Source organism: Mustelus asterias, unplaced genomic scaffold (assembly GCF_964213995.1).
Source record: "Mustelus asterias unplaced genomic scaffold, sMusAst1.hap1.1 HAP1_SCAFFOLD_129, whole genome shotgun sequence".
Taxonomy (NCBI): Eukaryota; Metazoa; Chordata; class Chondrichthyes; order Carcharhiniformes; family Triakidae; genus Mustelus; species Mustelus asterias.
The window spans coordinates 260,211-325,432 of NW_027590163.1; the positions used below are offsets into that span (position 1 = coordinate 260,211).

The 65,222-nt window shown below is 45.0% G+C and overlaps 2 protein-coding genes and 2 non-coding genes across 4 annotated transcripts; 2 read left to right on the forward strand and 2 right to left on the reverse strand.

Annotated features, from left to right (window-relative positions):
- Window positions 1–29,241: 29,241 nt before the first annotated feature.
- On the reverse strand, window positions 29,242–41,846 carry LOC144484822 (putative G-protein coupled receptor 139). Its single transcript, XM_078203184.1, has 4 exons — window positions 41,843–41,846; window positions 39,571–39,648; window positions 34,683–34,697; window positions 29,242–30,152 (listed from the first exon to the last, which is right to left on the reverse strand). The coding sequence occupies exons 1-4, from the start codon at window positions 41,844–41,846 to the stop codon at window positions 29,242–29,244; spliced, it is 1,008 nt and encodes a 335-aa protein (XP_078059310.1).
- A 2,162-nt stretch (window positions 41,847–44,008) lies between these two features.
- Window positions 44,009–44,090, forward strand: trnal-aag (transfer RNA leucine (anticodon AAG)). The gene has a single exon. It is a non-coding gene; the product is annotated as a tRNA-Leu (tRNA).
- A 1,531-nt stretch (window positions 44,091–45,621) lies between these two features.
- On the forward strand, window positions 45,622–45,693 carry trnae-uuc (transfer RNA glutamic acid (anticodon UUC)). The gene has a single exon. It is a non-coding gene; the product is annotated as a tRNA-Glu (tRNA).
- Window positions 45,694–62,410: 16,717 nt separating this feature from the next.
- On the reverse strand, window positions 62,411–65,036 carry LOC144484823 (putative G-protein coupled receptor 139). The gene is made up of 3 exons (XM_078203185.1): window positions 64,967–65,036; window positions 64,001–64,066; window positions 62,411–63,312 (listed from the first exon to the last, which is right to left on the reverse strand). Exons 1-3 carry the CDS (start codon window positions 65,034–65,036, stop codon window positions 62,411–62,413), a joined length of 1,038 nt encoding a protein of 345 aa, XP_078059311.1.
- Window positions 65,037–65,222: the final 186 nt, after the last annotated feature.

Below are 65,222 nucleotides of genomic sequence, written 5' to 3' on the forward strand. Positions count from 1 at the left end.
ACAGTGACAATGAGATCAGCATGGAGCATTTTCGGTCAGAGTTTAAAAGCAGAGAGCGGCTCACACAACAGATTTACACAACCTCAATGGTGAGAGTCACTTACCAGGAACACCAATAATGGCAATGATTGGGTAGAACGTTTTTTCAGCCAGGTCAGTATGCATCTTCAGTGTGAAGTGATGTGTCCCTTCGAGCTGCTGGCAGTCCCCCTGTCTTTAATATCTGACATTATATATCCCCAAAGCCTTCAATTTATACACTGTGAAGTCGCCATAGGGACGTTGTGACAGCAACCTGGTTTGAAGTTATTTTTAAAATACATGAACAAACAGATTACGACATTGAGTTCAATGATGGATAATATTTAATTTTAGGATTGACTGATTTCTTTCCAAACACTGGATTCTGTTGATCACATTTATAACTAAAAATAACAGGGAAGATGTTGTCCATTCAAACACCATCAGTCCCACCCCTAGATCACAGATAGTTTCAGTGATATCTGTCGCGAACTGTGACATTTCAGTAATTGAGTTCCAATTGTTACCGTGTCTCTCTGTGTGATCTTTAACTGTGGAGATTATGTGATGTGATTTAAATGGGTTAGAGTTTAGCATAAATTACAAATTTCTGTTGAAAAATAATTTGGAACTAATTAATCTGCAAATAAATTTGTTTTTTATCCCGAAATCTAATGCAGGTCCTCAAACTGAGAAAATATTCAGAAACAATGGGACATCTCAGAAAATTCAGGCCCTGCAGCAGATACAAACACATCACTTCTTGGAGCAGTAAAATAACATATTTAACTGTGATGAGCAATGCACAGGCTCCAAATGACACTGGATCCACATCTGATAGAGTGTTCAGAAACATGTTCAGATGTGGAAGGAGAGAGATGAGCACGAGAGAGAAGGACGTCTTGTGGGATGCGTTGAATCTGGAAAGTGTGCGAGGCTGGGAAAATGAATGGATAAGAGAGAGAGGAAAATTACTGAGCGACTGAAAGTGAAAAAGAGGAAGAGGGAAGCATAGATGGGCCGGGAGTGAGGGCGTTATGATAGGGGAAGCAGTTATTGTGAGAGGAATGGTGTTTATAACAGCACTTAACTTAGAGAGAAGTCTGCTCTGTTGGCTATGAGGAGAGGTTGAATAAACCAGGATTGTTTTCACTGGAAAGACGGAGGCTGAGGGGAGACCTGACGGAGGTCTACAAAATTGTGAGAGGCACAGATAGGGTGGATAGTCAGAGGCTTTTCTCCAAGGGTGGAAGGCTCAATTACAAGGAGGCACAGGTTCAAGCTGGCAGGAGGAAATATTAAGGGAGATGTGCGGGGAATGTTTTTCACAGAGAGTGGTGCGTGCCTGGAATGCGCTGCCAGGGGAGGTGGTGGAAGCAGGCACATTAGCAACATTTAAGAGGCATCTAGATTGATATATTAATAGGAGGTAAGAGGCATACGGACCGAGTAAGCGCAGAAAGTTTTATTTTAAAATAGGGCATCATGATCAGCACTTGATTTGCCTGACCTGAAATAGATACTCTGTTCTGCAATTTGTTAAACCAAGTGTATTCGTGAGGAAGAGACTTAGTCCTGAATTCAATCTTTATATTTTTCATATTAGCCTCGGATCAGAAACATTGAAGGAAATCTTAAAGTGTTTGAGACAGTTTGTGTAGCACTTTTGCTGTGTTGTCCTTTTTCGATGTTGTAATGTGGAGGTTACAAGGACTAAGCAGCGAGAGTGAGGTGAGTGGTGCATTTGTTTGTCTGTGGATATTGAGAATGAATTCGGTGATGTACCTGGAGGGTAATGGCAGTAGGACTGAGGTCAAGTATCTACGTGGATATATATTGATAATGAAAGGAATTTAGTGCTGTATTTGTGTAGGTAGTGACAAGAAGATTGGTGTTGAGGTTGGGGGGCTGGGAGAGAGGGGTTGTGTTGAATGAGCGATTGCATACAGCATGCACCTCACTCTATGCTGTGGTTATACATCTCTCTCAGGTCAGATACAGCACCAATTCTGCCCCTGCACTCATCCGTCAAGCATTCGCTTGGAAGTACAGTCGTGGGGGGGGGGGGGGGGGCGGGGGGAGTTAGGGGGGGAGGGAGAGAGGCGGGAGAGAGGTGGGGATGGGGGGGGAAGGGAGAGAGGGGGGAGGGAGTTGGGGATGGGGGGAGGGGGGAAGGTTGTTTGTTGAGGTGAGAGGGGAAGGGAGTGCTGAGGTGAGAGGGAAAGGGCGTGTTGAGGTGAAAGGGAAAGGGGGTGTTGAGGTGTGAGGGTAGGTTGGGTGTTGAGGTGAGAGGGAAAGGGGGTGTTGTGTTGAGAGGGAAAGGGGAGTGTTGAGTTGCGAGGGAAAGGGGAGTGTTTAGGTGAGAGGGAAAGTTGGGTGTTGAAGTGAGAGGAAAAGGGGGATGTCGAGGTGAAAGGGAAAGGGGGGTGTTGAGGTGAGAGGGAAAGCGGATGTTGAGGTGAGGGAAAGGGGGATGTTGAGATGAGAGGGAAAGGGAGATGTTGAGGTGACAGGGAAAGGGGGTGTTGAGGTGAGAGGGAAAGGGGGTGTTGAGGTGAGAGGGAAAGGGGGATGTCGAGGTGAGAGGGAAAGGGGGATGTCGATGTGAGAGGGAAAGGGGGATGTCGAGGTGAGAGGGAAAGGGGAATGTTGAGGTGAGAGGGAAAGGGGAATAGTGAGCTGAGAGGGAAAGGGAGATGTTGAGGTAAGAGGGAAAGCGGGATGTTGAGGTGAGAGGGAAAGGGTATGTTGAGGTGTGCGGGAAAAGGAGATGCTGAAGTGAGAGGGAAAGGAGGGTGTGGAGGTGAGGGAAAGGGGATGTTGAGGTGAGAGGGAAAGGGGAGTGTTGAGTTGAGAGGGAAAGGGGAATGTTGAGGTGAGATGAAAAGGGAGTGTTGAGGTGAGCGGGAAAGGGGATGTTGAGGTGAGAGGGAAAGGGAAATGTTGAGGTGAGATGAAAAGGGAGTGTTGAGGTGAGAGGAAAGGGGATGTTGAGGTGAGGGAAAGGGGGATGTTCAGTTGAGAGGGAAAGTGAGATGCTGAGCTGAGAGGGAAAGGGGGGTGTTGAGGTGAGAGGGAAAGGGGGATGTTGAGGTGAGAGGGAAAGGGAGATGATGAGGTGAGAGGGAAAGGGGGATGTTGAGGTGAGAGGGAAAGGGGATGTTGAGGTGAGGGAAAGGGGGATGTTCAGGTGAGAGGGAAAGTGAGATGCTGAGGTGAGAGGGAAAGGGGGGTGTTGAGGTGAGAGGGAAAGGGGGATGTTGAGGTGAGAGGGAAAGGGAGATGATGAGGTGAGAGGGAAAGGAGGGTGTGGAGGTGAGAGGGAAAGGGGGATGTTGAGGTGAGAGGGAAAGGGGGATGTTGAGGTGAGAGGGAAAGGGGGATGTTCAGGTGAGAGGGAAAGGGGGTTTTTGAGGTTTGCGGGAAAGGAGAGGGGGTTGTTGAGGTGAGCGGGAAAGGGGGGTGTGTTGAGGTGAGAGGGAAAGGTGGTGTTGAGGTGAGAGGGAAAGGGGGATGTTGAGATGAGCGGGAATGGGAGATGCTGAGGTGAGAGAAAAAGGGGGATGCGGAGGTGAGAAGAGAGAGTGTTGAGGTAACTCCAATTTCAAGGAGCTATGAACCTGTACCCCTAGATCTCTTTCTTCCATAACTCTCCCCAACAACCTAACATTAATTAAGTCCTGTCCTGGTTCGATATATCATAGTGCATCACCTCGCATTTATCTAAATTAAACTCCATCGGCTAATCGTCAGCCCACTCGGCCAACTGATCAAGATTCCGTTGCATTCCGAGATAACCCTCTTCACTGTCCACTGTGTCACCAATCTTGGTGTCATCAGCAAATTTACTCACCATGCTGCCTAAATCTGCAGCCAAATCATCAAAATAAATGACACATAACAGTGGACCCAATAATGCTGTCTGAGGCCCACCGCTGGTCACAGGCCTCTAGTGTGAAAAACAACCCTTTACAACCATCCCCTGTCTTCTCTCATCAAGTCAGTTTTGTAGCAATTTGGCGACCTCACCCTGTGTCCCGTGCGAGTTACCCTTCTTGAAAAGCTACCATGTGGCACCTTGTCAAAGGCCTAGTTAACGTCAATGTAGACAACGTCATCTGAACTGCCCCCTTCTACCTTCTTGGTTACTCTTCAAAAACATCAATCAGATTTGTGACACATGATTGCTTTCCTTTTCCCGTTTTCTATCAATTTTACTTCCCTGCCCCACCTCTCCCGCCCCCCCCCCCCCCCCCACACATTTTCATCTGTCACAATTTACCCTCTGATTTCAGCTTCTCTGCCGTTTGGCCATTCACACCTTCCAATCCCTCTCTGGACTGCCATTAGGAGCCGTTTCACCTGTTTTTGTGGCTATCACTCACCTTTCATTCCCTCACTCCACATTATCAATATAACTCACAATCTTTGCCTTTTAGCTTTGACAAAGGGTTGTCTGGATTAGAAACGTCAGCTCTTTTAGAAACATAGAAACATAGAAAAACTACAGCACAAAACAGGCCCTTCGGCCCCACAAGTTGTGCCGCACATATCCCTAACTTTTAGGCCGACCTGTGACCCTCCATCCTATTAGGTCCCATATACTCATCCAGGAGTCTCTTAAAATGCCCTATTGAGTTTGACTCCACCACCACTGACGGCAGCCGATTCCACTCGCCCAACAACCTCTGAGTGAAAGACTTCACCCGAACATCTCCCCTGTACCTACCCCCCCCCCCCCCCACGCCCCGCGCCCCCCAGCACCTTAAACCTGTGTCCTCTCGTAGTAGCCATTTCCACCCTGGGAAAGAGCCTCTGAGAGTCCACCCGATCTATGCCTCTCAACATCTTATATACCTCTATTAGGTCTCCTCTCATCCTACGTCTTTCCAAGGAGAAAAGACCGAGCTCCCTCAGCCTATCCTCATAAGACATGCCACTCAATCCAGGCAACATCCTTGTAAATCTCCTCTGCACCCTTCAATCTTTTCCACATCCGTCCTGTAATGAGGCGACCAGAACTGAGCACAGTACTCCAAGTGGGGTCTGACGAGGGTCTTATATAGCTGCATCATTATCCCCGGACTCATAAACTCAATCCCTCGATTAATAAAGGCCAACACGCCATACGCCTTCTTAATCACCTCCTCCACCTGCGGGGCCGATTTCAGAGTCCTATGGACCCGGACCCCAAGATCCTTCTGATCCTCTACAGTACGAAGAGTCTTTCCCTTTATATTGTACTCCTTCATCCCAAAATGGACCACTTTGCATTTATCTGGGTTGAGGTCCATCTGCCACTTCTCCGCCCAGTCTTGCATCCTATCTATGTCCCTCTGTAACTTCTGAAATCCCTCCAGACGATCCACAACCCCACCAACCTTCGTGTCATCGGCAAACTTACTAAACCATCCCTCCACTTCCTCATCCAGGCCATTTATGAAAATGACAAACAGCAAGGGTCCCAGAACAGATCCCTGGGGCACACCACTGGCGACTGACCTCCATTTAGAAAAAGACCCATCTAAACACACTCTCTGCCTCCCTTGGGCAAGCCAGTTCTGGATCCACAGGGCAGCAGCCCCTTCGATCCCATGCCCTCTCACTTTTTCTGGAAGCCTTGGATGGGGGACCTTATCGAACTCCTTGCTAAAATCCATATCAACCACATCCACCGCTTTCCCTTCGTCAGTGTGCTTAGTCACATTTTCGATGAACTCCACCAGGCTCGTAAGGCACGATCTGCCTTTGACAAAGCCATGCTGAGTATTCTTGAGCATACTAAACCTCTCTAAATGCTGATAAATCTTGTTCCTCAGGATCTTCTCCATCGGCTTACCAACCACTGCGGTTGGACTCACCAGTCGGTAATTTCCTGGGCTATCCCTATTCCCCTTCTTGAAAGTAGGAACCACACCCGCAATCCTCCGACACCTCTCCCGTCTCCATCGACGACGCAAATATCATCGCCAGAGGCTCTGCAATCTCTTCCCTCGCCTCACACAATAACCTGGGGTGCATCCCATCCAGACCCGGCGGCTTATCTATCTTGATGCCATTCAAAGATTCCAGCACAACCTCTTTCTTAAAGTCCACATACTCAATCTTTTCAGTCCACCGCAAGCCCGCACTACATCCACCTAGGTCCTTCTCCTCTGTGAAAACTGAGGCAAAATACTCATTAAGCACCTCTGCCATTTCTACGGGTTCCGTACAGACTTTCCTGCCTTCACCTTTTATAGGCCCTATTCCTTCACGTCTCATCCTTTTACTCTTCACATATTTGTAGAACGCCTTAGGGGTTTCCTTAGTCCTCCCTGCCAAGGCCTTCTCGTGACCCCTTCTGGCTCTCCTAATTTCCTTCTTTAGTCCCTTCCAACAAGCCGTATACTCATCTAGATCCCTATCTTCACCAATCTCACTGAACCTTTTGTTCGCTTTCCTTTTCTTCTCGACTCGGTCCCGCACAGCTTTCGTGCACCACGGTTCCTTTAACCTACCAAGTCATCCCTGTCTGCTCGAATGTTGTCCTGTAGAACTCTAGACAGACATTCCTTGAAAAACTGCCACCTCTCTTCAGTACATTTCCCCGAGAATACCTCCTTCCAATTCACTCCTCTAATTTGCTGCCTTATGTCTTCATATTTCCCCTTACTCCACATAAACGCTTTCCTAGCTTGCGTTGTCCTCTCTTTTTCCAATGCAAGCATAAAGGAGATAGAGTTATGATCGCTATCCCCAAGATGCTCTCCCACTGAGAGATCTGACACCTGTCTAGGTTCATTGGTCAGTATCAGATCAAGTACAGCCTCTCCTCTTGTAGGCTTGTCCACATGCTGTGTCAGGAAACCCTCCTGAACACATCTAACGAACTCCTCCCCATCCAATCCCCTTACCCTAGGGATATTCCAATCTATGTTTGGGAAATAAAAGTCTCCCATCACAACAACTCTGCTATTGTTGCAACTCTCCAGGATCTGTTGCCCTATCTGCTCCTCCACCTCCCTGTTACTATTGGGCGGCCTATAGAAAACTCCCAGCAAAGTGATCGACCCCTTCCCACTCCGATCTTCCACCCACAGAAACTCTGTAGGCAATCCCTCCACAGCATACACCTTCTCTGCAGCTGTGACACTATCCCGGATCAGCAGTGCCACTCCACCTCCTCTCTTGCCTCCCTCCCGGTCCTTCCTGAAACATCTGAATCCCAGCACCTGGTGTATCCAGTCCTGTCCCTGAGACATCCAAGTCTCCGTAATGGCCACCACGTCACACTTCCAGGCATCGATCCATGCTCTGAGCTCGTCCCCTTTATTCACTATACTCCTGGCATTAAAGTAAACAGATCTCAATCCTTTGGTCTGAGCTCTCCCCTTCTCTTTCCCCTGTCTATCCTCCCTCTTGCACTGCCTGTAACCCTTCTCTGTTTGCGAGCTAACTTCCTCGCTCCCAGTCACCTCGTCTCGATCCCTTCCCCCCAACCTATCTAGTTTAAACTCTCCCCAGTAGCCTTAACCAACCTTGCCGCCAGGATATTGGTTCCCCTGGGATTCAGGTGCCACCCGTGTTTTGTGTACAGGTCACACCTGCCCCTGAAGAGGTCCCAATGGTCCAGGAACCTGAATCCCTGCCCCCTACACCAGTCCTTCAGCCGCACTTTCATCCTCCACCTCACTCCATTCCTGCCCTCACTTTCCCGTGGCACAGGCAGCAATCCTGAGATTACTACCGTTGCTTTCCTCCTCCTCAGCTGTCTCTCTAATTCCCTACACTCTCTTTTCATGACCCCTTCCCCCTTATTAGAACAGGTTTAGACAGGGGAGATTCAGAAATAATGCTCCCGATGCTCAGAAAGTTGAGGAGTAGGGTTTATGGTTTGAGGATAAGCATCAAACTTTTAGAACAGAGATTAGGAGAAATTTCTCCTCCCAGATAATCTTTGGACTTCACGACCACAGAAAGTAGTTGAGGCCAAAACCTTGAGTGATTTTAGGAAGAAATGAGATATAGCTCTTGGGACTAAAGTGATGACGGGATATGGGAGGAAGGGATGATCAGGATACTGAAGTTGATGATCAGCTATGATCAAACTGAAGGGTGCAGCAGATTCGAAGGGCTGAATGGCCTACTCCTGTTTTTACCATATATCAATGTTTCTATCATTGTGAAGCTGAGGTGAGTCTGTACAAGGTCTGAGTCCGAACCTTGTGTAACTCTGAGCCTCGTCTGATTCCGAACTTTGTGTGAATCTGAACCGCGTCTCTGTCTGAACCTGAGTTGGTTTGAACCTGGTGCTGGCCCGAGCCTGGTGCGGGACTGAACCTGGTGTGGGCCCTCACGGCTTGAATGCCAGTATTCCATTTGCCTTTCTAACTGCCGATTGAACCTTCAGGTTAACCTTTAGAGGATCTTGAACAAGGACTCCCAAATTCCTTTGTACATCTGATTTTCTAAGTCTTTCCCCAATTAGAAAATAGTCTATGCCTCCATTCCTCCTTCCAAAGTGCATAATCTCGCCCTTTACTTCATTGTATTCCATCTGCCCCTTCTTTGCCCACTCTCTAACCTGTCCAAGTCCTTCTGCAGCCCTCCCACCCTCCGACTTCCTGAGTACTTCCTGTCCATCTACATGTCTTTGTATCATCTGCAAACTTAGCAACAGTGCCTTCATTTCGTTCTGCCAAATCATTAATGTATTTTTTTTGTGAAAAGTTGTGTTCCCAGCTCCAACCCCTGAGGCACACCACTAGTCACTCTCTGTCTTCTGCCAGTCAGCCAATTCTCTATCCATGCCAGGATCTTGACCTCAACACCATTGGCACTGAACTGATATAACAGTCTCCTCTGCAGTGCCTTATCAATGGCCTCCTGGTAATCGAAATAAATCAGGTCCACTGATTCTCCCTTTCTAACTTCCTTATATTACCTCCCCAAAGAACTCTAAGAGATTTGTCAGACATGAGCTCCCCTTGATAAAGCCGTGCTGACTCAGTCCTATTTCATCATGCACTTCTGCGATCTCATCTTTAATAATGAACTGTAAAATCTTGCCAATGACCGAAGTCAGGTGAACTGGCCGATCATTTCCCGTCTGCTGCCTCCCTCCCTTCTTAAATAGCGGTGTTACAGCAGCTACTTTCCGGTCCTCTGGTAACGTCCCTGCCTCCAGTGTTTCCTGAAAGATCACCACCAATGCCTCTACAATTTCCTCAGCTATCTCTATTCGAACCCTGGGTTGTAGTCCATTTGGTCCAGGTGATTTATCCACCTTCAGACCTTTCAGTTTCCCCAGAACCTTCTCCTTAGTGATGGCCCCTGCACTCACCTGTTCCCTCTGACTCTCCTGGAGCTCTGGCATCCCACTGGTGAATTCAACCGTGAAGATTGATGCAAAGTAACATTCTGTTCCTCTGCCAATTCTTAGTTTCCTATTATTCCTTCTCCAGCCTCATTTTCCTGTGGTCCAATGGCTATTTTTGCCTCCCTCTTATCTTTTATAATTGAAAAACAATCTTCATATCTTCTTTCATATTACGAGCTAGCTTACACTCATATTTCATCTTCTTCCCCCTTATTGCTTTTTTAGTTGTCCTCTACTCGCTTTTAAAGGCTTCTCAATCCTCTGCCTTCTCACTCATCCTTGCACTTTGTATGTATTTTTCTTTTGCGTTTATGCTTTCCTTGACTTCCATCATCAGCCATGGAGACCTCATCCTCCCTGTGGCATGTTTCCTCCACCTTGGGATGAATTTCTGTTTTCCCTCCCGAATAACTCTCAGAAACTCCTGCCATGCTGTTCCACTGTCTTACCTGCGAGGCTCCCTTCCCAATCAACTCTTGCCTGCTCCTCCCTCATGTCCTTGTACTTACCTTTATTTAATTCGAACATCATTACATCTGATTCCAGCTTCTTCCTCTCAAACTGCAGGTTAAATTCTATAATTTGTGGTCACTGCTCCTTCACCTTAAACTCACTCATCAATTCTCCCTCATTTCACATCACCAAATGCAGAATTTCTTGTTCCCTCGTCGGCTCTGTCACAAGCTGCTTCAAAAAAACATCTCTTAGATATTGCACAAATTCCTTTTCTTGGGATCCACCACCTACCTGATTTTCCCAGTCCACCTGCATATTGAAGCCCCCCCATGATCATTGTAACATTGCCGTTTGTATAGGCTTTTTCTATGTCCTGATTTTGTTTCTGCCTCTCATTCTCTCACTATCCTCATCACTACACTCAGTCTGTGTTTTGCCCTTTCGTCCGCCAATTGTGAACGACGTTTACATTTGAAGGCCAGTTTCCGATGTTCAAAGTCTCTCTATTTTTATTGTTCCCTTTCCCTTGCCTCCTTTTTTCTCGTACCTGTATTTCAAAGAGTTTAAATTATTTTTCATATTTCAGTCAGTTTCATTTATAACTGAATTCTCGCCATTTCCAACGATTCTCATTGTGCTTCTGACAATTCCAAATGATGTGCTATCGCCACAATTATCTCCCCTTTCCGTACTCTGTCAGGCAATGTCAACGGCAATGTGTTTCCCAATTCCAAAAGCTTTGCTTTTGTCACTTTCTGAAAGGTAACTTGCGTGACTTCCTCCACCCACAGAAACTTCTGAGCCTCTGAAAGAGCCATTATTCCAAACCACACTCCCCATTTAAACTTGAATACAACACCTGAAAAGAAGACATAAATCTGCGCACCACTCACTGTCTTTGAGTTCACTAATCCCAAATCAATCAAGAAATACAGATTTCAATCCCAGAGCCCCCAATTGTTATAATTCAGTTTGGATGCTTCCAGCTGTTCCATGAAGCTTGACTGACCTGCAATCCTTTACCTTGAATTTGGCGAGAAGGAGCACGAGAGGTTTCACTTCAGGTGTGAGTGAACTGACCTACGAGGAAATTTTATTCAAAACAAAGTTTAATTAAGAATATTGTTGACATGTATAGTAAGACAATTAGCAAGAACTTTCAACAATTACATGCACGAAACACAATAATGTACAATTCTGAATGAATTACCTCTAGTGTGTTCCAACCAAAGCCAACATCCAATCCACAAAACCCTCCAAATCACCAAAATACAGCGGCGGTTAATGCCTACTCATTACACGTGTCCAGCCTCCTGCATTGAATGCTCAATCACTTGAGAAGAAATTCAGAAGAGGTTCGAATTGTATCTATTTCGCCAAACACAGCTTTTTAAAAAGAGAAGGACAGGGAGAGAGAGAGCGAATCTGCTTCTTAGCTTCCTGCTGAACTGCTTCCCAAACCTAAACTAAAAGACCAAAAGGGGAAAAAAATGAGCACCTGACTGGCGCAGCTTATCTACACCAACATGTAAGCTGCATGATTCAAAAAAACATTATTAAAGGTGCATTCACATGACATCATTTACACTCACGCTCTCAATCAACACTCCCCATTACCACAACACTCTCCCTCTCACATTCACACGTCATTTCAATACACACTCTGATCTCAAAACTCTCCCGCGAACCTCAATAATCCCCTTCTCCTCTCTACACAACTCCTATCACACAGACATGACACCCTTTCTCCTCAACACTCTGTGTCTCACCTCAACACTATCTGTCTCGCATCTAAATTGCCCCCCTCGCATCCCAATTCACCGCCTGCGATCCACACCTCCCTTATCTCAAAACCCACCCCTCCTGATTTCAGCGAACACTCCTATCTAAACACTCCCCCTCTCAGGTCCAAACATTACCTCTCATGACAAAACATCGCCATCTCATCTCAGCAATCCCCTCTCGGCACAACACACTTTCTCTTATCTCAATACACCCCTGTCACCTCCGCAGTCCCGACGCAACTCAACACTCCTCCTGTCACCCCATACAATCTTTCTCTTTCACCACAAAATTACCCTCCCACCATAAAGTCCAGATATCACCTCGACACTACCCATCTCACGTCAAAACGCTGCTGCTGCATCCACACTTCCCAGTCCTCTGCTCCCGCAGGCCCCCCCCCCCCCGCAGTCCCCCGCACACGCACCCGTTCACCCCCCCACACGCACACCGCCCCCCCCCCGCAGTCGTACTCCCCCCCCACCTCGCACCCGCACTCCCCCTCACACTCCCCCACTGTCACACATGCACATCCCCCCCGCACCCGCACTCCGTCCCCACCTCGCACGCGCACTCACCCCCGCACTCCCCCACTCTCGCACCCGTACACCCCCCCCAAATGCGCACTGCCCCCCCGCACTCAGAGTCCCCCCGCCCCTGCACTCACTCCCCCACCTCGCACCTGCACTCTCCCCGTGCACTCCTGCACACCTCGCACCCGCATTCACCCCCGCACTCCCCCACTCTTGCATGCGTACAGCCCCCCGCACGTTCACGCCCCCCGCACTCCCCCACTCACGCACCCATACACCTCCCCCAAACCGACACTCACCCCCCCTACCCGCAGTCCCCATCCGCACCTGCACTCCCCTCCACCTCGCATGCAAACTCCCCCATCCCGCATTGCCCCAGCTGGACCTACGCTCCCCCCTCCCGCAGCCACACTGCCCCCTCCCACACGCGCATTCCCCCCGCACCTGTACTCCCCCTAACCCGTACTTCCCCCTCACCTCGCATTCGCACTCCCGCTCACACCTCCTCACTCCCCGTCCGACTTCAAAATTCCCCATCTCAACTTTACATTTCCCCCCTCACTTCTCCTGACTCTCCTGAACTCAACATTTCAGTTTGTAATGCAGTCAGCAGCGTGTATCTGTAATGAAATGTCTGAATTTGAGATGCCCTCCGATTCCATCAGGGAGTTCAAGAGAAATTTGATTGTGAAAATGAAAGCAAATATTTCCAATATTTACAAATATTTGCGGGGTGTGGCCAAATGGGCCACCTAAAACGGCGATTTGTAAAGCACTCTGGGACAATTCGGGAAGAACTAAAACGATAGGCTGCAGTCTAAAATACAGAGACAAACAGGCTGCAACCAAGACGTGTGAATACACAGGATATGGTTCATCTCCAAGAGAAAAGAAATTTCCTGGTCGAACTGGGTTGTTTACCAGACATAAGGGCGCTGTAACCTCGTATTTGGGAGGGAGGTGTGAACCCTACGTGCCCCCAGCACCTGCAGACATGGACGTTGGGGACACACCCAGAGATTGGTGTGGGCAGCACCTGATTGGACTTTATTGATCAGGGTGATCTAGTCCAAATCGATTGATTGGTAATGGCCAAAAGGAACGGGAAACCTAACGGGGTACAAAGGGTGCTGCTCAACCAAGAATCTCTCTCTCTCTGACCCCACGAACGAGCTACAACACCGGTGACCATCGCCAGCGACGACCAGCACGAGGAGAGCCACCACACTGCTGGTCTGATGAGTAAGTTTGCGGATGACACAAAGACTGCTGTAGTTGTGGATAGTGATGAATATTGTCAGAGAATACAGCAGGATATAGATAGGCTGGTCAATTGGGCAGCGAAATGGCAGATGGAATTTAATTCAGATAAATGCGAAGTGATGCATTTTGGTAGATCTAATGCAGGGGGGTGTATACAAGAAATTGCAGAACCATCAGGAGTATAGACACACAGAGGGATCTGGGTGTGCAAGTCCACAGATCCTGAAAGGTGGCAGCACAGGTGTAAAAGGTGGGGAAGAAGGCATATGGCATGATTACCTTTATTGGACGGGGGAGGGGGGGCATAGAGTATAAAAGTTGGCATATGACGTTGCAGTTATATAGAACGTTGGTCAGACCACATTTGGAATACTGAGTCCAGTTCTGGTCGCCACACTACCAGGAGGACGTGGAGGCTTTGGAGAGAGTGCAGAAAAGGTTTACCAGGATGTTGCCTGGTATGGAGGGTATTAGCTCTGAGGTGAGATTGAGTAAACTAGGGTTGTTCTCCCTGGAAAGATGGAGGTTGAGGGGCGACCTAATAGAAGTTTATAAAATTATGAAGGGCATAGACAGTGAACATTTGGAAGCTTTTTCCCAGGTCAGAAATGACAAACACAAGGGGTCACAAGTTCAAGGGGTAAGGGGGCAAGGTTCAATGCAGATAGGCGGGGGACGTTTTTTACACAGAGGGTGGTGGGGACCTGGAACACATGATCGGTGCAGGCTTGGAGGGCCGAAGGGCTGTTCCTGTGCTGTATTGTTCTTTGTTCTTTGTTCACACCCGAAAAGGAAGGAAGACAAGAGCCAGAGTGCCAGACCAGACCAAAGGACCAGATTACGCAGAGGACGACCGAGACCAGCGCACAGATAAAGCCCAATATCTGTTTGTGCACTTGCCAGTCACACAACGTTAATTCAAGGTCTTGTATTGGACTTGAGCTCTCGTATTTTCTGTAAAGAAAACTTATTGTTGGTTGGGTGGGTGATTATTGATTGTGTGTCTTAAATAAATATTGGTTGTACTAACAAGACGTCTACTCGCAGTTATTTGTCCACCGTATAAGGATTAAAACAGACTGTGCAGCAGGCACAACAATTGAAGACTCTGCCGGAACATCGACAAGAAGTAACTTTGTTGCCTTGACATCGAATCTTGCAAGATCTATATTAAATGATATTTTAGAACTCAGAGCCAACAGGTGTAAACTCCTTATTGGACAAATAACTGCTTTCGGGAAATTGTTTATTCTGCATGCATTGTTACTAACAAGGAGAATAGGGTAAACTCTGTAGGTTTACATTAGAATACGGAGGGATTAGGACCGGAACATAGCCCAAAGCCGTACCCACAGTCCAATCAGCTCCCTACCCCTTGTCGTTGAATATAGAATGGCAGGAAACAGCACAGAGAGAGAGAAGTGTCCCATATGGGAAGCAAAAATCAGGGAATTTATTAAGACGAAAGGGTGGCCTCTATGGGCAGAATCTTGTGCCAATACTGAGATGGGACGGGGATCCCGAGGGCAGAAGGATTGGGATGATCTAAGGAATGTTCAGGGAAAACGGGCAGATAAAAGTGAGAAAGAAATTGCTATTGTGAGCTGCTTTGTTCAGCTGCTCGGAACAGAAAAGGAGTTAAACACAGTTCGTAAGGAACTGGAGGAGTCGAAGTGAGCACAGGAGGAAAAGGAGGAGGAGTTTAAGAAACTAAAGGAACAACAACAGGAGAAGATTGAGCAGATGAGATCCTAAAAGGACAGAGAGGTGGATGAATTAAGGAGAACCAACCAGGCAAATTTATTACAACTGGGCAATTTTCAAACCCAGCATGAGAGAGCCTACCAAGACGCACAGCGCGCTGTCTTGGCCAAAGGTGAAGCCGATCAGGCAGTAGCACGATTGGAAGCTAAGTGCACTGATCTGCAGGCGGCACTAAAAGCGCTACATCAAGCCAGTAAAGAACAGAGACAGGCAACCGCTGACCACTCCAAATGCCAGCGAGAAGTTTCAGGGCTGGAATCCCTATTATCAGTTCAGAACGGATTTATGTGAACCTTCGGGACAGTAGAGGAAGAGGAGATAGAGAATGCGGATTGGGGAGAGTTAAAGGAGAATGCTATCCTTTACGTTATGCAAACCGAGGATTGGGGTCCACCACCATCTTTCCCAGGGGAAGTTATACCCACTGTGCACCCAGATTCACCTCCAGTACCGATGCATCCAGTGACGGCTGAACTTCGGTTCGGAGAGTCTCAGGCCCCAGCCGTTACATACAACCCCGTTTACCGTGGCACAATTGGCCGAAGTCGCAAATAAAATCACAACCTTTGAGCCTTCGGCTGATCCACACAGTTTCTTTGAGGACGTGAGGCAGCAGAAGTTAATGCATGAGCGAGATGAAAGGGAAGAGGTGAATCTGATAGTCATGTGCTTAAGCAAGTCTGTACGGTCTGCCCTGCCAGCCCCTCAAAATGTCGGGGAAGATACCTCAGACGAAATTCAGGAAGCGATATTGACCGCGATAGGGTTTAATAAAGGGTTTCCTGTAGAACGGTTAAATAAATGTAGACACAGGAAAGTGGAGCATCCGACTGCCATTGCCGGTCGTTTATAGATCCACTTCACCAGGAGTGTATGGCGAATTAGATCGGGCAAGATTAAATGAAGCTGATTAATCCAAATGGGCTAGGACAGTAGTCTCGCCCACCAAAGAGGAAGGCAAGAAAGCCTGCGTTAATTTTGACCCCGCAGTGACCACACACAATAAAACATGGGTTTTCTGACGCTTAGCTCGAGTCTGGGAACAGGAAGTTCAGGGAAACCCAATGTCACGGTCAGAAAGCGAGGTGAGAATGCTTCCGATGAGGGCTAGCCAGGGTCCAGTATGGGGAAACGAGGGTAGAGGGGATCACCAAATCAGAGAGGTACAGCTCCACCTTACACAGCAGCCCCAGGGAGAGATACACAGACATACACAAACATACACAGAGGTACACAGACAGATACACAGATCTCTAAAGGTTGCCACTCAAGTGGATAGAGCTTTGAAGAAGGCCTATAGTGTGTTAGCTTCTATTAACAGGGGGTTGGAATTTAAGAGCCGTGGGGTTATGCTGCAACTGTACAGGACGTTGGTGAGACCACATTTGGAATATTGCGTGCAGTTCTGGTCACCTCACTATAAGAAGGATGTGGAAGCGCTGGAAAGAGTGCAGAGGAGATTTACCAGGATGCTGCCTGGTTTGGAGGGTCGGTCTTATGAGGAAAGGTTGAGGGAGCGAGGGCTGTTCTCTCTGGAGCGGAGGAGGCTGAGGGGAAACATAATAGAGATTTATAAAATGATGAAGGGGATAGATAGAGTGAACGTTCAAAGACTATTTCCTCGGGTGGATGGAGCTATTACAAGCGGGCATAACTATAGGGTTCGTGGTGGGAGATATAGGAAGGATATCAGAGGTATGTTCTTTACGCAGAGAGTGGTTGGGATGTGGAATGAACTACCTGCAGTGATAGTGGAGTCAGACACTTTAGGATCATTTAAGCGGTTATTGGATAGGCACATGGAGCACACCAGGATGATAGGGAGTGGGAGAGCTTGATCTTGGTTTCAGATAAAGCTCGGCACAACATCGTGGGCCGAAGGGCCTGTTCTGTGCTGTACTGTTCTATGTTCTATCTATGTTTTAATTGCGGGCAGCCAGGGCAGTTTGCTCGAGATTGTAGGAGACCCCCGCCACCATATACATGGTCCCTGAGACGACCAGGACCACCGGTTCCACCAGTTAGGGCAGCTCCTCGGCATGAGAGAGAACACCGCCCACCACCAATGGAAGGTCCCGGCACCCCGTGCATACCTTAAGCACGAGGCCATCACTGTATCCAACTGTCCCTGCCTATTGAACCCCAGATTCACGGTGCCCGGCCGCCCCAACCTGGATCTGTAGCACCAGGTGGGATAGTGTAGGGAGACCGCGAGTTAACGGCGATGTAAGAGGCCATTCTTTTGGGATACCAGAGGCTCCCGAACTACCCTAAACGTAGTACGCTCGAGGGTTATAGATAAGCCCAGTAATCTCTAAGGTAGGGACATGTTTGGCACACTTTGCGGGCTGAAGGGCCTGTATAGTGCTGTCGTGTTTCTATGTTTCAATGCTTCTAAATGTATCAAAATTAAAAATACACATCCCTTGGCCAACGACGGGCACAATTACACTCAGTGGGTTCAAAGGACACATGCAAGAGGGATGCATTATAAGCCCTGTACAGGTCCGTCTAGGTATCATGGTGTGTGACCATCCGGTAGTGTTAGTTGACCTTCCCCTAAGTGCTGAACACGTCCTGGGGTCCGATTATATCAATAAATGTAATGTTTCATTCGATCCAGCTAATCGATGCATTTGGCAGTTGACTACGATTAGCAGAGCGCCATCAATAATCCCAGCCGGGACATATGCTAATAGGGTTAGCACAATAGGGAAATTTTGTTTTGATCCCTTAATGATTAGCAGTGATCCAGCCGTCAGGGAGGTGCTTCAAAGAAACAATGGGGTGTTTGCGCGGCACAAACATGATTGTGGCCAGATTCCTGGGGAGATGTTAGTTGAAGGACCGGATCCGAAACCACAGAGACAATACAGTTTCCACAGACAGGCAGAGGGGGAGGTGGCCAAAGTAATTGATAGTCTATTACAGCAGGGGGATTTGATACGAGTGGCATCCACAAATAATGCGCCGATATGGCCCGTGAGGAAGGTAGATGGATCATGGAGGTTAACGGTCGACGACCAGGAATTAAATAAGGTTACCCCACTCATGGCCCCCACAGTAACCACATGTCCCGTCACCATGATGAGACAGGGAGCCCAGGCAAAGTTTTAAAGGGTGCTAGATATTAGTAACGGCTTCTGGTCCATCCCTTTAAATCGGTCTTGCCAGTACAAATTTGCCTTTACATTCCAACGACAGCAATACACTTGGACTTGCTTCCCACAGGGTTTCCATAATTCCCCGTCCATCTTTCACAGGCGACTAGCTACCGGACTAGAAACGTTTTCCCGACCCGAGTGCTTGATCCAATATGTGGATGATTTATTGTTACAGACAAACACCGAAGCGGAACATATAACATTGCTGGATGAATTACTCGCACTGCTCCACCCATTAGGCTGCAAAGTCAACCCCAAAAAGACCAAAAGTTTGCAACCCGAGGTTATATACCTGGGTACAGTGATTACCCATGGGAAGAGGGAGATTGAACAGAAAAGGATAGACTCCATAGTACACCATCCACTGCCCCGAGATTTGAGTGCCCTCCGATCTTTCCTAGGTCTAGTAGGGTAATGTCCGAACCATATAGACGGCTTCGCCACCAAGGCAACCCCACTTTCCGAATTGCTAAAGAAAAACGCGATCTGGAAGTGTACTGTGCAGCACACAGCTGCAGCAACCGATTTAAAGCGCGCCCTCGCCACAGCGCCAGCCTTACTAGTCCCTGACCCAGATCTACCATACGCCTTAGAAGTTGCAGCCACCGACCACACACTTTCAGCAGCATTATTACAAGAAAAACATGATAGACCAGGCCCTGTAGCCGATGACTCACGAGTATTGGACCCAGTCGAACAAGGCTTCTCCGGGTGTGAACGACACCTGCTCGTGGTATTTTGGGCCGTACAGCATTTCGCCTATATCATCGGACTGAACCCAATAACCATCCTCACTGAACGCACCCCAACACAGCTTCTGCTGGATGGCCACCTTAAAGATGGCTCAGTACGCCAGGTCCGCGCTGCCCGTTGGACACTACTACTCCAGGGGAGGGACATCACTGTAAAGCGAACTAAGGTGCCCACGTTCCTGGCAGATAATTTAAGTTATGTGGGAGATCCGCATGAGTGTCAGGTTAGAGAAACAAAGGACCCCACAGGTCCATTTATTCCAAAGCAACAGGAGAGACGATCAGGGACAAAACAAACAGCCACCTCCGGACAGACTCAGCCATGAGAATTTATGTAGACGGTTCATCCACCATTAAGAATGGGACCAGAATGACAGGATGTGGCATTAATGTAGAAAATCAACAGGGACATCCACTAATAGGACTCGCCCTCAAGCTACCCAGCCATTTGAGTGCTCAAGCTGCCGAACTAGCAGCAGTCACATACGTAGTGAGTCACTCAGACCTATTTCCAACCCCTGCCAACATACACTCCGATAGCATGTACGTGTGCAACAGCCTGACTGAATTCCTACCGTTATGGGAAGCCAGAGGCTTCGTATCTGCGGACGGAAAGCCCCTACCGTCAGCCCACTTATTAAAATACGTTCTGCAGGCCACCGAAGGGCGGACATGTGGACTCATTAAGGTTAGAAGCCACCTTAGGACCTCCCCACCTGGTAGCTGTAAGGCTGATGCCTTAGCCAAAGCCGGTGCTGGTACGGGACAGTTTTGGCAGCCACCTGTAGGAGAGCGAGTAAGCGCTGTGACCATTTGCCAAACTAATATAGCTGACCTGGTCCAGGCGTAGTGCACTGACAGTTCCCTTCAACAAATTTTAGGAGTCTACCCAGCTCCATATGAGAAGTGGAAAGACAAAATACAGATTCAGGATGGTTTGATACTAAAAGCAGGCACATACGTATCCCATACCCAGGACAGAAATCAACTCATCTACCATACCACGACGGATACGGCCATCAGGGCATCAAGGCAACAACCGAGCGATTAAAAGAATTATGTTGGTGGCCCGAACTGCACGATGATGTTGCCTATTATATCGACAATTGTTTACTTTGTGCCCAGAACAACCCTGATCGGGATGCCAGAAAAGAGGAGCTAAGCCATACACGCCCAGTAGAAGGCCCCTGGACAAATCTCGAAATTGATTATATCGGCCCACTAACGCCATGTAGGAATGGATTTGAATCCGTTCTGGTAATAATAGACACTTTCACCAAATGGGTCGAGGCATTCCCCACGAGGTCCAACACAGCTAAGGCCACCGCAAAGTTATTAGCCCAGCAGGTGTTGACACGCTCGGGTCTTCCCCGCAGCATAGAGTCCGACCAAGGGACACATTTCACCGGGCGAGTGATGCAGAACGTTATGGCTATATTTGGTATTAAGCAGAAATTCCATATCGCCTACCATCCACAATCCAGTGGAATCGTAGAGCGCATGAACCGAACACTAAAAGGGATCATTAGAAAGACACTGCAGCAAAACAACACAACATGGGATACAGTACTTCCCTTTGCCCTCATGATGGTACATAACACCGTTTCCAGTTCTACTGGATTCACCCCCCACATATTAATGACTGGCCGACCTATGAGGGGAGCTGAATATTTATTGGGGTTTGACTTAACTGAGCCTGCTATCACAGCCTACCCACGAGAAAGCCGTCCAGCAGCTAACCGAAAACATTAAAGCAGCACAGTTAGCCGCGGCTGTCCGACGAGGAGTTAAAAAGAAACAGAGCGAGGCATATTTCGATCAAAGGGTACACCCGATAGAATATACAGTTGGCCAGCAGGTAATGATTTCCCTCAACAACCCCAGTTCTTTCTTGTCCCCGAGATATGCAGGTCAGCACACCATCGTCGAAAAAATAAGCCCCTCAGTGTATAAAGTCCTAATCACCAAGGGGAAAACTGGTTGGTTCCACGTCAATCAACTGAAGCTTACGGGACTCAGAATAATCACTTCCACCATCTCTCAATAGAGATAGGGGAGGATGACACGAGGCGACCGGAATGACCCCACCCAGGAAATGTATTTCCTCGGACACCTTCTCATTCACTTTCAGGTTCAGACCAGACCCTTACCCCTACCACACTACAGCCCAGTGCCTTGTCCACACCTGAAGTGCCCCTAGGGGTACTGATTGACCCAGACATAACAGCAGACTTGTGCACCCTAGCGGACTGGCGCGATTCCCCTGGGGCGGGGGAGGTGGGGTACCCCCCCCCACCCCCCCTCCCCAGGAATGAGACGTCACACCCCCTCCCCTCCCACCACCCCACTGGATGATAAGTCACACCCCCTCCACTCCCACCCTCCCCAGGGGATGATACTTCACACCCCTTCCCCGCCTCCCCTCCCCCCCCCTCCCCCCCCGACCAGAGGATGAACGGCAGAGAGGCTCTCTCCATGTCTGCATTTCTTTCGCGCCCGGGCGCGTTCTGTCAGATCGTTCCGGCGGCGCTAAGCCCCGCCCACTGGACCGGCGCCGGAAAAATGCGCATGGGCGCGCTGGAGCGCGGCCTCCGGGCTCGGGTCTATTTGACGCTTGCACCCGGCACTTCGTCTCTAAATGGTAAAATCGGGCCCTATGTCTTTAATGGTTCCAAGCCACTCTACTGCACCTATGCGTCTTGGACACCGCCTGGCTCAAAAGGCCGGGATTTCATATCGATTGGCCGGCGCAGTGTGGAATCGGTCAAAAAAAGAGAACATGCATTTTCTTTGCGTATCAAGAATCTAAAAGTTGAAGACAGTGGCGCGTGTTGCTGCAGACCGTGTACAAATTCATGGCTCATGAACCCGCAGCACTGTGGAGGTAGCACCTTGCTGACTGTGATTACTGATAATTGAACTATTTTGTTACGGTTTGGCTCATGTGTTATCCGCACAAGATTGTTCATGATTAGTCTTTTCCATAATCTTGCTTTATTTGCAAAATCCGAAGGTTGGTTTGCTGAAGGACATTTAATTTAAAATTCTCAGAAAGTGGAATATTAAAGTCTGAGGAAATTTCAGCAAATTTCACCACAATCGCATTGCAGACGATGCAGCAAATGATTCTCCTTGCGTCATTGCATCAGCCCAAGGAACAATTGCTCAATAATACAAAGCGCTCAGAGGCAGAGAGCCCAGAGATGGAAGGGAGTCCACCAACAGGTGTCATTCACTGACTCATTTGTCCCGCTTTAAACAAGAGTTGGGACAGCGGGAATACAGAGTGTGAACCGTTGCACCATAGAACTGACAGCACTCTAACCTGAGACATTAGACCTTTCCCCACAACAAAACACACGTACACAACTGCTCGATAATTGCCAGCCTCCAGTCGAATAGTTGTTGTTTTGTGACAACAACTTCTCCTTTCTTTCAAAAGGGGAGTTAAAGAGTAGCGACAAGCTGACGAAAAGCATTGATGTTGCAAGGATCTGTCGCCAAAGGCTCAGCAATGTGAATTGTAATAGCAGTTGAACTGGCTGAAAGATTGTCCTCCCGATTCGTACTCTGTGTGCAATGTAAACAAAATGTCCTTCAACAAATCAATCCTCAGCAAAAGCAAGGAAAAGCAAGGATCTGCCTAAATTTAAACTCGGTTCGCTGGGTTCAGAGTGCTCATCATTCGACCAGAGAACCTGGAACATAGCAACCACCTGCAAATGGTCACACAAATCAATTGACTCACTTGTTGTTGCTGCCACATTGAATGAAAGAGGTCACATGCATTGGCTGCAGTGTTCTTTGTTCTGTGGTGTAATGGTGAGCACTCGGGAATCCGAATCCTGTGCTCGAAGTTCAGATCTCAGTGAAACATTTTATTTTCCTTGTTAAAGCTGATGATTGATTTGCTGAAGGCCATTTATGTAAAATTCTCAGGAAGTGGAATTTTAAACTGAGAGGAAATTTCAGCAAATTCCACTCCAATAACATTGCAGACGATGCAGCGAATGACTCTCCTGGCGTTATTTCTTCCGGGTGCTCCGGTTTCCTCCCACAGTCCAAAGATGTGCGGGTTAGGTTGATTTGCCATTCTAAAATTGCCCCTTAGTGTCCTGAGATGCGTAGGTTAGAGGGGTTAGTGGGTAAATTTATGGGGGTAGGGCCTGGGTGGAATTGTGGTCGGTGCAGACTCGATGGGCCAAATGGCCTCTTCCTGCACTGTACGGTTTCTGGAGGATGATTGCTCAAGAATAAAAGAGCTCCACGGCAGAGAAACCACAGAGAGCAGGGGTCCCCGACTGGTGTCCCAATCTCAATAAGCGATGGAACGATGAGGATAGTGGTTTCACCCGAAACCAGAATTGAACCGCGGTGCCTGACAGTGTGAGGCAGCGGTGCTAACCATTGTGCCACAATGCCAGAAAAGCTAGAGAGGGTGGGAGTTGACCCTACTGGTGTCATTCACTGAGTCACATTTCCCAATTTAAACAAGAGTTGGGACGATAATAATCCTAGTTCCACCGAGATTCAAACTCGGATTGCTGGATACAAAGTGCAGAGTGCTAACCGTTACAGAATGGAATCGACATGGCCCGTGCCTAAACCATGAGGCATTTCTCCCAAAACATGCACACACACACACGCACACTTGCTCAATTATAGCCAGGCTCCTGTCGAGTGGTTGTTGTTGTTTGACACCAACTGCTTATTTCTTTCAACAGAGGTGTTAACGTGTAGTGAAAAGTTGGAGAATCATTGATATTGCAGGTATCTGGCACCAGAGGCTCAGCAATGTAAATTGTAAAGGCAATTGAACTGGCTGACAAATTGTCCTCTCTATTTGTACTGTGTGAGAAAATTAGACGAAATCTTCATCAGCAAATCAGACATCAACATTGGCAAAAAAAAAACAAGGTTCCGCGGAGACTTAAACACGGATCACTAGATTCAAAGTTCAGAATGCTCACAGTTACATCACAGAACCCAACAGCAAATGACCACTCAAAGCATTTTACCTCTTTCATTCAATGTGGCAGAAACAGTAAGTGTGACAACATTGATGGATCCCAGGAATTTTGCTATGATTGATCCAAAATTGGTTGAGTGACAGGGAACAGAGGGTGATATTCCAGGGCAGTTTTTCAGACTGGAAGCCAATGTCCAGATGGTCACAAAGGGATGACTGCTGGGGCCCTTGCATCTGTGAGTTATATGAATGGTTTAGATTTTTATTGCAGGAGGCTTCATCAGTAAGTTTGCAGATGATACAAATATTGGCGAGCTGGTTGCTTGGCCGGTGCAGACGCGAAGGGCCGATGGGCCGCATCTGTATGACACTAATGCAGGGCATTTGACCCTTTGAGACATGGCTATTTCTTCTGATATCTCCCGATACGGCTTGGGAAGAAATGATTTGCTGTGGATTTGGGGGGCAGTTTCTTGAGAGTTTTTTGCGCATGTCAATGGTGGCGCATAACGACATGTTGCCGCACTTGCTGTTGCTGCAACATTGAATGAAAGAGGTCAAATTGTTTGATTCCCCATTTCCAGCTGACTCCTGCGTTTTGGGTTCTGCGGTGAATTGGTAAGCAGTCTTACCTCGGAATCCAACGATCCGACTTCAAATTCCCATTCAACTTTGGTTTTCTTTGCTAAATTTGTTTGCTCAAGGTTTTTTTCAATCCTCAGAAAGTAGAAATATAAGCACTCAGGAAACTTCAGGAAATTCCTCTATTGTTCGTCATTTATCGAAATGACATAGATGACTATGTGATGTGGTCGGGGGGGGGGGGGGGGGCGGGGGGGGGGCGGTACGTGTAGAATCAGTCGGTTTGCCGATTACAGAAAGATTTGGCCAGTGATTAACAGTGTGTTTGAGTGTCTTGAGTTACAGGAAGATATAGACGAGGTGGTCAAATGCTCAGATAAGTGGAAGATGGAATTTAACACTGAAAAGTGTAAGGTGATATACTTTGGGAGGAGTGATTTGACAAGGAAGTATGCTATGAAAGAAATGCCGCCAGGAAGTTCGGAAGAACAAAGGGACCTTGACGTGTTTGTCCACAGATCTCTGAAGGCAGAAAGGCAGGTTAATAGGTGGCGAAAAAGTAGGAGACACACTCGCCTTTATCAGTCGGGGTTTCGATTACAAAAGCAGAGAGGTCATGATGGAGTTGTATAGAGCTTTGGCGAGGCCACATCTGGAGTACCATCTGCTGTTCTGGTCGCTACATTATACGAAGGACGTGAACGCACTGGAAGGTGTGCAGTAGATTCACCAGGATGTTGTCTGGGATGGAACATTTAAGTTCAAAAGAAGATCGGATCGGTTTGGATTGTTTTCAGTGGAGCAGAGAATATGCGCGACCTGATTGGGATGTTCAAGATTATGAGGGGCATGGGCAGGATGGATAGGGAGCAGCTGTTCCCCTTTGTTGAAGGGTCAGTAACGAGGGGATACAATCTAAAAGTGAGGAGCGGGAGGTTTGGGGGGAGGGATGTGAGGAAAAACATTTTTCTTATTCAGAGTGTGGTAACAGTGTGGAATGCACTGCCTGGGAGGGTGATAGAGGTGGGATCCCTCACATCCTTTAAAAAGAGCTGGATTTTTTTTTCTTGGCAAGCCAAAACATCCAAGTCTATGGGACAATTGCTGGCAAATGGGATTAGGTGGGCAGGTCAGGGCCTTTCATGCGTCGCTGCAGACTCGATGAGCCGAAAGGCCACTTCGACACTGTAATATTCTGTGATTCCGTGAATCTGTGAATCACATTGCAGGCGATGCAGCTAATGACTCTCCTGGCATCTCTGCATCAGCCCAAGAGGACAATGGCTAATTTGTTAAAAATGCTCAGAGGTAGAGAAGCCACAGATGGCAGTGGGTCCTCTTACAGCTGTCTTTCAATCACTCGTCTATTCCAATTTAAACAAGAGGTGCGAAGACGAGAACAACACTGCCTGCAATCAATGTGCAGTGATCTCACCGTTACATCATGGAACTGATGGAGGTCAGGAACAAGGCAGCAAGATCTTTCTCGCAAAATACATCCATACATACAAACACACATTGGCTCAATAATCGCCAGACCCGAGGCCCGCGTTCGATTCCCAGTCAGGGGCTAACAATTGACTGCTCTCATGCAGCACAGGAATTTAGAAGAGCTGAAATTACATCCGATCGATACCAGGAGAGATCTTTGTGCTAGTTTGAACAGCAGGGAGAAAAGTTCGCCCCATTTCTTAATTACCCACAGCAATTCATATTGCTATTGTCCTTGTTGCTTCCTCCTTTCAAAATAAGTATGTTGCCTTCTGCTGCATTAACTGTAACTGGAGCTGACCATATTCAAGGAGCAATGTTAGAATCAACCTGTTGGAAAGCTTATTGTGATGCATCTGTTGAACAACATTAGATTTTCACTTCTCTGTTTTCGTCACACTGGACGTAATGTCAAAAGATGAGCAAGTTCAAAGTGTAACAACGTGCACAAGACTGGAAGGAGTGTGTGATTGTGTATAATTGGCACTGTGCACGTTCCTGTAATCAGTGTCTTGGAGAATCAGGAAGATGAGGTTCTGCTGGTCTAATGATTAGGGTTCAGTGCTTTCAGGGTCAAAGATCGGCTTCGATATACTAAGATTTAATGTGTGGGATAACCTGTTAATCAAAACTGATTTGGTTCCTGAGTGAAAACAGCTCTGCCCGAATCAGTGATGTGAGATTTGTAGTTTCGTGTCTGAGTTGGAAATGCCACATGGGACACAGGTCAAGAACAAGCGGGGAAAGAGAAGGACAGTTATAGACATCAAAAAGCTGATGGTAAAAATGGTAATGCTTGGTAAAATCTGGGTGGCAATGGTGCAAACTCACAAATAGAGAGGGTGGTGGTTGTCTGGAACTTGCCACCGGGGGAGGTAGCGGAAGCAGATACGTTAGTGACTTTTAAGGGATGCCTTGACAAACACATGAATAGCATGGGAATAGAGGGATATGTTCCCCAGAAGGGCAGGGGGCTTTAGTTCAGACGGGCAGCATTGTTGGTAGGCTTGGAAGGCCGAAGAGACTGTTCCTGTCCTCTAATTTTCTTTGTTCTTCCTTAAATATCACGTAGATGTGGATTCAAGTCTCAGCCAAATGATAAGAAAACTTCTCGGTGAATGAAACACTAAACTCTCCGACTCCATAGAGAAACTAGTAATTGTGAGAGAATGCGGGATAGAAACTATCCCCTCGAGTTTCCTCCACGATGGACCAAGAACATGACGGACCTAAGCGCAGACTGCTAACTGAGGGGCCATAGACTCCGAACTAAGAGCTCAGTGGTCGAACATCTGACTGACGATCAAGAGATCCCCGTTTCAAATCCGCATGACCCATTCATTCATTTATGACCACTTTTTTCCCACGTTTTCGTTCCTTTCGTTGACTGGAAAGCGCGTTGTGACGTATAATGATTGGGAAAAGCGCTATATAAATGGAAGTCCGTCTTTCTTTAACGATCTTCAATCCCAGTCTTCGGTATTCGACTTCAGTCAGTGGAAACAGTTTGTCCCTGTCTGCCCGATCAAATGGTCTTTTTTTCCATATTAGGAGAAGGGGAATAACCACGACACCACAGCAAAACTGTGGTGGTGCAATAGGCAAAGGAGCTTATTTAGATTTTGTGTGGTCATGCGGGAGTTCTGGATTATGTTTTACGAGAAGAGAATAGGCGTTGGATATATACGTTGGATATATAGGGTGGGTTCGAGTCATGTTATTCTCTGTGGCGTAATTTGTCAGTGCGTTTGGCTGTTAACCGAAAAAGTGGTCGTTCAAAAGCATCCACACAAGGCGATTTCACTTTTCAAAAACAATTAGCGTTGACTGTCGCACAGTTTCGCTTGGGTCCTTGGGCAACAATAAAAATGTTTCTCACGGTTTACCGGCTCGACTGATATCTGGTCTTAACAACATTATTTAGCTAATGAATATTCATTCATACATATTACATGCAATAATATGTTTATTTCAAATATGCTGTTAAAGTTAAGAAATCCAATCAAATAAGAACGTTGGCTGAATGTGGTGTTGTGTCAGTTCTCCGAGGGGTCCTCGTCCTGAGATTGGACCCCAGTCTTTTAGATTTCCCGACCAGTGGAAACAATACCTGAGAATACCGCTGGTTTCAGTGAGATCGCCTCTCATTTTTATTAACTCCAGGGAATTTCAGCCCAATTTACACAGCCTCCAATCCCAGGAGAAAACTCTCATCCCAGGGACCAATCTTGACATTGACAACCGAGTATCACAGTAATCACAAGCAATAGACATTCAGTAAGAGTTACGAGGTCACTCGTGGAAAGAAAGATAACCACAAACTTTGCATGGTCGCAGGACACTTGATTGATGAAGTAGAACAGAAGTGGAGTTGACGCTATAATGTTATTACCGGGAGAACTCAAAGCTGAAAGTCCTGGACAGTGACGGTAAAATTGAAACTGACCTGCCAGCAAATGATACTACTTAATTCATGGTCACATTCGGACAGCTGTCATTATATTGGGATGTTTGTATCATGGGTACAAGGAAGAGACCCATCAAAAAATTGGGATAGTTGGAACTAAAGTAAAGGACGAATAGTCTTCAACGTGGCAGGCTAGCCTCATTAATAGAGGAAAGACACTTGTTAGAGACTTGGGGTTCTTATATTCATGTTTTAAAAAAACGTGTGGGCACAGTAAGAATTCTCACAACACCAGGTTAACGTCGAACATGATTAATTGGTAGCACGAGCTTTCGGAACACTGCTCCTTCATCAGCCTCTCACCTGTTGAAGGATCAGAGCTCCGAAAGCTCGTGCAAACAAAAGATCTGTTGGACTTTAAGCTGGTGTTGTGAGAGTTCTTACTGTGCCCACCCCAGTCCAACGACAACATCTCCACATCAAGAAACTTGCGATCACCTGATGAATGAAAAGAAAAGACGAAGAAGCATTTGCTTTCTTATTTCTACACTTTGGTAGGTTGTGATTACATTAGAGATAATAATTCTCAGACATTGATATGAATTAGAGAGTATCCATTTTTATTTTCAAGCCTGTGCTGTTAAGAGGTGAAACAATTGACTAATTTTAGTAAAGAATTATAACTATTGGACTGCATTATTTTCTCGGAATAGTTAGTTTACTAATTCGGTTCAGTGGACATTGGAGAGCATTTTTCAACTCTTCTCTGAATTTCTTCTGAATGGCTGCGTAAATAAAGGTGTTGGTGCAGGAACTAAGAAGCTGCAGCATGTTTCCCGATTCCTGGAGAATAAATTTGGGATCACTGAAGCTTTTAATGTTATAATCGTTTGTGATTCGCACAGTCAAGAACTGTATAACAAATGTCATCCACAACAGGATGAAACTGCCAGAGATTGTGAAGAGTAAAATGATGGACTTTCTCCGGCTCTCCATCTTGGGGTCAGTCTGATTCTTTCCGCCATTGTCTGTACGAAGTCTCTTCCTGGCTCTACTGGCTGCTAGAATATGTCTGACGGTCAGAGCGTTGAACAGGAGAATTAGAAGGAACGGAGCACACGGGGTCAATATACAATTAAACCAGTCATATGCTGTCCATAGCAGTGAAGTATACCGGATATCCTTCAGTCTGCAATACCAGGGCACATTGTCAACCATGTAAATAGGCTCGTGAATAAAGTACCAGGGGATATTGGTTAAAAAGCCCAGGGCACAGACTGTTCCTATCACAACAGCCGCAGTTTTCTCGGTGCAGTATTTTATTTTCAACTTCTGGCAGCATATTGCCACAAAGCGATCAAAGGTAAACGTGACTGTTAACCAGACAGAACTCACTCTGGCTGCGTAAGTTAGGACTGTGCTCACACTACACAGCGGGGTGATGGACAAGAAGCTGCCTGGAAAATAAATGGCACTGATGCGATTTAATATCACAGCGGTGATAATGACCAGTAGATCTGTCACATTCATGGAGATAAGGTATCGAGTGATACATTTCGAAAGACCACACTTTCCTCTTGACAGGATCACAATCGCCACTAAATTAGCTGCATTAAACAGAAGGAGAATTAACTTACATGCAAAAACCACAATAATATCATCACATTGACCGAAATGCATGGACTCTTATTTTCTGCATCTGAAGCGATTTTCTGGGTCTGAAGAAAAAACAGCTGATTTAATAATATGAAGATGGACGTTAGATGGGGGCAGACATCACGGATGGAAGAAGTATATTCTTAATCATCAAAATGGATTATCTGTTTATCAAGCATTGACTTCTCAATTACCATTACATTTTACCGTGCACGGTAATGAATTAATAAAGTTTCTATTTCCGAAATCAACCAATTAGTGGAGTCTGATGACATTTCAACGGGTATGGAAAATATTGGTATTGATGTTTCCATGAATGGAGTAATTCGCTTACGAGGGTTGATTGGAGAAACGTGTCGAAATTTTTGTCAAATGTCAAAGATTCATTCGGGTTCTTCTGAGAGACGATCGGGAGAAAACTGCTCACGACACAGGAACTGCAAGCAAGGCAACAAATCCTCCATCCACACACCGACCAGAGTGAAGAACCTCATTGGACAAAACCATACCCTTAACACCGCAAACCATTCTCACCGTCTCCCAGGCTCGAAAAAAACAGACACTCCAGGAAGCGTGGAAAACGTGTAAGTGAGAGTGAAACAACGCGGCACCAAGGCCCCCATCCCCAGCTTATTCCTTACAAATCTCCAGTCTCTGGAAAACAAGCTAGACGAACTTAGAACGAGCCTCACTTTCCAAAGGGAACTGAGGGATTGCTGTGTACTCTGTTTCACAGAGACTCTTGCTTCACCGGACAGTGCCCTAAAACCAGTGGGCTTCTCAATCCATCGAATGGACCGTACAGCGGCCTTAGCCATGGCTAGGGGTGGTGGGCCTGCTTCTTTATCAACACCTTGTGGTGCCTAGACGTAGCGACACCGCAACTTTCTGCTCCCCAGACCTGGAATATCTCATGCTAAAATGCCACCCCTACTCCCTTCCGCGGGAGTTCACCGCCGTTATCCTGATGGGAGTTCACCTTCCACCCAATGCACACGTGAAGATTACGCCAGACGAAATATACATCACGACGATTAGCCTTGAGACGAGGCTTTGTTCATCGTTGCTGTGGACTTCAATCAGGCCAAACTCAAGAGCATACTACCAAGATACCACCAACACGTTTCCTATTCCAACAGAGGCCCAAACATCCTAAACCACTGCTGCACAAATATCAAACATGCTCTATCGTTGCCCAGACTTTTGCCAATCAAACCACAGGACAGTACTCTTGCTCCGGCTTACTAGCAAGAACTGAAGCGGGAGAATCCATCAAAGAAAGTCGTGCAATGTTAGTCTGAGGTTAGTATTTAAAAACTCTGTAACCAGCCTGAACGAGTACGCCACGACAGGAACTGACATCATTAATAAGTGTGTAGAAGGCAATGTGCCAACGAAGCAAATCGTGTGTTTCCAACCGGAAACAATGGATGAACAGGGATATCCACTGCTTGCTGAAGTCCAGGTCTGAGGCATTCAAGTCAAGCGACAGTGACCTATACAAGAAAGCCAGATACGATCTAAAGAGATACATCAAAGATGCCAAAGGACAGTACCGGACCACGCTAGAGTCCTAGGATAGCCACACGGAGCCCCGCTTGTCTGCAAGACATAACAGGCTATAAGATGAAGGCATGTTCAATCGCCGGCTCCAACGCACCTCTCCCTGATGATCTCAATACATTCTATGCCGGTTTTGAGCAAGAGGTCAGCCAGCACATGGCCTCTACCCTGGAAGCACAGGATGAACCTACATCTGGGGTCACCATTGCAGATGTCAGAGCAGCTTTCTTGAAGGTCAACCCACTGAAAGCGACTGGCTCAGATGGGGTACCCGGACGAGCATTCAGAACCTGCGAGGATCAGCTGGCGGGGGTATTCACAGACATCTTCAACCTCTCTTTACAACAATCTGAGATCCCTATCTACTTCAATAAGACGACCATCATCCCGGTACCGAAGAAAAACCAAGCAGTGTGCTTTAATGACTATCAGCCAGTGGCTCTGACAAATATCATCATGAAGTTCTTCGAAAGATTAGTCATGGCCTGAATCAATTCCAGCCTCCCGCACGACCTGGATCTACCACAATTTGCCTACCACCGCAACAGATCCACAGCAGACGCCGTTTTCCTGGCCCTGCACTCAACCTTAGAACACCTAGATAATAAGGACACCTTGTCAGATTCCTATTTATTGACTACAGCTCAGCCTTCAACACTATTATTCCCACGAAACTCATCTCCAAACTCCGTGGCCTGTGCCTCGGCACCTCCCTCTGCGACTGGATCCTGAACTTCCTCACTCATAGTCCTCAATCAGTAAGTTAAGGCAACAACACCTCCTCCACGGTAATCCTCAACCCCCGTGCCCCACAAGACTGTGTTCTCAGCCCCCTACTATAATCCTTATACACCTATGACTGTGTGGCCAAATTCCGCTCCATGTCGATTTTCAATTTTGCTGATGACACCACCTAGTGAGTCGGATCTCAAACAATGACGAGTACAGGAATCTGCTGAACTGGTGCGGCAAAAATAATCTCTCCCTCACTGTCAACAAAACGAAGGAGATTGCCATCAACATCAGGAAGCGTAAAGGAGAACATGCTCCTGTCTACATCAATGGGGCCGAAGTAGAAAGGGTCGGGAGTTTCAAGTTTTTAGGTCTCCAGATCACAAACAATCTGTCCTGGTAACCGCCCCCCCCCCCCGCCCCCCAATGGACGGAACTGTAGTTGAGAAAGCCCACCAACTTTCTCAGAAGACGAATGAAATTTGGCATGTCAGCTACGACTCTCACCAATTTTTACAGATGCACCATAGAAAGCATTATTTCTGGTTGTATCACAGCTTGGTATGGCTCCTGCTCTCCCCAAGATTGCAAGGAACTGCAAAAGTTTGTAAATGTTGCCCAATCCATCACGCAAACCAGCCTCCCATCCATTGACTCTGTCTACACTTCCCACTGCCCCGGCAAGGCAACCAGCATAATTAAGGACCCCATGCACCTCGGACATTCTCTCTTCCACCTTCTTCCTTCAGGAGATAGATACAAAAGTGTGAGGTCACGTACCAACCGACTCAAAAACAGCTTCTTCCCTGCTGCTCTCAGATTGTTGAATGGACTTACCTTGCATTAAGTTGATATTTGTCTACACCATAGCCATGACTCCAACACTACATTTTGTACTCTCTCGTTTCCTTCTCTATGAACGATATGTTTTGTCTGTATAGCACGCAAGAAGCAATACTTTTCACTGTATGTTAATACAGGGGACAATAATAAATCAAATCAAATCAAATCAAAACCTCAGAGGAAGGATTAAACCGAAGAGGGGATTGATTTAATGTTATATATAAGGGAAGAAATAGTGACGTCAGGACAAACTTTTGGCGCATGCAAATTTGCTGCATGAGAATGAGGTTGTGACAGTATTCGTAGCGACATTCAACAGGGCATTGACTTATCATCTGAATAGGAAACGTGTGTGGTGACAGGGAAACGAAGGGGGAAACTGGAGAAACTGAACTGATGTTGCCGAGCAAACGTCTATGCTGCGACAATTCGAATATTCCATGCACTGAAAGATTAGAAACTTGAACAGAAAGCACAGATGATATAGCAATAATTGGAATTAAAACATAGAGAAACATTTATTATATCGTATATCGGCACAACATGGATGATATCATACCTGTCGATCATGATGAGCATTTTTCACAGTTTAGCCCACTTAATTTAACTGTTCAATAATCTTTCGAATTTTATTTTTCCATCTAGACTGATTAGGATGTAACTTAAGTTTATCGGGACATTTTGATGTGTGACCTTTTACATCGCATCTTCTCAGCCAATTATAGTTCGGATTAATCATTGAAGTGCCAACAGAATCCTAGCAAGAAATGACCAGTCGTATCCTGTGAGATCGAATGGTTTCTCTTATCTTTGTATTCTGTTATGTAGCTTAGCCAATTTCACAGAATGGGACAATTATTACAGCTCAGCACGATGCCATTTGAGCAATTGTGATTGCATCGTTTCTCTGAATGCACGTCTCACCGAAGGTCATCCACCGTCCTATCCTCCTAACATTCCACGTTCATCCATCCAGATAAATATGCAGTTAATTTCTGAATTGTTCAAAAGGATCTCTCTCAACCACAATATCATGCAGTGTATCACAAACACTAGCCACTCGCAGCGTACAACCCATTTCCTTAAATGAATTTTGCTGATTTCATGAATTACTTTCATACTGTTCCCTTTAGTGTACGATGTTTTCACTGGTGGAAACAGCCTCTCCACATCCAGTAAGTCCAGAACTCTTCTAACATTGATATTTAGTCCCAAACATTTACATGCTTTTACGTCTATTCCAGGATCTTCACCGTGAAGTAACGTGGCCCTGTGGAGTATCTAATCAAATGTTTTGTGAACTCTGTTACAAATAACATCGATAGATATTAAGGGCACATTACAGCGGCTGCTGGAATCTGAAATCAGAAAGAGAAAATGCTGGAAAATTTCAGCAGGTCTGGCAGCATCTGTAGGAGAGTAAAGAGCTGAAGTTTCGAGTTCAGAAGGCCCTTTGTCAAACTTCTTTGTCAAAGCAAATTCTACACCGATAGATATTCCTATGTCCAGTACTTTGATCACTGCTTTATTAAGTCAAATCTGGTTCGTCTCGGATTTAGAAAACCATATCCTGAGTTATTTCACCACTTCTGCCCCTTGCCTTGCGCATCCCGACCAGAAAAATCTGTTTGTTGCCCACAGATCTTTGAACCCCTTTACTAATTTTAATCAAAGCGGCTAACTAGTTATTTAATCTTATATACGGAATGTACAACATATGAGATTTATGAAACCGTTCCTGAGAATTCACTCTCGAAGACTTGGTATCGTTATAGCAAACCTACATTGCACCATTTTTGAATGAAAAGTCTATCCTTCGTGAGGTGACATGGAAGAAAATGAGTATATTGCTCCTGGTATTCAAACGTCGGATAACTTCAACCCTTTTGTTTCATGGTATCCTTGAGACGCATTCAATTAGACAACGAATAACTTATTTTGAATCATTACCTGGGACTGCAATGACAGCAAGTGTAGTGTAGTAAATAGCATATCGTAGTCCAGTAGGTGGAGCATGCATCTTCTGTGAGGGGCAGCGATGTCTTTCTGAGAATGATTTGTGCTCTGCTCGACTTTCAAAGAACATTCTATTATACCTCATGTTATCCCCCGTAGACGCAATTAGGTCATATTACCAATAATGTTGCTTGCACTCACTGAACAAACACCGTTAATTAAACAATTACAATGGCGGATTGTAGCCTATGAGCAAGCACTTTGATATGGTCTGTTTTTAGCTTCGTTGTTAATATCATAGATTGAACACAATTACAAATGTGCGATTTTAAATTAAAATGTATATCTTTTAACAAAGGTGACCTGCTGACCTTCCCGCTTAAATGGACCTTCAATTCAACAATAACGATTTTTATTGCTAACCTATATCCTAATTAGGACAGTAACAATTCCATCTATATCAATGTTCTGGAATTGAATAGCGGTATAAAAACAAAAGGAGGCCTATCGACATGAAACTTGTACAAATGACATGAAAATCAAAGGAACCTCAAACTAGTCGATCCTTCTATAACTATGACCGCAGGCTCCAGAACGTAGAGTCATAATATCATGCAGTGCAGAAGAGACCCTTCGGCACATCGATTCCGCACCAACAAAAATACACTAAATGTAAACTAATCCCCCTTTACAGCATTTGGCCCATAGTCTTGAATGCTGTGGCATTTCATGTGCTCATCAAAAAAAACTTTGTTGGATTCCCACCTCTACAATCCTCCCAGGCAGTGCAGTCCAGACTTCTAACTCTCTCTGTGAAAAATGTTTCCTTAAAAGCCCTCTAAACCTCCTGCTCCTCACCTGAAAATTATGCCCCTTTGCTACTCATCCTTCAACGATGTCCTCCCCATCCTGTCCATAAACCTCTTAACCTTATCCAATCCAATCAGGTACCCTTTCTTTCTCCTCTGTTCTAAATATATTAATCCTATCCAGCCTCTCTCCATATCTAAAACTATTCATCTCAGGCGCCATCCTTGTGAATATTCTCTTCAGCCTCGCCAATGAAATCACATGCTTCCTATAATTGGGCGACAAGAACTGCACCCAGTACTTCCAGCTTTTGCCTATCCAAAGTTTCATACAGTTCCAACATAAACTCCCTGCTCACGTAATCTATACCACGAGGGATAGTGAAGTTCTGTATGCCTTCTTAACTATCATATTACTCTGTTCTGCCGCTTTCAAGGATCAGTGGACAAACATCCTAAGATAATTCTGCTCCTCTGAACTTCATTTTGTCCTTCCATCCATTGCATTCTCCCTTGTCATTTTACTCCTTCCGAAGTGTGTCATTCAACACTTCACAGGGCTATGCCCCTGATCGGCCGCATCTGAGCAACTCACAGAAAGATAGGAACATAGGAATTATGCGCAAATGTCGGTAAATTCAGCCCTGCTATCATGCTCCCCCGTGCAATCAGATCATTGTTGATCGATTCTTGGTCTCAAATGCATCACCCCAAATGCTCCCAATATCCCTCTTTCTCTTTTGATGCTGGAAATGTATCTGTCTCACTCTCGAAACCATTCAACGATTCAGACTCCACCGTGCTGTGGGACAACGAGTTCCACAAATCCATCACCGTTTGCGAGAAGTAGTTTCTCCTGAGCTCAGATTTTAATCTACAACCTCTCAACCTATATATGTGACCTCTTTTTCTGGATTGCCGCATAAGAGAAAGCAATTTCTCTACATTTACCTCATCAATCCATTTTACAATTTGATATCTCCCCAACAGAATCTGTCATCTCTATCTTCCTGCAATCTAGAAAATGTTCGCTAATAGCCACACCAGCATTTTTTTCTGTCACTCTTAAACTTACTTATCATCCGCCCACCTTCTCATCTATATCGTTTCGGAAAAATAGTCTATTTTTGGCATGAGGGAGCCATATACATCAGAACATAAGAAATAGGAGCAGGAGTAGGCCATCTAGCCCCTCGAGCCTGCCCCGCCATTCAATAAGATCATGGCTGACCTGAAGTGAATCAGTTCCACTTACCCGCCTGCTCCCCATAACCCTTAATTCCCTTACCGATCAGAAATCCATCTATCCGTAACGTAAAAATATTCAACGATGTACCCCCACCACTTCAGTGGGCAGAGAATTCCAGAGATTCACCACCCTCTGAGAGAAGAAGTTCCTCCCCAACTCTATCCGAAACTTAACCCCCTTTATTTTGAGGCTGTGCCCTCTAGTTCTGGTTTCCTTTCTAAGTGGAAAGAATCTCACCACTTCAATAGTGAAGTGTACCTGTTCCATTCGGTATCTACCCACTCTGGCTTTTTCTTTCTTTCTGTCGATAGATCTGCCTCAGTCCTTCCCTCTCTCAGTCTAACTATTCATTTCCCTCTTTTGTTTTTGTTCCTCCTATTCTCTCCCTGTCTGGGTGGAATCAAGTTGAATTGAATTGATTCCTGAAATTAGGCGGTTGTTGATTTTAATGGCGGAGGAGACGCAATGGGACATGTGATCTAATCCATCTCCAATGATTCTGTTCACTGCCAATACTAGTTCCGACAGCAATGACTTCTGTTGGTGTCGTTGATAGGAAGTTTAAGGCATTAAATTTAGGATAGCGACATTTGTGGAGGAGTGTGATCAAATTCTCCCAATGTCAGATTTTTATTTAAATTACTTTAAACGTTACGAACTTTGATCAAACATGTGATCATTAAAATTGAATGCAGTAGAATGTGTCACCATTCATTTTGATTAGAGAAACCAGCAGAGAGAATGTAAAGTGAGCAACTGACGGGCTTGTGGAACGAGTTTAGTTGCTCCACAAGTATACCGGATCTGCTTCAAATCATGCATCGCAAAGTTTCTGTAGTGCAGTCGTTACCACGTTTGCCTCACATGCGCACAGATCCCCGGGTCAAGACCGAGCAAAAACATTTCGAAATGGGTTAATTTCAAATGATTCAGATTTATTCTTGCTTTTCGCGAAACATTGATTGAGGTCTTGTGGCATTTAAAATGGGAATCACTCAATAAAGAGATTAAAAGGGAAGGTCTGTGATAGAGAGCATAACAGGATGGGTTAACTGACACAAGGAATGATGGACAAGGGCAACATTGGGTGGTTCCCAATATTTTTATACTTTGCTGCTTTTATGGGTGAACTCCAGCTCTCAATTCCTCCGGCAATTTCACCGCTCAAACTGAGACTTTCTCCATTCCGCTTTGTTAATGTCACAGTTACTTCTTTCTGAATGAAAACTGCTTGCAATCAGTCGAAGCCAAATAGTTTTGTGCTTCATTCAGCGAGAAGTTTTCTTATCATTTAGCCCGATATTGTTATCCCGAAATGAGTGAAATTTGTGCCAATGCAAACGGTTAAATCTGACCTATTACCAAATAGATTTTACCTCGTATCACCATCTCCATCATCAGCGCTTTTCATCCTATCTCTGTCCTTCACTATCTGTGTTTGTTTTTGACCTTTTATCCATGTGACATTTTCAACTCGGAAGCAAAACTACAAACCTCACTCCACCGTTTCTGGCAGAGCTGCTTTGGACCAGGAAGTATTACGCTTTGTTTATCAAAAACATAAAATCTTAGTGCATCGAAGCCAGCCTGTGACCCCGAAAGCACCGAACACTAGCCACTAGATCAGCAGGATGTAATTTTACTGATTTTCGCAGTCACGGATTACAGGAATGTGCACAGTGCCAATTATACACAGTCTCCCACTCCTTCCAGTCTGTTCAGATATGAAATTGTTCATATTTTCACACTAGCTTCCAGTGTGACCAAAGCAGAGCTGTGACAAGCTAATGTTGTTCAGAATTTTTACCACACTCAGGTTTATAACATTTCGATGCCAACATTCCTCGAACGTGGTGAGCTACAGTGAAATTTAATGCAGTTGAAGATAGCTTACTCATTTTTTCAGGAGGAACCAGCAAGGTCAAAGTAAATATGAATTGCTGTGGGTTTTTGATGGGATTGTGCATTGGGACTGATATTTCGCTCTGCTGTTCAGATTGGCACAGGTATTGAACGACCATTTTCAGCCTGCAGTTGTGTTTTGGGTTCCGTGGTGTGATGGTGAGCACTCTGGACTCTGAATCCAGCAATCCGAGTTCAAAATTCGGCTTTAATTTGCAAATGCAGATGGTTGATTTGCGGAGGTGCATTTTGTTTAAATTTCTCACAAAGTACGAATCGAGAGGACAATTTGTCAGCCAGTTCCACTGCTATTACAATGCACATTGCTGAGCTTCTGGTGCCAGGTGCCTGCAACATCAGTGTTTTTCATCTTTTCGCTGCTCTTTAACTCCTCTGTTGAAAAAAAGAAACAGTTGGTGTCACACAATAACAATTCGACTGGAGTCTGACAATTATTGAGCAAGTGTGTGCGTGCGTGTGTGTGTGTGTGTCTGTGCGCCTGTGTGTCTTTGTCTATGTGTGTGTGTGTGTGTGTGTGTGTGAGAAAGAGAGCGTTGGTGTGTGTGTGTGTGTGTGTGTTTTGGGATAAAAGTCTTCCATCAGAGTGCTGTTGATTCAATGGGTGACGGTTCACACTCTGGCCTCTCGCCTCCTAACCTTTGTTTAAATTTGGACAGGTAACAGAGTGAATTACACCTCTAGGTGGACACAAAGCCCACTGTCGCTTCCCCGACTCTCAGCGCTTTGTATTCTTGAGCAATCGTTCTCTAGGGCTGATGCAATGACGCCAAGAGAGTCATTCGCTGCAACAACTGCAACTTGCACATTGCTGAGTTTCTGGCGAAAGATGCCTGCATCAGCAATGTTTTTTCATCTTTCGCTGCTCTTTAAATCATCTGTTGAAAGAAAGGAGCAGTTGGTGTCACACAACACCAACCATTCGACTGGAGATTGGCAATTATTGAGCAAGTGTGTGTTTGTGTGTTTTGGGAGAAAGGCCGAGTGTCATAGGTCAGAATGCTATCATTTCCATGTCGTAGCGCTTCGCAGTTTGGACTCTCGCCGTCCCACCTCTTGTTTAAATTGGGACAGGTGAGTAAGTGAATGGTACAAGTAGGTCGATCCCCAACAAAATATATACTGAATTCGTAACATCTTTTGAAATGATTAATCCTTATTATGTTTCATTTCATGTCAAACAGGGTGACAGATCCTTGTATCTTATTATTTAAAACCTCAGCCCTTTGACGATGTAAACAGGTCAAGTTCAGTCAAAGAAAACTAATCCACATTGAACGAGAAAAAAAGACACTGAAGGTACTGCAAACCCCACCTCAAAACAGAAAATATTGGAAACAGCAGGTCAAACAGCGTCTACGGTGAGGGAAACAGAATGAATGGTTCGGGTCGCTGACGTTTTATCCAAACTGGAAGAAGTTAGATGTTTAATGGTTTACGAGCAAATACAGAGTGAGGGAAAATAGAGGGCGAGAACCCTATTTATGATCTTATGATAGGATGTAAGGCTGGAGTGATTGAATGACAATGAGGATGATTATTGTTCCCACTGACATAATCTTCCAGATCTTGCTTTAAACCTTGCGCAAAATGAGAAGAAATTTGCTCTCTGAATTAAGGACTAAACTCTTCGACTGCCCGGGAAGCAGGGATAGCTTTAATTCAGAAAGCAGTGACGGTGAGATTAGTGGGGCGGCACGGTGGGACGGTGGTTTGCACTGCTGCCTCACAGGGACAGGGACCCGAGTTAGATTCCCTGTTTGGGTCACTATCTGTGTGAAGTATGCACGTTCTTCCCGTGGCTGCATGGGTTTTCTCCCACAGTCGGAAAGATGTGCTGGTTAGGTGCACTGACCCGAGTGGGCGCTGGAGTGTGGCGGGTCGGTGAATTTCATCATAAATTGCAAAGTTAGCCTTACTTGTGACTAACAAAGCAAAGCGGGATAGAGAAAGACTCCGTTTGAACGGTGACACTGCCAAGACTTCACCAACGAAAGCAGCAAACACAGCGTGGGGCTCGAACCCACGACCCTGAGATTGAGAGTTTCATACTCCACCAACTGACCGCGAGGGACACATATCAGAACTGGCACTTAATATTCTAAAATGCGTGGAGACAAATATGGCTTTGCCATCTGGTGTCTCAGCTTGTTCTGATTACAATGTTTACAATTAATCAACCTACAGAATGCTTTAGGTAAGAAGGCACTCCTCTCTATCATCAATAACTTCATTTACATCTTCCACTTCTTAGCTTCACCTCCTTTCAAACATTGCAAACTCCTCCTACATCTTTCACCTGAACATTTTTGATCTAAATACTCAAAACAGGTGGGGGAAACAGCGTCACAGTATGTCCGAAGTCAAACTGTCACCCCATTTTCAGACGTTTCAATCTGGTTAAGTGAATGTCCGCAAGGATTGTCACCTTTTGAAAATGCCTGGATTCTCTGTGAGTGTGTTGTGCTCACAGCAGCATTGCCGTGTGCGCTCAGGTTCTCAAATCATATCCCATGTGAGCCAATTCCGCCATGTCACGGGAATGAAACTAACAAAATCCACGTCTTACCCATTACAAAACAAGGGCGTGTTCAAGATTTGAACCCGGGACCTCTTGAAAGCTTTTGGACTTTAAACACCCAAAGTGAGAACACCCCTAGACCAACAAGCTATCGGTACAAAAGCGCGTCAACTAAATATATATTTTATTGCCATCCAAAAGCGGATCAGACATCTGCACTGAAATGTGGCAACGTTGGAAAAACTCAGGAAGTCAGACAGCGTCTGTCCATAGGGAAACAAAGATAAATATTCACCTCCAAGACCTTTCATTAACATTGGGAATGTTTAGAGATGTTGGGAGTTCAAAACAAATGAAATCCAGCAGGGAGGAAACATAACAACATCTGGTAGGGTGGAAGCCTGGAGAAAATGAATGAGGGAAACAGAGAATCACAGAATGATTATACCACAGGGTGAGACGATTACAAAGTTACTTGCACGACCGACGTGCGTTGTGGGTGAAGGGGAACCAGAGGACGTACTGTGCATATATTTCAACAGAACCACAGTGATGAGGTTGGTGGGCTTGAAAGTTGATCGTTACGCAAAGAAACATAGGAACGTAGGAATTGGGAGCAGGTGTCGGCAAATTCAGCCCTTTGGTCCTGTTCCGCCATTCAATCAGATCATGGTTGACCTCTCTTTGATCTGAAATCTACCTCCCCACCTGTTCTCTATACCCCTTTGATGCGTTTTTCTCTATCAGAAATATTTCTATCCCTTCTTGAAATCATTCAATGATTCAGACTCCACCGCGCTATGGGACAGCGAGTTCCATCAATGCACCACCCTTTGCGAGAAGTAGTTCTTCCTCATCTCAGTTTTAAATCCACGGGCTCTCAAACTATACACGTTCTTGTTCTTGATTGTCCCATAAGAAGAAGCTTTTGGTCTACCTTTTCTTTATCAATCCATTTAGAATTTTATATACCTCTATCAGATCCCCTCCCCATCCTTCTAAACTTTAGCATTTTGTGGGACCATTTCACCTCACTGTCAATTCCATGACCCAGCGAATTCAACCCGTGTTGTCATTGGCTTAAGGAAGCAATTATGTTCCATCCAAACAGGACATTTTGAAGGAGAAACGTGTCACAAGTGAAAAAGAACTGAGATGAAAATAATGAGCAAAGGGACATGTGTGAAGTCAGTTTGAAAAACACAGTTCACCGGTTTCAGTCGTCCAGTGGCTTGTGTTCATCACTCTCCCTGTGATGTCTGGTTTCAATTCCCGCTTTGGAAAAGAAGACTATTTGCTCTCAGCAAACCATTAATAATGATCTGATTTACTCTCTGATCGAAAGCAGATCTACTAGAATCAGCCGAGTGAGGTTTGCAAGTTTACATCAGAGCTGGAAGTTTCACATGTGCAACAGTTCAAGAACAAACACAGAAAGAGAAGGACAGTGATAGGGTGTATAGTACGAACGATTGAGAAGTTGTTGCAAGGTAAAATCTGTTTTGGTAATTAGTCAGATTTTACCGTTTACATTGACACTGAATTATGAAACTTTTTCCCGCACTCTTCATTGAAAAGCATTTGGAAATATTTCTGTCCGGTTTCGAACCGTTGGAAACGAAAGTGATAATTGCACTGGAGTGTTTGTTATATGTTGTCATTGGCTGAACACATCACTGGTGTTGAAACAGAAGGCGCCATTTTGCAGGAGAAAGCTGTTTGTGGCGAAAGTGGCGTGAAAATTAAAGTAACAAAAGCAGCGTGGATAATTTAAATTCTAAAACACGCTGCTGGTCTGGTGATTAGAGTTTGACTTTTTCGCTGCTGTTTAGATTACTGGTCTGGAATTGAAGATTTATTGCCACCATCCAAACTCTGAAAACAAATATGAGTTATTGCCTGGATGAACATATAAAACATAATATGATCCTTAAGTGCAAACTCTGTGCAAATTCAACAGGAGGTTCCGTTGTCATTTCTGGCAGGAAATTGGGAAGAGACGAGCTGATGGACAGTTTAAATGATGCCGGCCGTTCACTGCAGCTCATTGTGTTTCTGACATGAGGTGATTTCTGTTTGTTGCGCAGTTTAGGTTTACCTGAATCAGAGAAGGAGCAGGCTCATGCTTCCTGATGGCCTTTCCAAGTTTCATTGCTTTTATTGAATTTCAGTAACATTATCATTAAATAACATGACCGCGATATATTCCGAAGTGGTAGCGTGGCCGAGCGGTCTAAGGCGCTGGATTAAGGCTCCAGTTTCTGCGGAGGCGTGGGTTCGAATCCCACCGCTGCCAAAATAAATTTGCGTTTTGGTCTAACAGCTCAGATTGAGTGCAGGAGTGCGTGCAGTGTCGTTTTCGTCATGAGCAACGAGCAGGGACATGACCAACTTAAAACGTTGTTGGGGTAAAGCAGCGTGTGTTCAAGTGGCTCCTTTCGAGAGCACACATAGGCTGAATTTCTGACTGCCGAGTTGAACAACCTGATGAAGAAGCAGTTCTCCTGAAAGTTCGCAATTCCAAATAAGCCTGTTGGACTTTTACCTGGTGAGAATTCTTACTGTACCCACTCCAGTCCAACGCCGGCATCTTTGCATCATGATATAAATAACAGGATTACAAACAGTGAGACTGTATTCCCTGCCCAGGAATTAAGGTGATGGACTTGAATTTTCGAAGTGAAGTTCAAAACCTATCATGTACACGTCCCATCATTCCTCGTTCTAACCAGATATTTTCAGAATTAACCTGGCTCTTGTGATAACCACCGAACTACAGAAACACGGTGTGATGACCTCGGGGCAAGCAGATCCGGTTTACTGAAGAAACAACTAGACTGGCTCCAGAAGCCCATCTTTTGCCCACAGCAATTGATATTACATTGTCTCTGCTGATTTTTCCTGTCAAAATGAATAATGATACTTCCTACTGCATTAACGTTTCGTAATAACATGTTCGAGAAAAAGTATTCATGACGTGTAAAGCAAATCAACTGAACACCTGAAATTTGCGGCATTTGATCACTTTCCCCCACAAATGCTGCTGCCTCGAATTCAATGCCTCAGAACACTCATCAACGCTTTTAACAGAGGTGATCCCTATCAGATCTGGTGCTGCAGGGAACGGAATTAGTGGAGTAGGGTTGGCTCACATGTCCCATGGAGTCTCCTCCGGAATTTAAGGAGAACATGACGAATCCCAGGAATCAACATCAATTTCCAAACGTATCCTGATGGCCCTTCATTCCCTTAGATTCCAAAAATATCTCCCCCTGAAACTCCAATATTCTCATTAACTGAGGATCTACAGACCTCTGGTGAAGGGTCACCCAGACTCGAATCGTTGGCTCTATTCTCTCTCCATAGATGCTGCCAGACCTGCTGAGATGTTCCAGCATTGTCTATTTTTGTTTCAGATTCCAGCATCCGCAGTATTTTGCTTTTACCGCCACCATTTACATTCCCTTTGATTTATTTTCCATCACAACTTTGTCAACTCTTCCCCACGGCTCCCACCCTCACACAACATATCCCACACTTAAAGTATCAATCTTGTCCTCTTTTCCTGTCTTCGGCTTTGATGACTGACCATACAGATTTGAAATGTTGGCTCTATTCTCTCTCCAGAGATGCCGTCATGCCTGTTGAGATTTTCGAGCATTTTAAGTTTTTCTTTTAAGTTCCAGAATCTGCAGTAATTGGCTGTTGACTGAAGCAGTCATTCGTGTTCGATCTAAACATGAGGTTGTTTTTTCCCGACAAACCTTTGTCGAGTATTTGAAAAACGCTGCAAGGTATCGGTCAGATTAAATTGCCAATTTGTATATTCCCTGGTGGTCTAGTGGTTAGTATTTGGCGCTTTCACCGCCGCGGCCCGGGTTCGATTCCCGGTCATGGAATGTAGATTTTATAGCTGCCGACCAGCACATGATTTCGGAGGGGCTGAAATTACCTCCTGATCGATAACAGGAGTGATCATTGTGCCAGTTTGAACTCCCTGGAGAAACAAAATAAACCCATTTGCACAATCCCGTCAATTGTCCCCGGCAACTTTTCATTACATTCCCCTTGCTGCTTCCTCCTGTCAAAATGAATAATAATGCATCCTACCCCACTAAATTTCACTGTAGCTCACCACATTCACAGATCATTCGTAACCTCTGCCTCTTCTATAGCTTCTTGTGGGAAATCTGCTGAACAACATTACCTGATCACAGCTCTGCTGTGATATCAGAGATTTGTATCTCATTGTTCATCATTACGGTCTCCATTGCTTTATTCCAGGTAACTGTCGCTACAGACATAGTCACACAGTCATTCTACTTTCTGCAGCAAATGATATACTCTTCCTTTGCTTTCAGATACTTTCACCTCCAGAAACTGATTACACGCTCAGTAAAATGTTCTGTTTAGTTGACAGTTTATCATCAATCCCGGGCCTTGGCGGTGAAAGCATTGACTCTGAACGACTTGACCACCCGGCCTCCACCATCACCAGCTAAATGTTGCCTTATCCATCACTCCCTGTTTCATTTAATCACCCTCCCTTGCTTTATATCACAGACCGTTCCTTCTGTTCTTTTCACAGGCTGATTCATGGCGTTACCATCAGAAAATGTTGGAAATACTCGGCAGTTAATGATTCGTGGCAAATGTGTGATTATTTCTGAAAGCTGAATTACTCTGAAATTGAAAACATTTGGAAATGTTTCTGTAAAGGTGAAATACTGCTCATGCTGCAACCCGAAACACACAAAACGAATACTGGAAAATCTCAGCAGGTCTGGCAGCATCTGTTAAGAGAGAACAGAGCCAGTGTGTCGAATCAGGAAATCTGGTGAAGGGTCATCCAGATTTGAAACGTTGGTTTCCCCACAGATGCCGTCAGTTCTGCTGAGATTTTCCAACATTTTCTATTCCTGTTTAATACATTTCTGCCCAGGATTGAACCAGGAAACTTGCGTGTGTACGGCGAACGCGATAATTACCAGAAACGCTGCGGTGCAACGATGTAAGGAAACTGGCTCCACAAACACGTCAATTGCCCACAGCAATTTATATTTGCATTGTGTTTACTGGTACCTCCTGTTAAAATGTTTAACGACACATTCTACTGCATGAAATTCACGTGATAACATGCACGACCGACCTTGTATTAAGTTGATCTTTCTCGACACCCTAGCTATGACTGTAACAGTACATTCTGCAATCTTTCGTTTCCTTCCCGATGAACGATATGCTTTTTCTGTGCAGCGCACAAGAAAAATGCTTTTCACTGTATGCTGATGCATGTGACAATAAAAAAATCAAATCAAAGGTACTCAAGGAAATTAATTAATTGAACATTCAGCAGTGATGGGTTTCGATCATACGCCTTAACGAATGCTCCTACCCTGAATTCAGTGCCTGAGACTTCAATGCTGTCAGCAGAAGCCATTGGTACTGGATCTGGTATTGAGAGTGTACAGAATCAATGAAGTAGAACTGGGTCACATGTCCCATTGAGCCTCCTCCACGATTGATTCAAGGCAGATCCGCAACCTCAACCCCAATTTCCAAGCTTATCCCAATAGCCCTTCATTCCCTTAGATTTCAAAAACTACTCCAACTCAACCTTCAATGTCCTCATCGACTGAGGATCCACACACCTCTGGCCGGCTGCAGAATTCTAAAGATTCACAAGCCTTTGAGAGAAGAAATATCTCCTTACCTTAGGATTGAGATGTGTTTACTTTAATGCCAGGGGTATAGTGAATAAAGGGGTTGAGCTCAGAGCGTGGATCGATGCCAGGAACTATGATGTGGTGGCCATTACGTAGACTTGGATGTCTCAGGGACAGGACTGGATACTCCAGGTGCCGGGATTCAGAGGTTTCAGGAAGGACAGAGAGGGAGGCAAGAGAGGGGGTGGAGTGGCACTGCTGATCAGGGATAGTGTCACAGCTGTAGAGAAGGGGTATGCTGTGGAGGGATTGTCCACCGAGTCTCTGTGGGTGGAAGTTCGGAGTGGGAAGCGGCCGGTCACGTTGCTGGGAGTTTTCTATAGGCCGCCCAATAGTAACAGGGAGTTGGAGGAGCAGATAGGGAAACAGATCCTGGAGAAATGCAGTCATAGCAGAGTTGTTGTAATGGGAGACTTTAATTTCCCAAACATAGATTGAAATATCCCGAGGGTAAGGGGATTGGATGGGGAAGAGTTCGTTAGATGTGTTCAGGTGGGTTTACTGACACAGCATGTGGACAAGCCTACAAGAGGAGAGGCTGTACTTGATCTGATACTGACCAATGAACCTGGACAGGTGTCAGATCTCTCAGTGGGAGAGCATCTTGGGGATAGCGATCATAACTCGATCTCCTTTCGGCTTGCATTGGAAAAAAGGAGGATCAGGCAAGCTAGGAAAGTGTTTATATGGAATAAGGGGAAATATGAAAACATTAGACAGCAAATTAGAGGAGTAAATTGGAAGGAGGTTTTCTCGGGGAAATGTACTGAAGAGAGGTGGCAGTTTTTCAAGGAATGTCTGTCTAGCGTTCTACAGGACAACGTTCCGAGCAGACAGGGAGGTGTTGGTCGGTTAGAGGAACCGTGGTGCACGAAAATTGTGCGGGACCCAGTCGAGAAGAAAAGGAAAGCGTACAAAAGGCTCAGAGAGCTTGGCGAAGATAGGGATTTAGAAGAGTGTATGGCTTGTAGGAAGGGACTAAAGAAAGAAATTAGGAGAGCCAGAAGGGGTCGCGAGAAGGCCCTGGCAGGAAGGATTAAGGAGAACCCTAAGGCGTTCTATAAATATGTGAAGAGTAAAAGGAAGAGACGTGACGGAATAGGGCCTATAAAAGGTGAAGGCGGGAAAGACTGTACGGAAACAGTAGAAATGGCAGAGGTGCTCAATGAGTATTTTGTCTCGGTTTTCACAGAGCACAAGGACTTGGGTGGATGTACTGCGGGCGTGCGTAAAACTGAAAGGAGTGAGTATGTCGACTTTAAGAAAGAGGTGTGCAGGAATCTTTGAATGGCATCAAGATAGATAAGTCGCTGGGTCCGGATGGGATGTACCCCTGGTTACTGTGCGAGGCGAGGGAGGAGATTTCAGAGCCTCTGGCGATGATCTTTGCATCGTCGATGGAGATGGGAGAGGTGCCGGAGGACTGGAGGATTGCGGATGTGGTCCCTATTTTCAAGAAGGGGAATAGGGATAGCCCAGGTAATTACCGACCGGTGAGACTAACCTCAGTGGTTGGTAAACTGATGGGGAAGATCCTGAGGGACAGGATATATGAGCATTTAGAGAGGTTTAGTATGCTCAAGAATACTCAGCATGGCTTTGTCAAGGGCAGAAGTGCCTTACGAGCCTGGTGGAGTTCTTCGAAAATGTGACTAAACACATTGACGAAGGGAAGGCGGTAGATGTGGTTTATATGGATTTTAGCAAGGCGTTCAATAAGGTCCCCCATGCAAGGCTTCTAGAGAAAGTGAGAGGGCATGGGTCCAAGGGGCTGCGGCCCAGTGGATCCAGAACTGGCTTGCCCAAAGGAGGCAGAGAGTGGGTATAGATGGGAATTTTTCTAAATGGAGGTCGGTCACCAGTGGTGTGCCGCAGGGATCTGTTCTGGGACCCTTGCTGTTGATCATTTTCATAAATGACCTGGATGAGGAAACGTAGGGATGGGTTGGTAAGTTTGCCGACGACACGAAGGTCGGTGGGGTTGTGGATAGTCTGGAGGGATGTCAGAAGTTACAGAGGGACATAGATAGGATGCAAGACTGGGCGGAGAAGTGGCAGATGGACTTCAACCCAGATAAATGCATCGTGGTCCATTTTGGTAGGACAAATGGGATGAAGGAGTACAATATAAAGGGAAAGACTCTTAGTATGATAGAGGATCAGAAGGACCTTGGGGTCCGGGTCCATAGGATTCTAAAATCGGCCCCGCAGGTGGAGGAGGGGGTTAACAAGGCGTATGGTGTGGTGGCCTTTATCAATCGAGGGATTGAGTTTAGGAGTCCGGGGATAATGATGCAGCTATATCAGACCCTCGTCAGACCCCACTTGGAGTACTGTGCTCAGTTATGGTCGCCTCACTGTAGGAAGGATGTGGAAAAGATTGAAAGGGTGCAGAGGAGATTTACAAGGATGTTGCCTGGATTGAGTGGCATGCCTTATGAGGATAGGCTGAGGGAGCTCGGTCTTTTCTCCTTGGAGAGACGAAGGATGAGAGGAGACCTAATAGAGGTGTATACGATGTTGAGAGGCATAGATCGGGTGGACTCTCAGAGGCTTTTTCCCAGGGTGGAAATGTCTGCTACGAGAGGACACAGGTTTAAGGTGCTGGGGGGTAGGTACAGGGGAGATGTTAGGGGTAAGTTTTTCACACAGAGGGTGGTGGGCGAGTGGAATCGGTTGCCGTCAGTGGTGGTGGAGGTGAACTCAATAGGGTATTTTAAGAGACTCCTGGATGAGTACATGGAGCTTAATAGGATGGAGGGTTATAGGTAGGTGTAGAAGGTAGGAATGTGTTCGGCACAACTTGTGGGCCGAAGGGCCTGTTTGTGCTGTAGTTTTTCTATGTTTCTATTATGAAGAGAAGAGAGGCTGCATACTGTTGTCTTGATTATGAAGATGATACTTGGGTTCATTTTCATTTCTGTTTCACTGATTCTCCCTCGTGCACCAATTCCAGGATCACTCTCCTGCCTCCGCCAATAGAACAAGTCTTACTGGAGGCGACCGTGACCTTAACATGTGTCATGTCTAACTGTAACACTGGATTCAACGTGTCCTGGAGCCGAGGAAAGAAGCCTTTAAAATCAGAGATTGTCGACCAACATTCAGGTAGTGTGGTCAGCAAATTAAACATTTCAAAACAAACGTGGCTGAGTGGGGACGTGTTCGAATGTGTGGCGAGCAATGAGGATCAGCCAACTCCTTTAAGAATATCTATCCACAAGGAAGACTGTGAGCGGCCAGATTGAAACAATAGATCAGTCATTATGTATTTTCCAGTGTAAGTGGTTCAGTCAATCTTTGCTATTCAGTGTATTAATTGTGTACTTTGATTGGCAGTTCAAGCAAGTAAACACTGTGGGCCTGTGGATAATAAATTCGATGTGAGAATTGAAAAGCAGATGAAGTAACAATAATTAGAAGACAACGCTTAGATGGAGTAAGAAGGGAGGAGGGACGTGATTTTAAGTTGAGCAGCAGAACAGACCAGTTCAGCCGAATGGCCTCTTTCTGTGCTGTAAGCTAAAAGTAACTTTCTAGTTCAGACCAAAATGTTCACCAAGAAATGGATTGGAACAACCTCTGCTCTGAACTGAAAAACTGGGCAAATCCCAAAATGAAAAATGGAAACCTTTAAAAGTCAGCATCAAATACACTTTCCAGACCGGGTAGATAACTCAGAAACATCTCCCCTTCGTGGAAGGGTTCACAACCAGATAACGTAGATTTAATTAAGGAATGGTAGAGTGAGAGGGCATTTGTGGAGAACGTTTTTTTCACCCAGTGGGTGTTTTGAATGTGGAACTCACTGCCTGAAAGGCTGGTAGGGGCAGGAACCTTCACGGCATTTAAGAAACATTTAAATGAGCCCTTGAAACACCAATGCATCCAAGGCTATGGAGCAAGTGCTGGATCATGGAATTAAAAGAGATTGGCGTTTCTTGGCCGGCGCAGTTACAATGGATTGAAGGGCCTCGTTTTGTGCTGTAAAACTCTATGACTCTATGACCTGTATCCAGGAGATCCATTGCTTCCCAAATTGACGCATGTTGTACATTTTCTACAGTTAAAAATCCACAGGAACCCCCCGTTTCTGTCCTCTTGCCCTCGGCGGAAGAAGTCTCCTCTCACAGATTCGTCTCCCTCAGCTGTTAGTGAGAGGTTTCTCCCCCCGAGAGATCTTCGTCAAGTGGACCATCAATGACAAGCCGGTGAATCCTGGGAACTATAAGAACACCGAGATGGTAGCGGAGAACGGCAATAGCTCCTTCTTCATGTACAGCCTGTTATCCATTGCAGCGGAGGAGTGGTCCAGCGGCGCTTCTTACTCATGTGTGATGGGACATGAAGCCATCCCCTTGAAGATCATCAACAGAACGGTTGACAAATCCAGCGGTAAAGCCAGTTTTGTGAACATTTCTCTTGCACTGATGGACACCGTTAATTCATGTCAATGAGAATCATACAGTTATATTCGAAACTTCAATAAAAATAATAAAAGTTTTTTCCTCCAATGATGAAAGAAAATCCCAATCACTTAATTGATTGCTTTCCAGTTTTACTTCTATTAGGTCTCTTTGATTTGGGTCACACGTTTACACGTCTTGCAGAATCAGTGCTCCCATATCAGAGACACGCACCCTGGGTTAGAGACAGACTAGAGCATATTCATTTAAAAATTCTGCAAAATAGCTTCATTCAACTCCTGCTGCTGAGGAGACATCCAACGAATTCATTTTTTAGATAAACAAATACAGCATATTTACATGTTGGTATTCCTGCTTCTCACATTGTCCATCCCATTAACATTGCTGTCAGCTTTAAGTTGCTGCACTACACCCACTGGGAACTGAAGTGAGGGTCACACACAGACATAGAGCAGCAATCCCCCATCAGAGAGAGGGGGGATTGAAATTGTTAACACACTGGATTCCCACTCCTCCAAAAAAGAGAGGGGAGGGACATTAGGTAATCCACAGTAGCCCCAATGTCCCAGCAAAGTGAGGGGGCGGAGCATTGGATAATCCACTCTACCCACACTCCACCAACAATGAGAGTGGGAGCAGCATTAGGTAACAACAGTACCCTCGCTTTGCAACAAAGAGGAGTCGTTAACTCACTGTATCAGTACTCACCCCAAAACGAGATGGAAGGACATTAGTTAATGTACTCTACCCCCAATTTCCCAGTAAAGAGATGAAGAGGGGAGTGTAGTTAATCCACTGTACCCCCACATCCCCAACACAGAGAGGGGACAGACAGTACTGAATCCACTGTAGCTACAGCTCCTCAGCAGAGAAAACCAAAATGGAAATTGCTCAGTCCATAGGAAAGAAGGAAACGATGAACTCACTATGCTCCCCATCCCCGAGCAGAAGATATGGAAGAGATTGGGTTTCTATCGCATGGGCTCAGTCACAACCGTTTTCTACCTTTCGAGCTGCAAATTCTAAACTTCCAACATGCTAATCATGTTGTGGAATATATATTTATGGAACATTATTTTCAAAGTTTAAACACTCTGTTCATCGTTTGCTACCATTAATTTCTCACAATCCAAATTTAAACTGGTGTCTGTATCCTCCCTGGGTTTTCATACACTTATCCCTGATTTTTATGTGGATCAATAAATTGTTGCATTAATTCAACGAATTTCGCCTTGCATCTCACAGAAGAGAGATATCAACAGAGGATGTTGAAAACGTTCTCCATCATTTGCACCCGTCAGGGTCAAAGTCTATTATTTCCATCTTGGGAAACTTGGTACAATAGTAAATATACAGGCGACCGACAAAACAGCACACACATGACGGACATCCACACGCACGCACACAGGAACACACACACACAAAAACACAATAAATACACACATACAAAAACACAAATACAGACAAAGAAATATACACAAAGAAAAACACAAACATGCACAAAAAGTACACACATAAACAGACACAAATGCACGCATGTGCCGACACACAAACGAGCACATGCATACTAACGCACACAAATATGTGCACACAAAATGAAGGCAAACGCACGAATACTCAAACAAAGAAATACGCAGATACATAAGCCTATATAAACAAGTACAAAAATAAAAATGTATCCATGTAAATGTGCAAACAAGCGCACAATTATACACAAGTGCAAACTTATATACACACAATCACACACATTCACAGAAGCATAAAGGCAGACAGTCAGACACACAAACACACACAAACAGATGCACCGATTCAAAGATACACACTTTCGTGCACACATCCAAGCACGCACATAAACGCAAAAATACACATCGAAACACACACAGGCATAGAATCGCACACACGCAAACACACACACACGAAAAACACATGCAAATCGACACGTATTTATAAGCGTGCACATGCATACAGACACACACACGCCCAGACATGGAAAGACATTAGCACATCTGTTACACATATACATTACTTACTCAAATGAGCATGTATACACACAAACAAACACTGAAATCATAGAATCCTAGAAATGCACATTAAATAAACACATGTGCATACAAACACACACACACAAAAACACAGAAAAAACATGGCTACATAAATATGCAGACAGAAATGCACACAAACACATATGCAGGCACACGCAAACAAGCATACGCAAATGCAAACATATAAAATGCAGACGAGCATAATTACCCAAGGGCATGGAGTGCAAATTTAACCTTAATTAAAGAATATGGATTAAAAGATGCACATGCTCACGCACAAATATAGATACACAGACGCACGTTAACAGAGTACACATGGACGCACAAATACTTACATCAACAGACGGCAAAATATTCAACGACACACATGTAGACGCAAGCATTAACATGCCAATACACAAGCGAACACAAACACACACATTAATACAAATCAAGACATGAATATATATCAAATCATATTTATAAAGATCTAACAAAGCATAAAAACACATTAACACGCGCACACACAAACACACACACAAACAAATACTACTGCACTGACAGATAGGTGGAAGATCAAAAGCATATTAACACATATATTTACAGGCATCAACGCATAAACATGCATTAATATAGATATTTCTAAATAAACAGCGACTTGAACACACAATAAATCACTCATATATACACATTGATAGAGAAACATTATGTACACACAGATACAGACACATGAATTTACGAATTAACACGCATTCGCTCAGGGTCACACATTAACACCTACATCCATGACGCAAACAAGTAATAATGCAAAGCGAGATGCGCATGCGCACATAAACAAATACAAACACAAAAGTCAGGCTTTTGATGGAAGAACAATTCAAATTATATTTTAAAAGACAGATTCTCCAACAATTGTTTCAATAACAAAATAACTCAACAAACACACTGAACAATATTCTCAATGAGAAACAGATTTAAGTTAATAATGTAACAAGTGTTTCCATCACAGATAAACAAAAATAATGTTAACTCACATTCGAGTTCTTAAATAGAAACATTCACAGTTTACAAATAAACAGGTCAGAAATCTCCTTCGAAACACATCATGATATTCTCCAATAATAGGTAACATGAAATTGTTGGAAAATGAACTGATGCTGAAGAAAAGTTGCCATATTTTCCCATACAGTCTGTACGAGGAATGTAAAAATGTATGAAAATAGTTACAGAGATCGGTTACTGAGTGTCACGAACTCAATAGTAGATATATATGAAAATTCAATGAGAGAATGAATTAATAGCTTAGGAAGGAGAAAGGAGAATATACAAAGTAATATTTAGATATGCTGGAAAAATAAAGCAATCATAGAAACACTACAGTGCAGAAGGAGGCCATTCGGCCCATCGAGTCTGCACCGACCACAATCCCACCCCCCACATATTTTACACGCTAATCCTTCTAACCTACGCATCCCAGAACTCTAAGGGACAATTTTTAACCTGGCCAATCAACCTAACCCGCACATCTTTGGACTGTGGGAGGAAACCGGAGCACCCGGAGGAAACCCACGCAGACACGAGGAGAATGTGCAAACTCCACACAGACAGTGACCCGAGCCGGGAATCGAACCCGGGATCCTGGAGCTGTGAAGCAGCAGTGCTAACCACTGTGCTACCGTGCCGCCCCCCACTGTGCTACCGTGCCGCTATGGGTGTCACAGCCGAGAAAATATAATCTAATTATATTTTCTCGGCTGTGACACCCATAGATTCCACAGACCGCATCTCGATTGAAAACAACGATGACAACAGCAACATCTGTACAACTGCTTCCACATTCATCGTCCTGTTCTTCCTGAGCATATTCTACAGCACTGCTGTCACTCTGGTGAAGGTGAGATGATTCAATTCACCCACATTTGAAACTGGTAGAAGTGAGTTGAAAATGTTCTGAATGTTTTATTGATTAAAAACTCTAACATTAATACCCCGCATCATAAACATGTGCTTCATTGTTGTATCTCTCTTTTACAGATCAAGTGACGGGTTGAATTTTGGACGCTGTAGATTTCCCTTAGCTGATTATTAAGATCTCCGTATGACTCAAATACAATATCTGCTCCCGGTGACTCGAACAGTAAAATTCTCTCAGTTTATCATTCCGCACTTGTAACTAAGACAAGCGTGGTCGGTATTTCAGTTTTCGATATGAAATGTACGAGGTATTTTTTTATTGTAATGTAAACTGTCGTTGACAGTTTCCCTGCAGTTTAAATTTCATGTATACATCAATGATTTTTCTCGTTCCTGATTCACAATTGTTCATGTCCCGATGTGGTTAGCTCCTATTTAAGCTTTCTTGTGTCTGCAAGAGTTGTACATATATTGGGCAGCTCGGAGCAGATGTGTTCTATTCTCAATGTGAAGCTAGATCGTTATGTTCACTTTTGTCAACTTTAAAAGAAACTTCTGTTCAACGTTCTCTGAAAATTTTAAATAAATCTTGAATGAAAAATCAACCAATTCTGACTTTTCTTAACTCCTTTCTCCAAAGTCCATCGACACAGCTCCATTTTCCCGATTACACGGTTACCCCCTTTTCCCAGAAAGGTATTTTTCCCCAGTCCTGTCTGGGACGTGGCTGAACGCAAGTGAAAGATCAGTGAAAGAGTCACTGCGCCACCCAGTGAATCATCTGTGTAGAGACACCTTCACCTCTGCCTTTTTTGATGATAAACTCCAGAGACAGAATGATTGAACAGCGAGGAGAACCTCGGTGATTTGACACATGAACTGGTCGGTCACCCTCGAGTGTCAGGCAATTCTCATCACCTAAGGCTCTGCTTCATCAGAGTCCGATTCAGCACAGTATATGGAAGAAGAAATCTTCCTTTACACTGTCCCACCTAACACTGCAAAGATCGCTGCAGCACAGGGTATCAGAGTAAATCTCTTTCCCGATTGTCCCATTAAATACTTCAAAGGCAGGGGCGCCACAGGCGAGATGATAAATCTCGGGGAGAACAGTGGGGTATGAAACATGAGAGATTTGGATGTTTACCGGAAAGACATGTTATCGAGTACACATTTCCAAATGATTGCCAACCATTACGGCCTATGAGATACACTCGGGGAAAACACGCAGAAATTCCCAGATGCTGAGGTCAATCTGAAACAACAAATCAGCAGAAATTATGGGAGGTGTTCCCAGAGAGTACGGCTCATTCTGACATAGACAGTCCAGCTTCGCATTTTGTCTTAAAGACACAAATAGATAGGTTGCCCCATGTTCTGTTGGAAATGCACACGCTCCACTTTCTGGTGAACACAGTGACTGTCTGCTTCAAGCTGTCCTTTTTGTATCAATTAACACTGTCCCTCTGATTCTTTTTCGATGAAGCATTATCCCCAATAAACGGCCATTCCCTCTGATACCATCGCCCTGAACTCACTGAGCATCATCCCAGGGACCCTCTCTCCCTGCTCCATTCCCTCTGATACCATCGCCCTGAACTCACTGAGCATCATCCCAGGGATCCTCTCTCCCTGCTCCATTTCCTCTGATACCATCGCCCTGAACTCAGTGAACATCATCCCAGGGACCCTCTCTCCCTGCTCCATTCACCCTGACAGCATCGCCTTGAACTCACTGAGCATCACCCCAGAGATCCTCTCTCCCGGCTCCATTCCCTCTGACTCAATCCCCTGAACTCACTGAACATCACCCCAGGGATCTTCTCTCCCGGCTCCATTCCCTCTGACTCAATCCCCTGAACTCACTGAACATCACCCCAGAGATCCTCTCTCCCGGCTCCATTCCCTCTGACAGCATCGCCCTTAACTCACTGAGCATCAGCCCAGGGATTTTCTCTCCCGACTCCATTCCCTCTGACTCCATCCCCTGAACTCACTGAACATCACCTCAGGGATTCTTTCTGGCTACTACATTTCCGCTGTTACCATCCCCCTCAACTCGCTAAATATCACCCCAGGGATCTACCAGTGGCCATCAAACCTTCATGCCCTGACCATTCTCTCCACCTCTATCATCATGTTCTTTCGTCGTGTTGATATCAACATCTCCTGAGGATTCTGGTCTGGTCCTTTGGATTTTCCGACGTTCCTGAAGCTGATAGCTTTACAATCTAAAGTCCTGGAGTTCAGCTCCAAGATTTGAATTCGTAACATATCATATCAACTTCGGAGAGAAAAGTATCAACGGCCTGCATGCCGGTTCAGTAGAATATCGCTGACTGGGTACAGTTAAAATTTAAACTTTCATTTTGCTCGAATTTCTTTTACTCATCAAGTCCACCGCCCCACACAATCGTGGGCCGACCCTCCCTCACTTTGTTACTTTTACCATCTGTCGGTATGACTCCCCATCTCTATGTACTTTTTCCAGGCTCGGGAGGTCTCACGTTGGTCAGGGCTACCGTTTGGTTCGAACACATGCGATACTGAATCTGGGGATGAGTGATCAGATAATGTAGAGGGAGATTTGTATTGCATCACACGTGTGCTATACCTGTCTTATAATGTGGTGCCAGATTGTAGAGGGATGTTTTCATTTTATCTGCGTATAACCTACTGGACTTATAATAAGCTTTGCTGATAATTAGTGCACACATACACACACATACTCATACATTATGGTTGTTATGAGTCTTTGCGAGATGGGACGATGACAATATTCCACTCGTAACAAATTCTTAATACAATCTTTTGAAAGATGGAATTATTAAAATGAATAAAATGAACATGCATTATGACACTGAATACCAGCAACCTGAAACAATTAAGCACAGCCGTCATGCAAACAGCAACAGTTACAAATGGTAAAAAGAATAAAAAGTGAACAGTAATAATAATCCAGCGTTAATAATAATTCGACAAAATATCATGTCACAAGTTTTGCACAAAAAGGAAGAAATTTTTAGACTGCATTCCAATGGATGATGCTCCAGCACTTCAGGTGTGGCCAAAGATATCCCAAACTGTCAGTGTGTTGGTACAACAGATGACAATTGGGACTACAGGAAATATGTTTGTCACTTCATACGATGGAATATCTAGGAGCTTGCATCCAAATTGCAGACTTTGTGGCAAAGGAAATTTAGACAGTAAACATTTTTAAATTCATCCCGTGGGACATGGGCATCGACGGCTGGCCAGAATTTTTTGCCCATCTCTATTTGCTCTTGGAGGGAAGTTGAGAGTCAACTACATTGTTGTGTCGGCAAGGACTCAGGTTTCATTCCTTAAAGGACATTTGTGAACCAGATGGGCTTATCCAACAATCGGCAATGGTTTCATGGTCAACAACAGATTTCTAATTCCAGGTTTTGTTGTTGAATTCAAATTCAGCTGCCGCGGCGGGATTCGAAACCTGCCACCCAGAAGATTAGCTGAATGTCTGGATTAATGGTCTAGCGATAATAATATTACACCATCGCCTCCACTGTGCCACTGTATTTCATGGTGTCATGAAATTGACAAGTCCGAAGAAGGGCACTAATATTGTGTACAATAAGATTTGCTCCTTGACATGTCATCAGGAGATGTAATGACATATTGTTTATTTTGTGAACTGATGTTCGTCATATTATTAACCATACTGGAAATTATCTGGAATGTACCCGATTCTTGCATTCTTTTATTCGCGTTAGTGCCAGATTGGCAAAACTTCCTGATGAAGAATTGAACCTCCCAGCCTCCCTCTGTGTCAATAATAATTCCTGCATCACAGTATCGACTGTACTTGAAATCAAATTCATTGGCTGTAAAACGCATTTGGAGATCCTAATGACGTTTGGTTCAAACATTCGGGTCGATATTGTGACAAACTTCCAGAGATGAGTGAAATTGAAGGACAGGATTAATGTGATCAATATTAAACCGCATATTGCACTAACTAGAAAGATATGTCATCATTGCAGTTTATCAGTTTACACAGGTGTTGTGCCCCACCAATTCTTTGCGTGTGTGTCTTTGTGTATCATGAAATATGTATGTATCGGCATGACATGTTAGCATGTATGGTATTTAGAGTGTCCTTACTTGCAAAAAGCAAAAGAAAAATGGTGATTTTATAGAGGTCGATAAAATAATGAGGGGCATAGTCGAGGTAGATAGTCAACATATTTTCCCAAAGGTCGGGAAGTCTAAAACTAGAGGGCAAACGTTTAAGGTGTGAGGGGAGAGATACAAAAGCGTCCAGAGGGGCACTTTTTTCACTCAGAGGGTGGTGAGAGTCTGAAACGAGCTTCCAGAGTTAATATAGAGGCGGGTACAATTTTGTCTTTGAAGGAGAATTTAGACAGTTACTTCGGTAAGATGGGTATAGAGGGATATGGGTCAAATGCGGGCAATTGGGACGAGGTTAAAGGTAAAATCTGGGCGGCATGGACAAGTTAGGCCGAAATGCCTGCTTCCATGTTGTAAACCTCTTTGACTCTATGACACAATTCTTAATGTTTGCAATTGAACATTGATAATTGTATTGCACTCGGCACTGCCTTATTTATTATTGCGCAAGGCCTTGCATTTGTTTGAATCGCACAAGATCGAGTTCAGTTACCAATGTATTTGAGACAGTGACTCCATTCATAGTCTGAGAATCTGTTTCAGCCTTAAATGAAGCAGAACGTGCTCAGGCCGGTATTACATTAGTTCCTACCTTTGCTATGAAAATAGTAAACCTTGCCTGAATTTTATAAAACCCAACATTTTTAAAGGGGTTTTGATCCTGTTTTGTGATTACATCGGGGCATATTTTGGATCAGTTCCACTCTTTTGTTTCTATTATTCTCGAGCATCCTATGTCATTGTTTCTGTTACAGGAGACCAAGTTTGAGGCACCCCCAATCACATACCCCCCCCCCCCCACCCGCCTCCAGCAGCACTCATTCACTCTCAAACGGCAAGCAATGAATGGATGGGTGGCAATCAGTGATCCAAATGGGATTTGGACATGCTGCTGCACAACTTATCTGCAGCACTTCTTTAAAAAATACTTCATGCACTGTTAAAGATGATTCGGGAGGTCTCAGGTCGTGAATAACGCTATTGACATCCAGAAGATGAGAAAGAAAGAAAGACAGAAAGAAAGACAGAAAGAAAGAAAGAAAGAAAGAAAGAAAGAAAGAAAGAAAGAAAGAAAGAAAGAAAGAAAGAAAGAAAGAAAGAAAGAAAGAAAGAAAGAAAGAAAGAAAGAAAGAAAGAAAGAAAGAAAGTAAGAAAGAATGAAAGAAAGAAAGAATGAAAGAAAGGAAGGAACAAATAAACCAAAGAAGATAGATTATTTATGTGCTGCATTTCACGACTTCGGACGTCCCAATTTTAAAATGTGCCATTTCAGCACTTGGAATATAGTGTTCAATTCTGGCCGCCATACTACCAAAATGACGTGGAGGCTTTGGAGACGGTGCAAAAAAGATTTACCAGAACGTTGCCTGGTATGGAGGACATTAGGAGAGGACATGAGAAGAGGTTGGCAAAACTTGGTTTGTTCTCACTGGAACGATGGAGGCTGAGGGGGGACCTGATAGAAGTCTACAAGAGAATGAGGGGCATGGGCAAAGTGGATAGTCAGAAACGTATACACAGGGAGGAAGAGTCACTTACTCGGGGGCTTAAGTTTAAGGTGCGAGCGGCAAGGGTTAAAGGAGATGTACGGGGTAAGTGTTTTACAGGAGGGTGGTGGTCGCCTGGAACTTGCTGCCAGAGGAGGTATTGGAAGCAGATACGATAGCGACGTTTAAGGGGCGTTTTGAAAAATAAATGGTTAGGATGGGGATAGAACGAAATGATCCCCGGAATGGTGAGGGGTTTTAGTTCACACAGCAGCATAGTCGGTGAAGGCTTGGAGGGCCGAAGTGCCTGTTCCTGTGCTGTAATTTTATTTGATCTTTATTCTTTGCTGATGTAATGCAGGAAACGCCGCAGCAAACGTCGACTGAGCAGGAACCTCTCCCCGCACCCCCACACAAAATAAAGTAATGTGAGAAATAAGTAAACATTTATTTCTGTGGTGTTAAATGAGGGTGACCAAAATTTGGTTTTAATATTACAACATTGCATTTGAGAGGGCAAACACAGACCGTGGTTTAGCATCTCATCCAGTATTTGGACCACGACTGAGTTCAGGACTCCTTCGGTATTGACAATACGGAACACTAAGGTTTGTGCCCTAAATACTTGAAGGGTGGGATGTTGAAAGTGGGACTTCCAAAGTCGTGTGTGTGTATATGTGTGGGTGTGTGTGTGTGTGCATGTGTGTGTTTGAGTGTGTGTATGTGTAAGTATATGTGTGAGTGTGTGTGTGAGAGAGAGAGAGAGAAAGAGAGCGAGAGAGAGATAGACAGACAAACAGACAAAGAGACACAGAGACAGAAACACACTGGGGCGCTCTCATGGTCCTGGGAAATAATTAATATTTTTTTCCTACTGTTTAAAGACACGAGTGAGCATGGTGAATGGACAGATCAGCAATTTCCTCAGCTCCTCTCTGAACTTGTTCTGGGAGATTGCATAGATGAAGACGTTGTTGCAGGAACTTACTAACTGGAGCATGTTAGTTGTCTCTTGAAGGATATAGTCTGGATCATTGAAATCCAGGCTGGTGAGGTAGCCCGCACCTGCGAGCCGTGCGTAGAGGAAATGTCCGACATAGGTGGCCCACAGGAGAAGAAAGCTAAGGGAAATGGTGAAGAGCAGGACAATGGATCTCCTGCGGTTTTCCATCTCCGGGTCTCCGTGGTCCTCTGTGCCTCGGAGTCTCCTGCGAGCTCTGCTGGCCACTAATATGTGTCTCATAGTCAGGCTGTTGAGTAGCAGGATGAGGAGGAATGGAAGAAAGGGGGTTAAGATGTGGTCCAGCCAGTCGTAGGCCAGCCAGGTGGGAGATGTGTAGAAGGTGATCTTGATGTCGCAGAACCAGGGCACCCCATCTAGAATGTACAAGGGCTGGTAGACGAAGTAGAAAGGGACGTTTTTCACACAGCTCAGGGCACAGACTATTCCTATAATCAGCAATGCTGTTTTCTCGGTGCAGTATCGGGTCTTCAGGCTCTGACAGCAGATGGCGATGAGACGGTCGATGGTGAAAGCCACTGTCAGCCAAACTGACCCATCCCGTGTGGCAAAGACCAGCAAGGAACTAACTCTACACGCAGGGGTGGTGGACAGGACACTGTTAGAAAAGTAGATGCGGCCGATGCGGTTGAGGATGCCGGCAGTAATGATGATCAGGAAATCGCTCACCGCTATCGCCACCAGGTAAAATGTGATGCACCGGGAGAGTCCGCACCGTCCTCGGCATAGGACTATAATCGCCCACACATTGGCTGTGAGAGATAAAAACACGACAGGTGTCACCGCGCAAATTCGAAATACCAGTTATTGACTCATCCAATCAGTTACCGAATCTGTCCTGATCTAACCCTTTGTCACCTCCAGACTCCTGCAACTGGTATTCGTTAGATATCCAATGCTGAACAAAACATGTGTCATTGTAGACAGCATTGAAATCTGAGCCCGCCACAAACTCTGTTTTCTGGTCAGTTTGCGGTTAGTTTCCCAAATTATCTAATTTCAAGCAATTGCTGCTGATGCTGTTATTCAAGACAGGCCCAGTGCATCGATCAAGTGCATGCTCGCTGTTCTACATTGGTTCCCAGTCGAGCAATGTCTCGTTTTTAATATTCTCATCCTTCTCATCTTTAAATCCCTCCCTAGTCCCGTCATTCTAGGTGCCTGTAACTTCTTGCTGCCAACTGAGTTCACAGTTTACCTCCAACTTTGTCCCGTTGTGTGTCCGTATTGTTTAACCCGCCATTGACAATAGTTACGCCTCGAGATGTCGACGCGCTAATCTCTTGAACTTCCCTCTCAGCAGCTGTTTTTCGCCTTTCTTCTGAAGGAGTTCCTTGTAACCTATCTCTTTGACCTACTTAGGCCATTGGGTTTTAAATGTCTTTGTTAAAGTCCTCATCATACGTATTGCAGTGGCTGAAGAAACAAGAGCAACTTTACCTTTTCCACTGGCAACGAGAGATGAGCAATATATATTGACCTTGCCATGGACACCAACAAAAATATCTAAAACAATATGTACGAAACGTACCAGCACAAGAAAAACATGCATAGCAGATTTAAAATCTTGCTTTTCCATTCATAGAATCCTACAGTGCAGAAGGAGGCCATTCGGCCCATCGAAACTGCTTTGACAACTTTCCCACCCAGGCGCTCACCACATGACCTCATGCATTTACGCTTGTGAGTTTCCCAAACACTAAGGGGCAATTTAGCGTGGCCAATCCATCTTATCTGCACATCTTTGGACTGTGGGAGGAAACCGGAGCATCCCCTTGAAACCTTTCCTTAAATAATTCCTATAACCGCATTAACATTGAGGGCCGCCCAGTAATAAATCACGGTATTGTAATTATTAAATCGTTGCAGACGTCGCGCTGTACTTTCTTGTAATCACTGTAAGATTTGTTTTAGTATTCAATTTCATCTAATTCAAAGAATGCAATGTAATAGTTATTTCGCCGATGCTGTAATAAGATCATTGCATGGAAATGCATGCTACTTCGCTGTTATGCGGTATTATTCCAGAATGGCATTCAGAACACCAGCGCATTTTACTACATTTAATGAAACTCAAAGTCGACAATATAACAGATGCAAAGCCATCAATTATAGTCCAAATTAGGCAACCCAATAAAATGCATCTCAATCTTTGTGTGCAGCACAGTAATTTGAATAATGTCTTGGAATATTCCATGATCCAATCAAATAAATCATTGAATTTACCATTGCATGGCATAATATCAAACAAGGCAGGCACAGACATATGTTGGTACCCGTTTGAAGTCCCGTAAACTCATCATTGCTGAGTCGTAGATACGATGAGCCCGTTCCAGAAAGAGAAGAAACCCAATTTATTGTTCTTTTTAAACAACGTTAACAACTTATTTGTGATCCATCACTTACCAGGAGCACCAATACCAGCAAGAACGGGATAACAAATGGCAAAGAAGAGACCTTTCGCTGGTCCGTGCATCGTCTCTCAAAAACTAGAGGGTTCTCAGAAGCTTAAAACTTAGCTCTGGGACACATTCAATGAGTCCCTCATTTATTTTGATTAAAGTCTCCGGGGGGACAATTAAGTAACAAACTGCACGTGACTTACATTTCGGTAAACAAACACATGAACTCACCATTTCACGTCTTCCATTTGCCACATTGG

Coding starts and splice junctions, on each gene's coding strand:
- LOC144484823 (XM_078203185.1), bottom strand. CDS start 65,036: ATGCACGGACCAGCGAAAGGTCTCTTCTTTGCCATTTGTTATCCCGTT. Junction 64,067..64,966: donor TGCTGGTATTGGTGCTCCTG/GTAAGTGATGGA, acceptor ATATTGTTTTAG/ATATTTTTGTTGGTGTCCAT. Junction 63,313..64,000: donor TCTCGTTGCCAGTGGAAAAG/GTAAAGTTGCTC, acceptor TATCTCTCACAG/CCAATGTGTGGGCGATTATA.